The sequence below is a fragment of the Helianthus annuus genome, chromosome 16 (genome assembly GCF_002127325.2).
Source record: "Helianthus annuus cultivar XRQ/B chromosome 16, HanXRQr2.0-SUNRISE, whole genome shotgun sequence".
NCBI classification, from domain to species: domain Eukaryota; kingdom Viridiplantae; phylum Streptophyta; class Magnoliopsida; order Asterales; family Asteraceae; genus Helianthus; species Helianthus annuus.
Genome location: NC_035448.2, coordinates 101446119 through 101518207, shown reverse-complemented (window position 1 = coordinate 101518207; position 72089 = coordinate 101446119). Strand labels below are relative to the sequence as shown.

General features: G+C 39.7%; 2 protein-coding genes, 1 long non-coding RNA gene and 1 pseudogene across 3 annotated transcripts; 2 read left to right on the top strand and 2 right to left on the bottom strand.

Moving 5' to 3' along the window:
* Positions 1–17589: 17589 nt before the first annotated feature.
* On the top strand, positions 17590–20857 carry LOC110876386 (protein FAR1-RELATED SEQUENCE 5-like). Its single transcript, XM_022124559.2, has 7 exons — positions 17590–17705; positions 17830–17964; positions 18050–18148; positions 18261–19050; positions 19165–19423; positions 19535–20107; positions 20201–20857. The coding sequence occupies exons 1-7, from the start codon at positions 17600–17602 to the stop codon at positions 20855–20857; spliced, it is 2619 nt and encodes an 872-aa protein (XP_021980251.1). The 5' UTR covers positions 17590–17599.
* Positions 20858–22685: 1828 nt separating this feature from the next.
* On the bottom strand, positions 22686–28087 carry LOC118488227. The gene is made up of 17 exons (XM_035985466.1): positions 27647–28087; positions 27509–27559; positions 26995–27265; positions 26757–26900; positions 26436–26648; positions 26132–26302; positions 25775–26038; positions 25457–25684; positions 25196–25366; positions 24960–25130; positions 24767–24871; positions 24630–24683; positions 24163–24544; positions 24001–24057; positions 23721–23901; positions 23369–23647; positions 22686–23247 (listed from the first exon to the last, which is right to left on the bottom strand). Exons 1-17 carry the CDS (start codon positions 28085–28087, stop codon positions 22936–22938), a joined length of 3495 nt encoding a protein of 1164 aa, XP_035841359.1. The 3' UTR covers positions 22686–22935.
* A 16478-nt stretch (positions 28088–44565) lies between these two features.
* LOC110917507 lies at positions 44566–45587 on the top strand (annotated as a pseudogene).
* A 564-nt stretch (positions 45588–46151) lies between these two features.
* LOC110915858 lies at positions 46152–48407 on the bottom strand. Its single transcript, XR_002579311.2, has 5 exons — positions 48145–48407; positions 47994–48043; positions 47423–47493; positions 46936–47315; positions 46152–46513 (listed from the first exon to the last, which is right to left on the bottom strand). It is a non-coding gene; the product is annotated as an uncharacterized LOC110915858 (long non-coding RNA).
* Positions 48408–72089: the final 23682 nt, after the last annotated feature.

The window sequence follows — 72089 nt, the reverse complement described above, 5'->3', positions numbered from 1 at the left end:
AAGGAGCTTCTCAAATTCAAACGACACAAAGCAATTATCGGCTCCAGTATCAAACAAACACGATGCATAAATACCATTCACAAGGAACGTACCATTGACCACGTTGTTGTCAGCCTGGGCTTGGCGCACATTGATGTTGAACGTTCTGGCGCGTGCGGCTTGTTGCTGCTGCTGTGGCTGTTGCTGCTGATGAGGCTGCTAGTGCTAGGGCTCTTGTTTCACAACACTGTTCGGGCACATGTTCGCAAAGTGGTTGGGATCACCACATGCGAAGCAGACCCTAGCGTTGATCGTGGGTGCCTGAGTCGCTTGATGGCCTTGCGGGGCTGGGAGCAGAGTTTGATGAGCAGTGGCAGGAGCTGCGATGTTGCGGGGACCAGTACGACAGTTGACAGTGAAGTGGTCGTACATGTTGCAGTGGGCGCAGAAACGACAGGCGAGACCCACCGGGTGACGATAAGAACATGTTGGGCAAGCCGGGTGGGGGCCTGTGTATGCATGCTTTGCAGGTGGTGCATAAGTAACTAGTGCTGGACGGTGGTGGGACTGCTGCTGAGCCGGTACGGCTTGTAGGGGAGCAGCAGTGGTTACGGCAGCACAGTTCTTGTTGCTGGAGCTGCTGTTGTTCTTCTTCTTTCTGCGGTGTGAGGACTTTGACGGTTGAGCGGTGGCGGTTTCGGAGGCTGGTGTGGCGGTGACTTGGTGCAGGCTCTTTGAAGCTTTATCCCAAAAACCAGCTTTTACCCGCTTGTCGTTGATCTCGGCGGCAAGCAGATAAGTTTCTTCGATCGTTGTTGTCTTTGCGGCATGAACAAAATCAGCAACACAGTCGGGTAGAGCTCAGATGTACTTCTTGATTGCCATGTCAGACGTCTTCACTTGATCGGGGCAGATGATGCTGAGCTGCTTAAAGCGAGCAGTCAGGGCAGCGTTGTCTCCATCCTTCTGCTTAATATTCCAGAACCCGTCCTCCAACTTTTGGCGTTCATGGGGAGGGCAGAATTCATCTATCATGATAGCCTTCAACTCCTCCCAGGTCAGCTCATAAGCTGCATCATTCCCGCATTTGTTTCTCTCGGCTGTCCACCAGTCTAGTGCGCGGGACTGGAAGACACCGGTAGCGTTTAGGGTACGGAGATTTTCAGGACAACCGCTCTGGCGCAGAGTGACTTTGATGGAATCGAACCATTGAAACATAGCCGTTGGGCCATCTTCTCCAGTAAATTCCTTTGGACCGCAAGCCTTGAACTGCTTGAAGCTGAAAGAAGTTTGGGTAGCAACTTTAGGAGCTTCGGTTCTAGACTCCTCAGACGATTTGCTAACATTCTCATAAATTTTACTCACGATCTGGGGCACAACCTTGGCCACTTGCTTAGCGAGGATGGCAGCAAGGCGTTTGTCCCTCTGTTCTTGGCGAGTGAGTCGTGGGTGACGAGGTCCAGATGATGGTCCAGTTGACATTGTCTGCAACAGACATCGTCATAGGTCTCAGACACGTCATAATCGCATCTCACCTCACACGTCTACTACTAAAGCTCGGGAACACAGTGAAACACGTATCACATAATCACGTAAGCACATAATCACAGAGGCACATAAGCACATAAACACATAAGCACGTAGGGAACAGAAGCACAGAAACACATACGCATGTAATCACAGAGGCAGTCAGAATACAGAAACCTATCATTCAAAATTCACAAGCGTTCGAATATAGTGATCGTGTTTAGCATAGCGATGAGTATAGTATAAGCGTATAACATAGCATAAGGTCGTCCATAATTTAACGATTCGTCAGCGTTTTGAGGTAGAAGTGCAGTGTGAGTCGTGCATGTCGGTCGAAGTGAAAGCAAAAATCGAACAAGTCTCCAAAAAGTTAAACACATAAGCAGGTAAATACACATATGAACACATAAAATCGATGAATCATCAAAGTCAGCAGTTGTGGGCTCAGAATCGAAACACATAAAATCGAGAAATAGATTGTCTGTGGCTATTAGTCATTGACTATCCAAAGTGGTTCGACTATTCTCAAGGACTTGTCGTACACATTTTGACTTTCAGGATCGTGCTTCTGCCTTGATTCTTGGGCGTTCGGCATGCATCCCTTTAGTCATTCAGGGACTTCAGGTCGTTGGAGTCCGTCGAGACTTTGGTGAGAGTTTTGGAAAACCAAATAAAAGTCGGAACAAGTCGTCAAGGTTAGGGTTTCACCCCTGGCTTAACAACTCCTTTCCTATTTTAATAAAATAGAGACGGAAGTTCGCGCTAAAGTATGGATTTCACTCCTGGTTCAACGCGAATTCTCGTGTTTTATAGATGAATACAGATCAAACCAGCAATTTAATCGAGAGTTCACGGCTTTCACACCTATTCTCGACTTAATCGCTTATTCACAATAGGAAGTTTCGAGTGCAGTGATAGTGTAGCGTAGGCGACGATAGCGAAGAATAGCAATAGGCTGATGCATATTCCCTACTGGTCATGCACGAGTCTGTCTATTGGGTCCTAACTATAGACTAGGTCTCTAGGACATCGACCCGGACTAGGTCGAGTCTTGCCTAATTCCCTATAGTTATGGCTCTGATACCAATCTGTCACACCCCAACGGATGGCGGAAACATCGGGGCGTGGCACTGAGCGAAACAGATTGTCTAGAAGTTTCCATAATAATTATATTTACCAAATATTTTAAGTAACACATCCTATACCATGTCATATAAGATAATATAATTATTACAGTACAAATCTAGGCAAATTGTTCTGTTCTGACAACTCAGGTTTCATTAGTACAGACAACTATTTGTTGGTCTCTAAGACTCTTTCCTAGCCTTGATTTCCAATCAAATAGACACCTTAAGCACCTGTCACATACGTTAAAATAAAAGTCAATACACATAGTGTAAAGGCGAGCATACAAGTTTGATAATAGCATATAGAGTTCGAAATAGTTTACGCATAACCAGCACGTACACTGAGTAAAACGAAGCATGTTAGTTATCGACATGAACCTATCGATACCAACGACTGCGGGTTGACTGCCCAAGGCAGTTCGTAATACATGATCACCACTGTAATCCATGCAAATAATTGTCCTTAACAACCCCCGAGTGAACGGGTGCTGAGTCCAAACTATAGTACTATCGTTGCTAAGGCAGGTAGACAACATTCCATGTGTAAACATAACAAACAAGCATTCATTAAGCCACATATAACATGTGGTAACGGTTAGCACAACCCCCGAGTGAACGGGTGCTGAGTCCAAACTAAAGTACTATCGTTGCTAAGGCAGGTAGACAACATTCCATGTGTAAACATAACAAACAAGCATTCATTAAGTCACGTATAACATGTGGTAACGATTAGCGTTAAAAGTATTACGTAGTGTGTTCGATGTGATTTCGTATAAGTAACGTATGTAACACCCAAAAGTGCGTAAAGCAAAAAGGGATCGAGTATACTCACAGCGATTGATGGATTGAAGGGAGCGCTTGAGAGTATGGTTAGCCTGATTAGAATGATACGATAAGGGATGCGTAAAACGAAAACAAGTGTTGGTGGGTCGAACAGCTAGTCGATCGGATGGTAGTCCGATCGGACAGCTGATCGTGCGTGTGACAGTCCGTTCGGACGGTGGTCCAATCGGATGGCCGTTCGAGTGGATTGTTTCTTTCTTTAGGAAGGATGTGTTTATGTAAGTTGGTTTGACTTTTGAAGTTTTTGTTGTAGCATTACAAAACATTGAAGTATCTCTACCTTTCAGGTCAGTCGATCGGACGGTCGTTCGATCGGCCGGCAACCCGATTGGTTGGGCACTTCAGTGAGAACAAGTTCGCAGCAGGGTGTCACTCGATCGGACAACCGTTCGATCGGGTGGCATTCCTCGTGCATTGAACATGCTGAAAATTGTTTAAGTGTTGAAGTCTAATGGTCACACGTTCGAGCGGTTAACCCTATCGGATGGTAGTTCGATCGGACAACAACTCGTTCAACGATCAGACTTCAAATGTTGGTGAATAGTCTAAGTGTGGGACCCAAGGTGCAAGCCGTTCGGTTTGGCAAGTCGATCGGATTGGCTGTTCGGTCGGACAGCAGTCCGGTCGGACGGCGCTCCGTCCTGGTTGACCTGTTCGTCTTACCCTTGGTGTTTGATTGTTTGTCGTTTTTATCGAGGTGTTGTGACAACGTCCAAAACAACAGTGACCTCGTCACTACTTGGTACTCCTGATCGGACAGGAACCACCCAAATCCGGTCAGTTTACCTTTCGTGACGGTGTTCCATGTTTTACCCGAAATTGGCGAACCTCGTGGATAGAATCCAGATCTTGGGCCGCACAACCACGAGATTGAGTAGTAGGTTGGCACAAGCTCCGTTTCTATCAGTTTTGAAGGCATTGAGTGTAAAAGAGTTGAAAGAAAGTTGGAAAACCATCTTTTAATCCTTTTCTTTGTAAATATGTTTAGATCTATGAAAGATCTTTGTTTGTTTGTGTGGAAATCGGTTAGATCCAAGTTGCTCTTGGTGGATTGAGGCCAAAACATGAAGTTCTTCAAGAACACATGATGACGTCATCCTAGAACACCTTGAATCTTGGTGATTTCACGGTTAAAAGTTAATATTTAAAAGATAGAAAGGTGTAGGAGTGCGTGTAGATTAAGGAAGTACAAGATTTAGGACGAGATCTTACCGGAATCGAGAGAAATATGAAGAAAAGTGAGGAGAATGCGCTGAACGGACGTCACTTGCCAAAAGTAGAAAGAATGAAAGTGACATGGGGTATTTATAGGATTACCCAAAGAGGAAAGGGCTGGTCGATCGGCCAGGCAGCTCGATCGGACAGCCTGTCCGATCGGACGGAAGTCCTAGCGGACGGCTGGTCGATCGGCTGGTTGCCTGATCGATCGGTCGCCTGATTCAAGAGTTAGGTGCGACGAGTTTTGCTGTTTCGATTTCGATTGCGAGCGTTTCGATGCGATAGAGTTTCCTAGTCAAATTACTTTTAATCCCATCTACTCATATCTCGCACTATCTTTTCTCCACCAATTATCATACTATATATTCGTTTAGTGTTTGCGATTCGATTACGATTGAGTTCGATTGGGTTTCGATTGATTACCACACAGAACATAATAAACATGCACAAGTAACACATAAGGCACACACACACACGTATAACAATCACTAAAATGCGAAATTCGAGTTTGCGAGTGCGATGTTGATTAGATTAGTTCGATTAACGCTTAGTTGGCTTTATCGCATTGTTACTTCCTATTGTTCACAGTCGTAAGGCGATTCATAGCGATAAGTATACATCGATTACTGCGATCCTTAACTAATACTCCACATAATACAACTAAAGCGAAAAATAAAACATACTATTCTACAAGTCAAAGAAGTCAAAACAGGAATTGAGCAAGGAGAGACAAATCGCAATTAGCAATCTTTTCTTCCTTTGACTTCAATCTTGACTTTGACTTTGACTTCCGAAACACGGGGTGTTACAGCCTCCCCTAGTTGAGGGAATTTCGTCCCGAAATTAGGCTGAAGCCGTAACAAACAACTGCGGGTACTTTGCCCTCATGTCGCTTTCGATTTCCCAAGTGAACTCCGCGCCTCGTTTGCCTTCCCATCGGACTTTCACAATAGGAATGAGCGAGCGTCTGAGTTGCTTAGTTTGGCGATCCATGATTTCGACAGGCTTCTCCACGAAGTGTAGTGTTTCGTTTATTTGGAGATCGTCAAGAGGTACAATTAAATCATGCTCAGCCAGGCACTTTCGGAGGTTTGACACATGGAAAGTCGGGTGGACATTACTAAGTTCCTCCGGTAGTTCGAGTCTGTAGGCGACTTTTCCGATCCTTTCCAGAATCCTAAAAAGTCCCATATATCGAGGCGCTAGTTTCCCTTTCTTGCCGAATCGGACCACACCCTTCCAAGGTGATACCTTTAGGAGTACGTAGTCGCCAACGTCAAATTCAAGGGGCTTGCGTCGTCTATCGGTTACTGCGATCCTTAACTAATACTCCACATAATACAACTAAAGCGAAAAATAAAACATACTATTCTACAAGTCAAAGAAGTCAAAACAGGAATTTAGCAAGGAGAGACAGATCGCAATTAGCAATCTTTTCTTCCTTTGACTTCAATCTTGACTTTGACTTCCGAAACACGGGGTGTTACATATAGTCTAGGTACCAATAGACCCGCTCTATGCGAACCCAGTAGGGGTTTGTACGAGCCCACTTTTGATACTCTCGCTCGAACTCACGAAAACTACATCTTTGTGCGAACACCGCATACTACAGCTTGGCACGAAGAAAGCCTTTCCTAAGGCTGAAAACGCACTATTGCCTTTCCTAAGGCTGACACAATACACACGTTTTCGAAAACGCTCGCATAACACCTTTGAGTGATTGGGTCGAGATTAGGTGTGAAAACCAAGAACTCTCGATAAGATCACTCACTCTACGTGTAATTTTTACTCTCAGCACGAGAAACTTCGTTGAGTTAGGAGTGACATCCATATCTCGACGAAATTCTCCCTCTCTACCTCGTGGATTTGCCACACTTTCTGGAACAAAGTTGTTAAGTTAGGGGGTGAAACCCGCATCTTAATGACTAGTTCCACTCCTTACTTGGATTTTACAAAACTCTCACCAAAGTCTCGATGGATTCCAATGACTTGATTCACGTAGTAACCGGAAGGATGCGTGCTGATCGCCATATTTTGGCGAGAGCACCGTCGATTAGGCCAAAGCCTGTACTCGAGGTTGTTGTGAATAGTTGAATCACTTTGGGTAGTCGATGTCTAACACCCAAGACATTCTGCTTCGATTCTGAGCCCGCAGCCGCGGATTTTACGAATTATCGATTTTATGTGTTTATATGGTTTAAATGTTTCGATTTTTGGAGATTTTATTCACTTTTCGCTCCACGATTTACTAAACGCGCACGACTCGCCAACTCTTGGAATCTCAAATGCTAACTAATCGTGAACAAACTAAGAACTCTTGTACGCTATATTCGCAACTCTCGAACTCGCCATTCCTCGCACCTAAGGTTCGCGAAGTACGCCCTTGAAGGATAGGTGAATACGTGAAAAATATGTAGGTGAATATGTGCAAAATATAGGTGAATACGTGCAAAATATGTGCTTACGTGAATTATGTGCTCCTACTTGCTTACGTGCCTATGTGGTTTATGTGCCTATGTGTTATGTGCCTACGTGTTCCCGAGCTTTACCTAATAATAATAAGTATGTTGGTTAAACGCTAAACTTTTCAAAACTAAGCCCGATATAATCGAATCTCGTCTAAATCCTATGACGATGTCTGCTGTAGACAATGTCGTCATTTGGATCGCATACGCAACGCGCTGCTCGACATAACCATGCTAACAAGCGCATAGCTTCACTGGAAGCCAAGGAAATGGCTAAAGTCATACCTCAAATCGTCAGTGAGATCAACGAGGTCAGCAGCAAATTGTCTATTGAATCTAAGAGAGACTCTCCAAAAGCTCCTTTCAGCTTTAAGAAATTCAAGGCCTGCGGTCCTGCTAACTTCACTGGTGAAGACGGACCCAGTGCTATGTTCCAGTGGTTCGACTCTATCGAAGTCACCTTCAGGCAAAGCGGATGTCCAGAGAATCTGCGAACTGTTAATGCTACTAGAGTTTTTCAGTCCAGGGCTCTGGACTGGTGGACTGCTGAGCGCAACAGGCGCGGTAATGATTCAACTTATGGTCTTTCTTGGGAGGAACTCAGGGAGCTCATTATGAAGGAGTTCTGTCTTCCTCATGAAGTGCAAAAGTTGGAGAATGAATTCTGGTATATCAAACAAGATGGAGGTGACAACGCTGGTCTCACCGCTCGCTTCAAGAAGCTCAGTATCATCTGTCCTAGCCAGGTGGCAACACCTGATATGACGATCAAGAAGTAACTCCCGCTACCAAAACTGCAGCTGACTTTGTTCAGGCAGCTAAATCGGCTACCATTGAGGAAACTTACCAACTCACAACTGAGATCAACAATAAGCGAGTCTTAGCTGGGTATTTCAAGACCTCAACCAAGAGCCTCAATCAAGTCACCGTAACTCCCGCTACCGAAATTGCAGCATCACAAGTTTCAAAGTCTTCACGTCAGAATCGCAAGCATAAGGGTAACAACTAGAACTATGCTACTACTGCCGCTCCTCTCAACACTGTCCCCATACAACCCAGCAACCAGAACCGTCAAGTTGCTTCACCTATTACCAACGCACCGCCTGCTAAGCGTGCGTATACCGGTGTTCACCCTCTGTGCCCTACTTGCACCTACCATCACCCTGCAAGGGCGAATTGTCACTTCTGTGCCAACTACAACGTTTATAAGCATTTTACTGCTCATTGCCGTTCAGGCCCACGCCAATAAGCTCAAGCTCTTCCAGCACCACCAGCTCCACTCCCCGCTCCTCAGGTCAACCAAGCAGCTCCTGCACCCGCTATTCACGCACGAGCTTGCTACTCTTGTGGTGACCCAAATCACTTTGCTAACGTCTGCCCGAATCGAGTTGTGAAATAAGAACCGCAACCACAACAACCGCAGCAGCAACAACAACAACAACAACAACATCAGCAACCACAACAAGCAGCCTGCGGAAGAACTTTCAACATCAACGTCCGCCAGGCTCAGACTAACAACAATGTTGTCAAAGATACATTTCTCGTTAACGGTGTTTATTCTTCGTGTTTGTTTGATAGTGGAGCTGATAACTGTTTTGTGTTGTTTGAATTCAAAAAGCTCCTAAACCGTAAACGCGCTAATCTCCCAGCGACGTTCGACGTAGAAATTGCCACCGGAATAACAGTCACCGTTAGTTCCGTTCTTCATGATTGCACTCTTGAACTCAACAATCATGTTTTCCCGATTGATCTTATTCCAATGGAACTTGGTAGTTTCGATATCATAGTAGGCATGGATTTTCTTCGTGAAAATTGTGCTGAGGTTGTTTACATCGAAAAGATGATTCGTTTCTCTCTTTCAAACGGTGATAAACTCTGTGTCCATGGCGAAGTATCCTCGAAAGAACTAAAACTTATGTTGTGCATTCAAGCAAGCAACTATCTCCGAAAGGAATACATGGCTTTCTTAGCACACATCATAGTAGCGAGATGGAAAATAAGCCGATGGAAAAGGTACTTGTGGTTCGTGATTTTCCTAATGTCTTTCCTGACGATTTACCCGGTCTACCCCGACTCGTGATGTTGATTTTCGTATCGACCTCATTCCTGGAGCCAACCCTGTTGCTAAAGCCCCTTATCGCCTCGCACCGTCTGAAATGCGTGAACTTTCTATTCAACTCGAGGAACTACTTGATAAAGGCTTCATACGCCCTAGCACATCTCCATGGGGCGCACCTGTCCTTTTCGTGAAAAAGAAGGATAGATCGTTCCGAATGTGCATCGACTATAGGGAACTTAACAAGCTTACTATCAAGAATCGCTACCCTCTACCCCAAATCAATGATTTGTTTGATCAACTACAAGGCGCTACGTGTTTCTCTAAAATCGATCTACGCCCTGGTTATCATCAACTGCGAATTCAGGAACAAGATATCCCTAAAACCGCTTTTCGTACTTGCTATGGCCATTATGAATTCATTGTTATGCCTTTTGGTCTTACCAACGCACCCGTGGTCTTCACGGATTTGATGAATTGTGTATGTAAACCCTTTCTTGATCGCTTCTTTATTGTGTTTATCGATGATATCCTTATCTACTCGAAGTCGAAAGCCGAACATGCGCAACATCTTCGTTTGGTTCTCGAGCTTCTCCAAGGGAATCGCCTCTACACCAAGTTCTCCAAGTGTGAATTTTGGCTCGAGGAGGTTCAATTCCTCGGTCACATCGTCAATAGTCAAGGTATTCACGTCGATCCCGTAAAGATTGAAGCAGTTAAGAGTTGGATTACACCGAAAACCCCGTCGGAAGTTCGCTCTTTTCTTGGATTGGCGGGTTATTACCGTCGATTTATCGCTGATTTCTCTAAAATCGCCATTCCTCTCACATCCCTAACGCATAAAGACAAGACTTTTGTTTGGGGAACCGAACAAGAGGATGCCTTTCAAACTCTGAAGCGTATGCTTTGCAACGCTCCCGTACTCGCGCTACCCGATGGAAACGATGACTTTGTTGTTTATTGCGATGCCTCTAACCTAGGTCTTGGTTGTGTCCTCACGCAACAAGACAAGGTTATCGCGTACGCGTCTCGTCAACTCGAAGTCTACGAGAAGAACTACACAACCAATGATCTCAAACTCGGTGCAGTTGTTTTTGCGTTAAAGATTTGGCGACACTACCTTTATGGTACTAAGTATACGGTCTTCACCGACCATAAGAGCCTACCACACATCTTGAACCAGAAAGAACTAAGCATGCGCCAACGCAGATGGGTTGAACTTCTCAACGACTACGATTGTGAGATACGCTACCACCCAGGCAAAGCAAATGTTGTTGCCGATGCTATTAGCCGACAAAGCTATTTACATAGTGTTCGTAATGCTCAAGTGCAACATGACCTCAAAGTCCTCATTCGCGATGCTCATCACGCCTGTTTTCTCGAGAGCACCTTGAAGGAAGAAAGAATACTTAGAACCGAAAACCAAATAGTGAATAAACCTAATGATATTTTTCACTACCTCGATCGCATTTGGATTTCTTGTCGCAATAATCTCCGAGAGATTTTGCTGACTGAAGCCCACAAGTCTCGATATTCCATTCCTCCCGGTGCCGACAAAATGTACCAGGACCTTCGTACCAGGTATGGTGGCCAGGAATGAAGAAGGATATCGCTCTCTATGTTTTGAAATGCCTGACTTGTTCAAAAGTCAAGGCTGAATATCAACGGCCCTCTGGCTTACTCGTGCAACCCGAGATCCCGATGTGGAAATGGGAGAGTATAGCTATGGACTTCATTACGAAACTCCCTCGCATGCCATCAGGCCACGATAGCATTTGGGTTATTGTTGATCATCTTACGAAATCCGCTCTCTTTTTACTGATACGAGAAGACTATAAGGTTGAACGATTAGCACAAATCTATACCGATGAAGTCATTTGTCGACATGCGACACCTCGTGACATCATCTCTGACCGCGATGGTCGATTCACCTCGCGCCTTTGGGAGAATTTTCAGTCCGCTCTCGGTACGACTCTTAATCTCAGTACCGCTTTCCATCCCAAGACCGACGGTCAGACTGAACGCACGATTAGCACCCTTGAAGACATGCTTCGTTCGTGCGTTATAGATTTTGGTGGTAATTGGGATTTGCATTTACCATTAGTCGAATTCTCGTACAACAATAGTTATCACGATAGTATTCAGATGACACCCTTTGAGGCATTATATGGAAGAAAATGTCGACCGCCTATTGTATGGCACGAGATCGGAGACGCTCAGATCACCGGTCCTGAGATGTTACAAGAAATGACTGACAAAATCCTCCAGATACGAGACAATCTCTTGAAACCTCGGATTCGTCAAACGAGTTATGCCTATAAACGCCGCAAGCCCCTTGAGTTTGAAGTTGGTGATCACGTACTCCTAAAGGTTTCACCTTGGAAGGGGGTGATCCGATTCGGCAAGAAAGGAAAGCTAGCGCCATGATACGTGGGACCCTTTAAGATTCTGGAAAGAATTGGCAAAGTGCCCTATCGACTCAAATTACCGGAGGAACTCAGCAACGTACATCCGACTTTCCACGTCTCGAACCTCAAGAAGTGCTTAGCTGAAGAAAACCTTCATGTGCCTCTTGAAGATTTGCAAGTGAACGAAACTCTACACTTTGTGGAAAAGCCAGTAGAAATCATGGACTGAGAGACCAAGAAACTCCGACATTCTCGCATTCCTATAGTGAAGGTTCGCTGGGAAGGCAAACGCAGCGCCGAGTTCACTTGGGAACTTGAAAGTGATATGAAAGCTAAATACCCACAACTCTTCGTTACGCCTGTGCCTTAATTTCAGGACGAAATTCCTTAAAGAAGGGGAGGCTGTAACTACCCGACTTTTCGAGTCATTACTTGTCGTTATCTTTTCTCGTAAACGCTTGTACTCCTGAGATTTCGATTACCGCAAAGGGTTTAAACTATATTTTACAACGCATTTTAAACGCTTATGACAACGCTTATTCAAAACGCAGTTAACACATTTTAACACTATTATTCAACGCTTAAACGCATTTTATCGCATATTACATCGCTTGATTAGACTAAATGCTATCACAACGCAAACTCAACGTGAACGCAACACAAACTCGAAACGCGGATTTACTTTTATGCTTTTTAGTTGTTATGTATGTTATTTGTGTGATTACTTGTTTGATGTTATGTGTTTATCTCAACGCAACGCTTACACGCTCAACGCTTACTAGAAACTCAATTAAACGCAATGCAATGCTTAACACACGAAACAAAAGCCAGAAAACTAACAAAACGCAACTCGGCTAATCGAATGAGCAACCGATCAAATGGACTTTCGTCCGGATGACCATCCGTTTGGATGGCCATCCGACCGAGTGGCCATTCGACCGGCAAGCCATCCGATACCTAGCATCTTGCACCGACTTAACTCTCTCTCACCCTATAAATAGTACCCGTACACCTTCCTTTCACTGATTTGACACCTCCATCTGACCACACACACTTAAGTCACTCTCAGTCACTTTTACTCGCGATTCAAGGCTATTTCGTAAGTATTTCTCCTCAAATTTTGTACAATCATAATCACTAATCACTTCTACATCATCTTCTTCATCAAAATCACACACAAACACTCACTTTTTCTCTAAAATCACTGATTTAGACCTCTTGAAGGTGGTTTCCACCGTTTTGCTCCGGCAAACAGTTAAGGAACACCATTTGATCGAGAATGGTTCTAGATCTGAAATATTTCACACATTTTAACACGAATCTCAACAAGATCTCAACACTTTTCAACTGTTTTCAACTTTTCTTCAACTTTTCTTCACTTTTCTACTCAAAACCGATGGAATCTAGACTCATTCAGACTCTCTACTCATTTTCTAGTTGAGAGCCGGCTTGAAAACGGATTTCCACTGGAGAGATGACTGATTAACGGGTTAAACATGAAATTCCATCAAGAACAGTGAGTCTAATCGAATGGTCTGAGACTACTCGGTCGAATGAGTTGGACTTGGTGTGTTTTCCGTTGTTTGACACGCCATCACGTTGTCTCCGTTAAACCTCAAACTTTTTAACTTAGAAAATTTCACAAGTTTTCAAATAACAGATCTCCCACTCGAAAGGCCATCCGATCGGATGACCATCGGATCAGATGACCATCCAATCGAATGACCATTCGACCCGGTGACCTGTCCCTTTATAATTCCCAATACTTAAACACTTTTAACAAAACTTCAAACTTTAACAATTTTCCAAACACCACTCACTCATTCGAATGGCCATCTGTTCGAATGGTCATCCGCTCGGATGACCATCCGTCCGGATGACCATCCGCTCGAATGAAGGGTCATCCGTTCGGATCACCATCCGAACACCCTACCATTCGACACTATGTTTACATGTTGTTCAACACTTATGCTACTGTTCTATGCTCAGGCTAACTCCAACGCGCTCCCTTCAATCCAATCAAGTCTGTGTTTACTAGCTAAACACGAACTGTGAGTATACTCGAACCCAATTTCATTTAACGCACTTTGGGTGTTAGATGCATTCTCTATCAAAACACAACAACACACAACGAAAACACTTCGTGAACGCTAACCGCTCCCACATGTTATACGTGACCTATGAATGCTGGTTACTATGCTTATACATTATTACACTATACCGCCTCTAGCAACGATAGTACTATAGTTTGGACTCAGCACTTGTCGTGGACAGGGGTTGCTAGGGATCACATCTCTTTACTTCACGTGTTTGCTGAACATGTGTCGCGCATACTCTACAATACAGTCTTGTGGTTAAGTTGTTTCATTGTTAGATAGTTACATGCTTCGCCTATTACGTGATACATGCTAGTTATGCGTAAACGCTTTCACTACTATATGTTATTCAAACTTTTGTACTCACCTTTACATTTTGTATATTGACTTTATTTTAACGTATGTGACAGGTTGATGTATGCTATGCTGGAAATCAAGATAGGCAGTCTAGAAACTCCACAAATAGAAATCTAGGTTGTCGAACTTGTTTTGCTTTCGAGACACGCTATCTGTAATAATTGTTGTGGAATGTTTGTTTATTGATACGGGATAATTAACCTTTTAAATATTGCCATTTAATAGTTGTTATGGATTCTCTTGAGCAATCTGGTTCGCTTAGTGCCGCGCCCCGATGTTTCCGCGATTGGTTTTTTTGGAAAACTCCCAGAGCACAAGGTACAAGTGGTTATGCACAAATAACTTGCTTATTTATATATGAAGTAATAACAATAACAAAAACAATAAGAACAAGAGTAATCATATTTAAAATTAAAAGTAATAAATAAACAAATATCATATGTGGTTACTTTCTAATCTTAGTAGTAAACTGACAAAATGGTCCATGAAGTTTGGTCACTTTTGTCACTTTAGTTCAAAACTCAAACCTTTTGAATTTGGGTCCACGTGGTTTGAATTTTGTTGCCATTTTCATCCGAAAAGCAAAATCTGTTCAGTTTTTTTAGTTAACATCCAGCCTTTTTTGTCCTTTTCCTCCCTTTTAATGAAGGATAAAATGGTCAGTTTTTTTAATTTGTTATAATAAAACGTTAAAAGACCATTTTGTCCTTCATTAAAAGGGATGAAAAAGATAGAAAAGCTGGATGTTAACTGAAAAACCTAATCATATTTTGATTTTGGATGAGATTAGCAACAAAATTGAAACCACGGGGACCCAGATTCAAAAGGTTTGAGTTTTGGACTAAAGTGGCAAAAGTGACCAAACCTCAGGGACCATTTTGGAAATTTACTCTTTCTTTAGTGGTTACAAAACTAATTGTTTTGAGTCAAGCCCAGTTTTTCGATGACATTCTGGTGTAGTGGCAACCTCATGAGCTTTTAGTATGGAGATCATGAGTTCGAGTCTCTTCTAGAGTAAAACTGTTGTAGGTTGAGCTGGTGGTTTTAACACAATGGGCCTTCCGTTGTTGAGTTTCCTCTGCAATAGTAGCGGGCTAGATCACTAGCGTCATCAATGTTTGCAGGTGTTGGTGGCCTTTTACCATTGGGTTTACCCAGGTGATTGAACTTTTGTTGGTCGTCTGAAAAAACAGAATCAGGCCCAACTCTCAAGAGTTGAAAAAGTAAAAATACAGTGAACAGGAACACGAGTGAAGAGACTGAGTGGGAGTTGCTCTACCATATTCAGCCGGCCTTACCTTTTGGAACAAAAAAAAAAGAAATAAAAAATGGAATTATTGTAGATGTCGATCGGGTAAGCGTAAAGTGCAATTTGCGTTCATGTGGTTTTGTGGCGGGAGCAACCTGAAACCCTTAAATTTTTTTTCACCCTCTGTACTTGTGTTATCAAAATCTAACAATATACGTCCTTTCGTCTATTGAACGTTAGATTTAATTTAAAAAGGTTGTGAAAAGACGAAACTACCCTTTTATTTTTGCAATATGCGTCTTTATGCTTTCAATATTATTCCAACCGTTTAACAAACCCAAAATTATCTCTCCAAAAATCCATACCCACCTTGACAAACCCATTTCCTCTAAACTTATAATAACGGTTAACCATTCCCAACATGAATCGACTACTTTATAAAATCAAAGCAATTGAGCAATTTTGACTCATTTGAACCATACAACCATGAATTCGAATCCATATTTACATGCATGAAACCAAACAATTTAAACCATACTTTGCTACAACCATGAATTCCAACACATACATACATGCAAGAAACCAAACCGTTTGAACCATACTCTTACATGCATACTAACCACGACTTCATAACCATACTTGGCTACGCGTTTGAACCAAATAAACCATGCATGAAACCAAACCATTTCAACCAAACAAACCAAACCATTTTGACCCATTTGAACCAAGCAAACCAAACCAACAAACAAACATACCACACTCGGCTACCCATTTGAACTAAACAAACCATGCAAATTTAAACAAACCATTTTGACCCATTTGAACCAAACAAACATAATCATAATCATAATCGGCTACACTCATTCAAACTATCGTATACCAACAAACAAACATAACCATATATAACCTCAAACAAACTCAAATAAACCAAACTGTTTACAAAATAACCTAGATAATTAGGCAAAAGTAGTGGGATCAAATGCTAATTTTGCAAAAGTATACAAAAGCATCTACGCATAATTACATAATTAGGCATCAACACCACTGGATCCTATATTCCCTTCCTCATTGAAAGCGGAATTCGAAGTTCAAGAACCTCAAACCACCTTCAAGTGGAATACGAGGTAAGTTTCGGTACCATTGACCCTAATGCCGGCTACAAATGTTCATGTAAACTTGTATCATGTTCCAGTTTCAATTCTGAAGTAAACTACACTAACCAAAATGAAGTAAAATTGAAGTGAACTCAAACTAAATAAACGCTTGTTCTTGTGTTTACCTTTGACCGTCGGTGTATCCATCACCATTTCAACTGTAAACACCATGATCAGAGGTGGACCAGAGGTTGGTAGGTGAAAGTGTTAGGTGGATCGGAGTGGGTGTCGGGTAGATCAAAATGGATCGGAGTGTGGTGTCAGGTGGTTAATGATCGGTGATTGGTGGGGGTGTTCGATGGATCGGAGTGGTGTCAGGTGTCAATCACTGTGGTGAGTTGTTCTAGCGGTGGTTGGTGGTGGGTGGAAGAATGGAATGGTGCGGTGTTCTAGTGATGTGGTGCGGTGTTCCGGTGGGAGAGTGGTGGTGTTCTAGAGGGAGAGTGATGGTGGTGGAAAAGTGATGTGAGGTGGAGTGGCCGGTGCATGGTGGTGGTGGGTGGAAGAGTGGAGTTGAAGTATAAGTAAACCTAAGGGACTCATTGTGTTACATACATAATATATTAGGGGGTTTAGGTTTAGAAGGGGTGAAAACACCAAAATTCCCCTATCGTTAAGTATAATATGCCAATGGTGTTAAGAGGGAGGGACATATACAGTTAGATTTTGATAACACAAGTGCACATGGTGCAAAAAAGGTTTGGGGATTCATGTTGCTCCTATCACCATCAAACCACATAGACGCAAATTGCACTTTACTCTTATATATATATATATATATATATATATATATATATATATATATATAGGATAATGCTTGGTGAAAAACCCCACTTTCTTAAGAAACTTAGCAAACTGTATTTGTGGCTATTATGTTGCCACGTTGGATCTGATTACATGAGATTAACTTTTAAATGAAGGTTATATTAGTAATTTTCTTTACCCCCCTTAGAATTATGAGATGACATCTTCATTAATTGCCCATCAGTTCGTACTCTCACAATCCCCCATATTTATTTTTAATATTTCCCTTTTGCCTTTTATATCTTCTACATCTCTCATAATAGAATCTTCAATCTTCATACTTACATCACAGTAGCAAGCATCTCCATTAATATCAATGGAGACAAATCCACCAAACTCTGAATTAATGTCGCCGGTCCGTAGTTTCCCAAACATGTTCTTTTGCAGTGACTTCCAAAACGATGAAGAATTTAATGCTTCAGGTTTGTCCATATATAGTTTACTAACTGTTCTAGAAGATCTGTTATTCCTTTTTGTTTTTTACAACTTTTTAATCTAATATTCCATCCTATTATGCATGCCCATGTTCACGTGTTGCATTCGAAGCATCTGCATATACTTATATGCATGTTGATTGTTCCCGGTCGCCGGAAGACCCTGTTAGATCCCCTGATGTTTTGGTATCCAACAATTTTATGAAAAACGCGGTTATTGATGACCAGGATATGGATATTGATGAAGGTTTGTTTTATCTTACACTTTTCTTGTTTTATTTCTTCACTAGACATGTCATCTTTCAAACTTTTTCTATAATGTTCACATGTAGCATCCCAAGATTCCCAGATGGAAGCCATGACTGTAGCTGTTTCTGGATCATCTCATGGTCCTTCTATGTTTGAGGAATCACCACGCGGCCAGTTAGACGGTTGTACAATGGACAATGGGATCCCAATTTATTTTCATATCACACATTTTATAACCTGTAGTGTCATGCCATTTTATTGCAGATTCATAACTTTTTCCGTTTTATGGTACAGGTCCTTCGAACCCATACTTTGTTTTTGATACCCCTCAGGGAACCCGTTACTGGATTCCTAATGTTGCTGATAAGTTCATACCGGTGTGTGGCAAAACATATCCAACCTTTCAGGATGTTCTTTCCATGTATGAACTCTATGCGCTCGAAGCAGGGTTTTCTGTAAAAAAAGGTCAAACTAAAGTCTGGAATGGAATTCCCACACACAAGTATCTCCGATGCTCAAAATATGGGAAACCCCAACCAAAGCGGACTTTCGACACCCTAGATGAATCTTCTGTTAAGCACCGGAGGACCACCTTCTCATGGTGTGACTGTAAGGCAAGCATACTAGTATCGATATCGAACGATTCATACACAGCCCTAACTTTCAATGATATTCATAATCATGAACTTGTTGAGAGTTACAACCGTGATCTTAGTAAGATATCACGGAAACTGTCATTCTCCACGAAACAATTCATTCATAACATGAGTCTAAACCGCATTGGACCAATGAGGTCTTATAGATGCCTTGTAGCTTTAAAAGGAGGGCATCACAATGTCAATGGGACACCGGTCGATTTTAAAAACTTTAGCCACCAGCTGCGAATTTTTATTGGTGAACGCGACACACAAGTTTTCCTAGAACGCTTGCGTGAGCGTTATGACAACCTACCCAACTTCTTTTTTGATTACACCGTATCAAACGGAAAGTTGTCCTCTGTATTCTGGGCTGATGAGATTTCAAAGCTTAACTACAAAGCTTTTGGCGATGTCCTAGCGTTTGATGCAACTTACAGCACAAACAGGTTAGCCCCCCTCCACTCTAACATATGTTATGCCTGATCCCCAAGTATCCAATTTTAGGTTGACCAAAAAAGTTGTTCATATTGTTAACATCAAATCAATTTTTTTGTTCATAGGTACAAGATGGTTTTTGTGCCATTCACGGGTGTGGATCATCATTTCCAATGTGTTACATTTGGAGCTGGTTTGATATCAACTGAGTCAATTGAATCTTACGTGTGGTTGCTTAAGGCTTTCTTGAAGGCACACGGTACTCAACCAACTCTCGTGCTGAGTGATCAAGACCCATCCATGCTACAAGCTGTTCCTATGGTCTTTACAGAATCACGTCACCGTCTATGCATGTGGCATATAATGAAAAAACTACCATCCAAGGTATACATAAGTTTGTTAACCTTTAACATGTGTTATCCAACATAACACCCTTTTACATGTCTTCTCAAATTGATTTAATCTAACTCGTGTTATAACTATTAAAATTTTCAGATCTCAGCCGACGTGCTCGATAACACTGATCTTCGGTCCTGCATTCATCGGTTGGTTTGGAATGTTTATATCAAACCTGAAACGTTTGAGTCCCGCTGGAATGACCTCCTACAAACATTTGGGCTTCAAGAGCACAGCTGGTTAAACGACATGTACAACATGAGACATCTCTGGGTTCCAGCCTACTTTAGAGAACTGCCCATGTGTTGCTTGATGAAGACCACCTCCCGATGCGAAAGCTCTAATGCGGCCTTCAAGGTTAACTCAACAAGCGCAAACACGCTTGTACAATTTATGATGTGCTTTGAAAATAGGGTAGACAGCCAACGATATCGTCAACGTGTTTCGGAGTTCAAAACCTCTTCTACCATGTTCTCTGGCAATACTGAGTTAGCGATAGAGCAACACGCGTTCGCCATTTACACAAACGCTGTTTTCGCCCAAGTGCAAAAAGAAATAATTAAAGGTAAGTTTTTATGCTACATCACAAACCAAAGCGAGACGAGCGATTCCAGTCTTCTGATAGACGTCACTCATTTGGATAAAAGGAACAACATCACAAATGTCTATCAGGTAACACATGTTAGGCACTTACATTATTCCATGTACTCTAACATATTTTTGCATCTAAATGTGTTTTCCTTTGTTTGTCTCTGTTCAAATCAGGTTACGTACAACAATGTCGATCAATCGGCCAATTGCTCATGCAGGAATTTCACACGTATCGGGTATCTGTGTCGCCATGTCTTTTGTGTCTATCGCTTGAAAAATGTTGAAAGGATTCCACCACAATACATAAACGACAGGTGGCGCCGAGATGCCCTCCCCAAACATGTTTTTTCAATTTCCAGTCGATACGGAGTCAACCCACACGCACCGTCCATTATGCGGAATGAAATCCTCGACCTCGTTACTGAATGCGTAGATGTTGCTAGAACCGATGAGGACGCGTTGGCAAAACTGGTTGACCAACTCAGGGATTTCAAGATCAATGTTCTTTCCAGGCAACCGTTGGCAACAACTGAAAATGAATCAAATGAGGCTCAAATGGAAGAAATAGTTGGGCAACCAATCAACATTCCAGTCGAAGTTGCTAATCCAGAAGTTGCACGCAATAAAGGATGTGGTACTCATACTCGCATTTCTGGGCCCGGTGAGAAGGCCAAAGCAAAACCACCAAAACGTCCAAAGCAGCTTCGCTTATGCAAGCGTTGTGGTCTGTATGTCGACGACCACAACTCACGCAACTGCCTTAAGGTGGCTGCAATGAAAGCAGCAAAGGCAGCTGCTGAACAACTAAGGCAGACTGCCACTGGCGACTGATCATCTGATTAAAATCATTTTATGTAGTACTATGTAATGGGAGACTCTTCATTTTGGCCTTCTTACGCACATGTAACAGTCTTTTGTCATCATCCTGCTATTATCTGTTACGTGTGTAAGAAGGTATAACTTTTTGAGTCCCAATAATCATATTTAGGATTGTAAGAAACTATATGGCCTTCGGCCACTTTTGTCGTATTAGGCCCGAAGGTCATTCGTGGACCGCTGTGGTATATTAAGCGGAAGCAGCTTATCTTAACATTTAACTGCATTTTGATATCTGTTTTTCTGTGTTTCATTTGCTCTCTTTAACTTCAAATGATCAAAACAATCTTTTGTTAACTATACAGCTGTAGTAAAAAAAAAAACAGATTGGATAAAAAAAAAACTAAACAGAAACAGATGCATAACACATGTTACTTACCCACAATGATTTGATCTTTTTATCTCAAAAGGATCAAAACAATCTTTTGTTAACCACACATATGGAATAAATAAACAGATTGGGTCTGTGAACTTCAAAGCATCAAAGCAATCCTTGCTAAACACTCAATCTGGAACAGATACACTTGCTTAACACATGTTAGCTTACATTTTGAAAGTTGTAAAAAACTTGCTTAACACATGTTACTTTCAAAACACTATTTGGTTAACATGTGTTAGTTTACCTAATGGTTTGGATCTTCAACATGGAAAGATTCAAAACACTATGTGTTAACCACATAACAAACAACATATATACTAAACCACGTCAGGTTATAGAAGTAGACTTCAAGCAACTTAAACAAACATTCTACCACTAGGTTACATAAAAAGAAATAAAAACATAATAAAACACCAACAAGACGACATTTGTATGTCGTTTTGTTTCAACATAACGTCATCAGGTTAACACATTTTCAAACACTTTCACCATACCAACTACCCATGGGTATCCTCCACTAGTAACAAGCTTTTAATCATGGTGTGGGGAATTCCTCATCATGAAAGTACACTGGAGACGGGCTGCGCTCACCCTCCCATGGGTCATGGTAACACCAGGACTGGATTGTTTCCGGTGAGTATGGACACAACGGGCAGCCACACATTTCATGGTCTGGATCCGTCAGCAACCTAACCAACTCATCTGGTAGCCCCTTCATCTTTTCATCATCTGGAACAATGTGCTGCCTTCGGCCTGGTTGATCTCGCGACACACCAGATACATCAGTGACGTTTTTCGTTCCGCTTTCTGAAGCATCCTCACTTGAAGTTACTCCAGTTTTCCAGTCCTCTCCATTTTTGTGAGACCCTTTTCTTTCGTTAACCTCCATGCACCGGCCCTCACATGCTTCTTTCCCTTTTTGTTTGACCTTCTCCATGCTTGGTTGGCTAGCCGTATCCTTACCATCACACGGGTCCATCTCATTAACGCTCTTTTGGGACATCTTACAAAATATGGATAACTGAATTGGTGTAGTAGGATTGTGAAGTATTACAGAATATTAGGTGGGTTCTTCCCTCCAATACTTATAGAGGAGTTCCCTGTCTACATTTCATATAGTCTTCTTGACTTGACCTTTTTTGATGTGACCAAAAGCTGATAAAAAAGCAAATATTCATTTTTTCCCAATAAAGTTGCTTTTATAGACCCCAACCCTCATGCTTTGTACTATTCTGCCAACAACTCTCTAGTGTTCCCCATATTTGTACTACCTATTTAGAAAGCCTGTTCCCCTTGGAAAGAGCGTTTTTTTGTTTTTCTTTAGTGTTACAAAACAATTTCACAATTTCTAATATAACATTATAAACTATGTCAATAAACTTGGTTAATACTATTATACGCCATTTAACAACACATCAATATTTTCTAGAGTTTATAATTACCGACTAACTAAACATCATATTTAATATATATAGTTCATCCACAAAAAGACATCCTGACGATGCCATACCCAACAAAACACCTACCCCCGCATTACGTTTGAAGCAAAATCCCCAAATCCATCAAAGTTCATTACATGTTTCCAAAAAACATATCCGGCGAAATTAAGGCATAATTGTTCTACAATAACATGTGTTAGCCACCATAACACATGTTACTCTATTCGGCATTCTTCCTTGATTTTTGGCAGCAGCACATTCACCTCCGAACATAATATGTGCGCCGCATACCTCTTTCTCAACTTTCTCACCTCCGCCATCTTCCTCGCCCCACTCGTGCTGAACCCACAGTTAAAACTTTGGTTTTTCCCCATATAGCACTCCATGTGCCGCATCAAGAAGATCCCACAATCAGTTGTGTTTGCGGTTGTTGCCCAAGGAACCGGCATACGCTGGATGTTGCAGTACTCTATGTCATCGGCTCGTGGATTCCCAACCTCCCGCAGATATTGCACAAACATATCTTTCTGCATACGCATACACAAGACATAGTTAGTAATCCTAAAAAAAAAAAAAAAAAAAAAACCTAACAGTCTTGCCAGTGTTATCACACTTATTTTTAAATCAATTTTCAGTTTTGTTACTTACAATCTTATACGCTGTGTCCTTGTGTAGGTAGTAGACGCTGTCTTCTATCAACTGACCTTGACGGGCTTTGTCATTATCAATGACATAAATCCCGGGGTCGCGTAACTCAAACACTACCAAGTAAAAGTGTTTGTGCTCCAATATAGGGAAGAAAACAATGTCTTCATTTCGGAAATCAGGAACGCAATCAACTCTGTTGACCGCACCCTTTATCCCAAGCCGAAACTTGTGCATCCGCGCCTCTACCCCGCCTTCGTCAGTTGTCAGCATCCATGGAAACTTCAAGCATAACAGAGAAATTAATAAGGTCACCAATAGGACAAACTGTAATTTATATATACATGGCACTTACCACAACTTTAGTCCCAAAAAATTGTCTACTGTAAGCCCCCCGTGATTTTCTTTTCTCCTGGAAGTTCAGCACCTCCGCCCAACAGTCAATAATGCCATCCGAGACCTCATTGCCAACATTTAAACTCTTGAACATAGACCGAGATGCTTGTACGTGGGTAGGGCTTCTGAACAGCAACTCCCTGAAGTCAGGTGTACAAACCACAAAAATAAATTTGAACATGTTAACATATGTAATTTATTGTTTTTCTAATAATTCATACGGTTACGCCCTTACTTACACAGACATATGTATCGGACTATCTACATCAGCCACTGACGAAGAACCCTGTTCCCTCCTGCGTTTAAATAAAAAAATAAACCAATTATCCAGTGTGTGAATCGTTGTTTATCGTTTACAATATTCCTATAAAACAAAAAACAACTTTTGCAATTCTACTTACATGTTTGCCTCCATTGCCCGCTTCCTACGACAAAATCCACTTAAAAGGTGCATTGGGCTTTCATCGGCGTGTATGTAGTCCCACAGATTTGTCTCCTTCTTTGTAATTGGTTGGCCCATGTCAACAGTCCTTATATAGTAAGGTGATCTGTTTGGCTCCGCTACCACCTTCTCTCGGAAGGGGAGTTTCCTTTTTTGTGCCCCCAACTCAGCCAACATGCGCACACGGTTAGCAAGCGGAATATTGTCCTCCACCTCATACATATCACTACCACAAGATCCCAGCCCAGTTTGACCCTTGTGGATTGCAATGGCCGGGTCATAGGAGCTAACTGGGTCTACCATTATAACCATGCTCAAGTCTGCGGTAGCCTCCACATCGCCTAACACATAAAAAATAAATATATGATGTAACGCGTAAACAACTACAACACATTCGATGCGATAAATGATGGTGTTTTAGCTCACCAACAGGTTTGGTTTCTGTCCGGGGGATGTCCTCCATCTTCCCACTTGTGCAACCTGCACGTTTAATGCAAATAAGTATATTACACATGACTCATACTAACCCATCCATACTAATTTCGCTTAATGCTATATCTTACCAATTTCGTGTGACACGTCCACTTGAGCCCCAATTTGTGTCATCCCAAGGCTCCAATTCGGGCCATCTAAATTTCGTTCATCAAAACCGGGCTCAGGCCCATTGTCTGTATGAACACCTAACATGTGTTAACTCAGTAAATGATAGACAGGGGAAACCATTTTTAACACATGTTGGAGCATGAAAGCCCTTACCGTCATTCTCTGCAAAAGGGACCTCTTCAGCCGCTTTCCCTTTTGCATCGACATCATGTGCCATCTCACTCCCGTCGCCCGAAACTATTGAATCAACCACCGCGCTAGTGCACCCTTGCATGTTTATAATAGTCGCACGCATCCCATCATGCTCCGTCTTACCTTCTGCACCTGCATAACACAATGCTGTTACAAAGCATGCACAACTTACTACCAGGAAAACATTAAATACTTACTGTTTAAAACACGGTCAGTCTCATCAACAGCCCCATTGTCTTCGCCATCCGGCACACCGTGTTTGTCCTTATCATCAACAGCCCCGTCCGCAGCTGAAAAAACCATGCCACCACTCTCTTCCTTTCTTCCATCTGACGGTGCGTTCTTAACTTCAATCTCGTTTTTAGGATCTGCAATTGCATAAACATTTTTCGAGATATCACATAGCTAAGCCTTGCTAAACAAAAAAAAAAAAAAAAATTAAGGTTTCCGAAGGTTACCTTCCTTCCCACTCTGTTCATCATGTTTACTATCCTTGTCCTCCATCTCGACCATTTTGTCCATTCTTTGATCACAAACAAACCTTGCTTCGTAAATCTCATCCTTTTTGACGTCATCCGCTTTAAGATTAGTGTTCTGTTCATCATTGGGCTTCGCAGCCACTTTATTGTCTGTTTCCACTCTACGCTCAGCACGTGTAACAAACTGCGAGTCCGGACCCCGGTAATCTGTGCACACAAGATGACATACGTTAAAGAAAACAAAGTAACAAAGAAACTTTTAGAATCAGTCATTATTAGGGGGTTTACGAGAACTACCATGTGCCCCGTGCACTTCTCCTGCTTTAATACGCATTATTGCACGCATTAAACCCAGCGGTTTATGCACTTCTTCGGCATCATTTTCATACACCCCTCCTGCGCCTTTATTTTTTTCGTCCCCACCAACACTACATTCCTCGCGACTTGAATTACCAGCATCATTAACACTCTTATCACCTTCCCCGACTTCAGTTGTATTTATCCCAAGTTCACTAACCCTCAGTTCTATCTCTTCCAACTGTTTCTTCGTCTTGATTAACCCTATAACATAACATCAACATTACATGCGTTTAAGTAACGTAACCATATTAGCCGGTAATACAGGTTAACTCACTAACACATGTTATACATTACCTGACTCGTCACCACCATCCGTTTCTCCACGGAGAATCTTTGTTTTCGACTTCTGGCAACTCGGGGTCACAAAGCTGGCTTTTGTTTCCGAAGCACCCTTCAACAGATTCAGACGGGGAGACCTCCTTACCCGCGGCGACATAACTGTTTCCAGCTCTCCGGTACACTCTGCTGCAACCACAAGGGCAGGTTATACTATATGATAGTTAACTCCTTTGACGTGTGTTAAGGAATGTCATATCATTCCATAACATACAGTTAAGTAAAGGTATTCTTAAAAAGGGTATAACATGTAACAAACTACCTCTTTCTTTGTCACTTTCCGTGCCTTGTCCACCAATCTGCATACTTCTCTTTCTCCTTTTTGGCGTGACAAACATTTCTTCTGTTTCCCTTACATGTTTTAAGTTCTCAAGTCGTGCTGATCTCCGCACCTCAACCGACTTTCCACCATCTACAATCTGTTCATCAGGGTCTTCAACACCATCATTTGCGAATGATTGCATTTGAACATCAGCTGCACATTCAAAATAAAAAATAAATAAATAAATATTGTCAATAATTACAGGTTGAAGAACCGGCCAAATGTGTTTCCGTGTTCATTTCATATACATCGTTAGCCCACCTTCTTGGTCATCGAAGTCTATCACTGAAGATCCTACTGCTTTCAGCCTACTTTTACTTATTTTTTTGTTTTGGCGGACAAGCGACTTCCTGTACAAGCTCATTATTGGTGACCCATCCGAAAGATCATCATCGATGCCATCCCCTACGAAAACGTTCCCACAATTATTAATGGATTTCAAAATAATTTAACTAAATAACACAGACAATAACAGGGCCCGACAATAACATTTACTAACCAGCGTTCTCTCCTTCATTGATGTGATTCTTTTCATCATTTCTCAAATCGTCCAAGACCGAATTGATCTTGTGTGACGCTAAATCTACCGCATCATCGTTATCCTCCCTTTCACTATCTTTCTTCTCAAACAAACTATCAAACGTTGACTTCAACTCTTGTACTTCTTCGTCTTCAGGGCTTTCCACCAACAGCGAATCTAACATACCCTCTATTTTGACTTTGTTCTTCTTTGTCACGTATATTAACTGTCGTAATATCGTCAACCTCTCCTGTTGAATATAGTTTTTAACATTAATTTTTTTTTTGGACAATTTGAAACATATACCAATTTCAAAAAAACACATGTTATAGCATCTATCTTTACCTCTTTAGTTGCCCATTGTTCGACGTTATAGTTTCTGGGACGTGTTAATCCTTTAAACCGTCCTGTTCCAAAACCACCCGCAAGGATTTCAAGCCTTTCTCTCTCTCTCTCTCAATCTTTTCAAGTTCCAAAAGGCTAAAGGACAGACCGCACTGTCAACCTCCATACCCGTGCACTCAACGCTATCAACGTACAACAACTACAAGAAACAACGATACGTTCAACAAGGGAATAAATCAACTATTATAACACATGTTAATTAGCTAAGTTACTTAAAGTTGCTTACCATCAGAATCGCTAGAGGACCAACAAAGAAACTCTGTGGGTCCTGCCGATTCCATGTATCCTTGCAAGTTCTTAGCTTTTCCACAACAAGGTCACACCAGTCTATTGTTGCAAAATCCATCTCTTCATCCAGATACTCCAATATTTCTTCCCGTAAACAACTTTGTTTATGACAATCCACCAGCACTGCCACAAAACACATTAAGAAATCCATCCTGAAATCAAAACTGTCTTCGCCATCGGAATCATCAATCATTTTCACCATCTTTGTCGGCGGCACCATTGGCCCCGGGTATCTCGCCCTCCATTCCGTGATGGCCTCGCTGAGAATCGGCAGCTTACCAATAGAACTAAACTTTTGCCCACCAGTCGGAATCCCTAACAACTTGTTGATCACTTTCCTGTTCACCTTGATATCACCGGCAGGCGTACATATGGTCATTTTATCGGGATTGAAATTGTCCACAACAAAATAACCTAACTTCGTCGGCAAACCATCAACGCTGAAAGTTAGCATCCGTCCAAAGCCCATTTCCCTGACTGCATCACGCTGTTGTTCTGTCAATGCCCGTACACACTTATAAAACTGCAACGGTGCAGATCTTGTCCTTATTCCTGGAAATTCATCCTTTTTTGCGCGCTTGCGGGCTTTCTGAACCTTTTCCGGTTTCTTACGTTCTACCTTAGCTTTCCCTGCTCTACCTTTCTCTTTTTCATCAGAACCCTTGTTCTTTTTGGTCTTCAACATGTTTCCGCTCTTCGATGAACCCGTCACGTCTGACCAACATTTTTATAGGAAACAACAACATTACAAACAATTCCTTAAGGGCTTAAAAATAAACTAACTGTTAGTCCGTTTTCAGGGTCAAGCACAACTAACACATGTTAACAGAAGCCAACTGTGTAACTTACCACGTTTTCTTTTATGTCCACTCCTTGAAATATCCCTGACATTGCTTGTCTTCCCTACAGTTTTCAAACATGTTAATGAGATTTGTGTGGATATGCAACTAGCCTCTATTGCAGCAAAAAAGGAACTTACCCATCTGCATTTTGTTATCCCCCCGTCTGCTTACACCACAACCTTTCATTTAGCACCGAAACATTCGTAAGTTAGACGATTATCTTCAACAATACTTTATACAAATTATAAAAAATATTACTACTTAATCGTTACCTTTTCCGTGTCTCTTCCCATTGCTTGTTGACAGAACATCGGCTTCATCGTATACTGTAAGGCATCAGACACAATTTAGTTACGCCCAATTTCAGGCCCAACACACTATCAACATACAGATCACCTTTGAACTATGTATAGTGTTTAGTAACATAAAAATTCTAACCTAGCTCCCGTTGCGTTGGACCAAAGTCAGCTCGTTGTTTGGAAGGACCGGGCTTGGGTTCCTCCGATAAAATCACCACGCTAGGGCTACCAGAACTTTTTCGCCCTAAATTGTGTTTCGAAGTCCTACATATTTAAACATAAAACAAACTAAGGTTGCCTCTTTCCAATAATCGGTTGAAGCAAAACCTAGTTGGACATGACGGATAACAACAAACTAACCTGTTGTTTGAAGTCTGAATCTTCCGTAAACGTTTCAGCTTCAAAGACGATGACAATATTATGAACGAGTTCCTCATCGGATTCTATGCTAGGGTTTGTGGGTAGTAGCTTTTCAATGCCGTCGTATCGATTGTAAAGAAGATGAACAGGAATGGAGAAAGGATTAAAGACGACAGAGAATCATGAACAGGAAGAGAGTTTTTTTGAGTAAAATGGAAAAGAAGAGAGTTTTTTTGAATTTGGGTGAACTTCTTTGATTAGACTGCTACTGCATGGCAGTCATTGCTGTCTTCCCAATGTTTTTTGATACCCAAAATGCCCTTCGATGGTACAAGTTGGCAGTGTTTTTATTTTCTTTTTATTTTTATTAACACAATATAATCATGTCCCTTGATCATCTTAGATGTAACCTAATCAATGGTTCAGATGGGGTTTCCATAGTTTTCTCAAAAAGAAGGGGTTTACTATATAACCAAGCCCTATATATATATATATATATATATATATATATATATATATATATATATATATATATATATATATATATATTATTTTATTTTTTTTTTGAATGGCAAATTTGTATCACTGACAGACCATTAAAGTATTATCGTGCAACCAGCAGAACTACCGGATCATATCCGTGTATAGTATATTTTAATGAATAAAATATGAATTACATTTATGTCACATTTGATTTACAAGTTTTTGAAAATCCATTGTAAATAAAAATAAATTTAGTCGTCGAAACCGAGCCTTACAAATTTAAACATCCGGTCACAACGCATTGGTTTCACTCACTAAATACATGGTTGGCTGGCTGCGTTTAATTTTTTTCTTGACATTCCGTTATAAATTTTGTTGGAAACGGAGTTGAATTGGAAATAACAGTATGATAACGAATCGAATTGGTACTGGCCAGATAACATCAGTATCGGTATTTGTTTTTATGGTATTCAATCGATATAAAACACAACTTCATTTATTGGGTCACATCATATACCTATTGTGTAATAATGCCATTGTAAATAAACATTTTTTAGCCATCAAAATCGTGCCTTACAACTTGTAACATCCCGCAAGCAATGCGTGGATTTCATTCACTAGTTCCTTCAAAGTACGAATTCAACAATACTTCCACATTGTGGAAGAATTTGATCAGACGAATTGATATCTCTCGCTCCTTCACAATCTCCCATCATGAACAACCCTCCATCGTTTCATTGTTGTCATCCTCATTGTCGCTACACAAGCACCGCCAAAATCATCAATTTCTAGGGTATTTGGCCTAGCTTTTTTAACAAAGCTTATAGCTTTTTTAGCTTTTTTTACAAAATAAGCTTAATTTGGTGTTTGGTTTAGCTTTTTAAGCTTATGCTTATTAGCTTATATAAGCTAATTTTAAGAAGCTTACTTGAAGATGGTTTTTTAGCTTATTTTGAAAAAGCTTCTTTGTGTAAGGGTAAATGATATAAAAAAAGCTATAAGCTAATGCAAACACTTAAACAAGGCTTATCAAATGATAGAAAATAAGCTATAATAAGCATAAGCGAAAAAATAAAAGCTAGGCAAACACCCCCTTCGTTGTCATCATCCCTACCACCGCCATTAAAATCCAGTAAAAATTTCATCCAATAATAATCAAGTTTTCTTAGCTTTACAAAAGGCACTCAGGTTTTTATTATTATTATTATTTTGTTGGTATAAAAGAAAAAAGTAACTTTCATTTATGCTCCGATATATGAAACTGTTTTTTGTTTTTTTTTTTTTTTGTTTTTGTTTTTGGTTTTTTTTTTTTTTTTTTTTTTTTTTTTTTTTTTTTGGGTTAACAATGTTAACAAACGCTAACCTGTAAGCTATTCTTAACTAAAAAGGATAGACTGTTCATTTATCATATGAAATTTATCAATTAAAAACCGTAAATATATTGTTACTGATGGATATCCGTGGTAAATAAAATTTTTGAACCGGGTTCATATATGTATATATATTATTTGTTACACAGATTAGTTAAAACATTTTGGACAAATATGTATTTATAAATATATATATATATAGAGGAAGGTTCAAATGAAAACCACTAGTTATTGTGAAAACTCGAAAACTAATTAAAAAAACCAAAAAAACATACCAATTCTTTTTTTTTCATACCAATTTTCGTCATTTTTTATATATAAAAAAATTTAAAAAAAAAATTTGTAGTGCACATGTGTAATACTACACATGTGTACTACAATTTTTTTTTTTTTGAAAAAAAAGTTTTTTTCATATAAAAAACCTGTGATTTTTATAAAAAATTTGAAAAAATATTTTTTTGGGTGTGTTTTTAGGCTTTTTTTAGTTAGTTTTCGAGTTTTCACAATAAAAGTGGTTTTCATTTGAACCATCCCCTATATATATGTTAGTTAAAATTAGACTTTTAACTAGTGAAAACATATATATATATATATATATATAGGGGAAGGTTCAAATGAAAACCACTAGTTATTGTGAAAACTAGAAAACTAACTAAAACCCACTAAAAAGGAGGGGGGAAGACTTTTAATGAAGGAGGGGTAAAATTGAAACAAAAAATATATAACTTTTCAAACATTTCCCATTTCTCCATACGTTATCATTTTAAAACAAAAATGGCACCATAAAATCACAAATTTTCTTATCTTTCATTCAAGTATATTCGAGTATATTTTTTATGACATAAAAAAAAAGATTTATGGTGTCGTCTTGTTTTCAATACTATTATTATAGTAGTGCACATGTGCAATATAAGATGTACTACAATGTGCATTACATGCTTAAAATTAGTTTTTTGAGTCTAGTTTAGCTTTTAGGGTTAGTTATTTTGGAGGTTTAGGATTAGGATTAGGTTTTTGGGTGTGGGGGGAGGGGGGTTTAGGTTTTTGGGGGGTGGGGGTGGGGGGGTGGTTAGGCTTTTGGTGGGAGGGTGAATTTAGGTTTTTTTTTTTTTTTTGGGGGGGGGGGGGGGGGGTTTAGGTTTTCGGGGGGTGTCGGTGGGGGGTGGGTTAAGTGGTTTAGGCTTTCCGTATTAGTGCACATGTGCAGTACAACCAATTTTTTTTTTTTTTTTTGAAATTTTTTTCCATATATAAAAACTAGCGATTTTTCTAAAAAAAATTGTAAAAAAAAAAATTTTTTGTATGTTTTTTTGGTTTTTTTAGGCTTTTTTAGTTAGTTTTCGAGTTTTCACAATAAAAGTGGTTTTCATTTGAACCATCCCCTATATATATATACTAGCCATTTACCCGCGCGATGCAGCGGGAGTGGCAATTTACAATAGGATATTCGTTTAACGTTAGTTTATCAGTCGTCTCGTGATATATTGTATAGTACTTAAGTTAGTTTTCTTATTCGTGATATGTTGGCACTCATTTTTCTAGTAGGTAACCCACGCGATGTGGCGGTGGCGATAATTTACAACGCCATAGTCATTTGTGTTATTTTATTAATCCTTTTGTGATACATCGTATAGCATGTCTAGTATCTGTGTGCGTTATCTATGCTATAGCCTTACAAATCTCAATTTAAGCATGCCACACACCAAAACTAAAACAAATCATAATTTCGATAAATTTGTTCTGACTTAACCAAACCATTAGTCAGGGTGGTTCTTTTTTTTTTTTTTTGTTATATATTAGGATTGATTGATTTGATGTTCATATTTTGACATATATTGTAGTTTGATATCAAATAAAACCATATGTTATTACAACTAGGTTTATCCCCGCCCGCGCATTGCGGGGGGAATACCGTAGAAGCCAGCATAGCCACCACCAACAGGCACACTAACACCTAGAAAACATAAATAAATGGGTAAGTCGTGGCAACTTGTATACGACCTGAACACGTTTAGCTCAGGCCAAAACCCATTTATCCCAGGGTAATGCAAATTGGTTTCTTTTCGCTCTTTCCTATCCTTAGGTAAATATTTCGAAGATAGATCAGTTGTTTGATTAGGCAAATCCAGCGAAGAAACGAAAAATTGGTAACTCAAAATTGACGTTAAGATGTATGTCGATTGTGCGATAAATCCCATCGTCTGTTGATCTTGGTAAAGCTGACACCATATCCCCAAGATCAGCAAACTTTAACAATGACGCTAACAATTTTAGATGAGCATTATTAGACAACGTAGCTAACAATTTCAAATGAGCATGATTACATATACATAGCACACGCCAAAATCAACCCCAGTTCTATAAATCAATCAAACTAATAGATAATGTACCATATGTTCGGGTGGAGTAACTGTCTTTCCACCAGCACACAGGAACCTGGATTGCATAATTTCCAGCAGCAACAATAGATGTTGTTATCATCTCTGGCACTATTTTACAGAAATCCGATCTCATAATCTTCATTAGTTTCTCTCTTAATGAAGCATCTACAAAAACAAAGCGGTAGCAAGTATCAAGCGATTTACAACAACAGAATAAATTATAGTTGAAATTCGATGGCCTTAATTTGAAAAAAAGTTTGAAATCAAATAATGTGACATTGCGTCATTAAAATCAGATGTCAGTTGCAATAAGATGGTGAAAACAGTGTCAGCCTAATAACCCTGACCGATTCTGCATGTTTAAAAAGAACATACCCGTTTGACTCGTTTAATAAAGCTGAACCATTTTGCTTGTTTAATAGAAAAAATCCCCGTTTGATCCGCGCTTAGTAAAAGACATTTGTTTAGAGACACTTGATCAAGTTGGTTTCATATTAACCTACAGGTCAATACTTCTAGTGGAATTATCTCGCGCTACGCGGCGGGAATTCTAATGGTATCAGTTCGGATCATTAGGTTACGGACATTTATACATCAAAAGGCATCGACACGTGTTTTACGTCAATCGAAACTCCATAATTTAAGTGGTATAAACTATGAAGATTTTCTGATCTCATAGACCAGGTAACAAAGTTGTTTAAAAATATAAATGTAGGATCGTATTCTGACCCGAACGAGTCGTTCAGAGGCTTTCTCCTTGGTTTCAGGTGCGGAATTACAAGAAACTAAGGTAGAAACAGCAGGCAAATCACTTTAACTACTTGTTTTACTAATATCAGACGTTTACAGCTCAAATCTCGCACCGGCAAAGCTTCGGCATGATTTCTACACAATGTTCCAACTGTTCTTACTGTTTAGATCGCTCATCAGGCTATATATAGAGATTGGGAACCGCTTATTGGACAGGCCCAATAAGCGGTCCATACATGTCATAAGAGCGGTCCAACATGTGTCCGTTCGAGCGGCTCATACACTTGAGTGTCCAAATGAGCGATCCAACTATCTAGAACCTATACAATTACACAATTTCTCGTATTTCGTTCATTTTACAATCAATCCTATTCTAAGACTCTAAGACTCGAACGAAGATGTAGTCGACAGACAACTGCACCAACAGACTCCCCCTTGAATGTTGACGGAATCTTCAGTGAGAGTCTTCAACAAGACATTCTCGGATATAGTTCGGTCTTTTTCAAGAATTCTGCCTGGATCTAACTTTCTTTGGCTATAACCTTCATCAGACTCCCCCTAACACCCTGCTAGGATAGTCGTCTGGGATTTTGTTACCACCATCGAAATTATCTCCTGGCTTTCTCTGTTCAGCTTATCATCTGCACCATCTGCATACATCTCAAACATTCCATCACAAACCAGAATAATTGTGATTCAACTTAATGAATCAACTTAATCATGTGATACTGTTTTCAATTAACCACTGATTCACAAATTTGAAACATTCCAATTTCTGATTCAAATAAAAAAAAATTAATGAATCATTTTAAACATTTCAAATGTCTTAACCAACCTGTATGTTCATCAAGTTTAGCCTTTGAGATTTTGAAAATCAGCTCTTCACCATCAGTTGTCGAAAATATTTTTGGATTTTTGAAAATATGAAACATAAATGCAAAGATAGAAATTTAAATGCAAAACAAACATATTTTTGTGAGTTTGTGCAAGAGGATCATATCAGTTTTTGAGACATAACACAAGCACCGTTAAGCTTTTAATCGTTTTAAGTTCTAAACGATTCACGTAGATTGACGATATAATTGTCCTCTTAAATTTTCATACAATTTTCAATCTATTCAGGATACTATTTAGGTATTTTATGAACTTAGTTCAATTCATGTGTCCCACCTCTTGAATATACTCCCGTATCCAGAATCCCAATATTCAGTCTTACAGGTATGAACACTTCAATGATGTCTGTACATAAATTAGGGGAAAGATGCGAGAACTGAGGGATCTCAGGTCAGAACTTCCGTTCAGCAGAGAGTATCAGCTTCGACTTAGCAGTGTGTCCCCTTTAGAGGATCTTTTCAGCTACAACAGATGATTATCAATTTTATTGTCTAATCAACTGAGGGCTTTATGCTATATTTCAAGCATTTTGTGGAAAGTATTAGCCAAGGACTAGGTCAGAACTACCGTTCAGCAGAAGTCCCGGAATAATACCCCAGACATCATAGAGTATAAACACCTAGTATATCAGAATACGAGACCTTTCAAACGAGATTTCAGGGGTTACCTATATATCCAAGTAGTGTTCCCCACGAATTTCATAAGTTTGAAATTTTAGGTTTATATCCCAAATAAATCTACTAAATGTACAAAAACCTATCGTCACATCATCAGTGAGACCGTTTATCACATTTGACATTACATTTCTTTAGCGTGATGTGATAGTCCACTGATTTACAATCATTTCCTCTTTTTCACAACAAAACTCATTTTTAAATTTTTAATGTTTTTGACATTTTCAAATTTTCTATTTTTTTAAAAATTTTTCTCCCCCTAAAATCAAAATATGTTTCAATTTTGATTTTCTGGGAAAATTTGAAACAAACTGTACAAACTTGACAACCTGATGAGAATCACTTCAATTCTCCATCCACTTGGCGTAAACAATCAGAACTCCCCCTCACAACAAACTATTTTCCCATTATGATTTCAAAACACTTAAGTTTGTTTTAATCAAAATGGCTTTTCCGGAAAACTTAGTTTGTTTACCAAACAGTTTAGGTACGGGGTTACTTCATCATCTTGTTTTCTACACAAAAGTAGGAAAATCCAAGTACAAGTTAATGTCCTTGATTTACCATATGCAGTCCAGAATCCTCTGTACCACTTGTAAAACATTCACAAACACAACCAAACCTCTTTACCATTTGCATGATTGACGTTACCGAATAAAATTCAAGAAAGATGCCGATTCATGATCCACGATACCATCTTGGGATCTCCGGCAATTCCTGCAAAATCTTCAAACACAGATTTAAAAAGATGCCGATTCATGCTCCACTCTTACAAACCTGGGAGCTCCGGCAAGTCAGGTTTTTCTATTTGAAAAGTTTCACCCAAGCCTGACCAGCCTTGGGTGATTTTGAATTCTTATTCAACAATGGTGGAAAATTTTTCTCATCTATTGTTAAACTAGAATTCTCGACCTTTACCTCAACACATGGCTCCTCTGGTTTTACCATTCCAGAATCATTGCCTGAATGTGGCTTGTCTGACTTTAATGAGTCAGATTCATCGCCGACATGTGGCTCCTTTGTTTCCGAAGAAACAGATTCATCGCCAGGAAGTGAAAACTTCACTTTCTTCTTTTTCTTATCCTCTTTAGTCCTCAGATTTGCATCTGACGAATTCGGTTTTTCTTGACTTTGCATCCGAGGGAGTTGATTCATCAGAACTTATATTCTTTCCAACGGATGAACCCGAGGACAAAATCTTTTCAAGATACTCTCTTGCCTTCTTTCTCTTTTTCCTCAGTCTGTCTTTCTGCCCCTGTGAAAGTTTAACTTTCTTTTCCTGAATTGACTGTTCTGGAACTTTAGGTTTCAGAACCTTCTGCTCCTGGGGCTTGACTTTGACTGGAATCTTTGCCGATTTCTGAGAATTAGCCCTCAATCTGTCATTCGATCTTCTTGGGCAATCTCTGGCAATGTGACCTTTGATATTGCAATTATAGCACCTCCTGGTCTCATAACTCCAGTATTGGCAGTTAACAGCAATATGTCCGTGATATCCGCAGCTGTAACACATTCTGTTATCGTACCTATCACCATTTTCACACCAAATGCTCAGATCATAGCATTGTCTGGCTTGGTGATATTCCTTCCTCAAGTTTGCTGGTTTTGACGCTTTAGCACTGTAGTTCCTCCTGCACAGAATAATTTTTGAATTTTCATTTTCTACTTTTTGTAATTTTTTCCTTTGATTGGATGATCGTACTGATGAGTTTTTTCTTTCATTTTTAAATTTTTGTTTCTGTTCTACAATCTTCTTCACAGGTTTTTGCTTAGAGCATTCACCTTTTTCAGTTGATTGCAGAACAGTTTTCTGAAATTTTTCTTTCAACTTTAAAAACAATTTTTGTTTTTCTTTTTTAACATTTTCATCATCAGACTCTGTCTCAGAATCATCTGCTGAATAAAATTTCTCATTTTCCTCATCAGTTTTCTCATCACAATCTCCGACTTTGACTTTGTCAAAGTTTGTAGCCTTTTCACTTATCGGAATTGAATTGATTGGTTTTGGACAGGGAAAATTCAAACTGTCAGATTTAGTCACAAAACCTATCAATTTCTTCTCAAGTTCATCAATTTTGTTCCTCGAATTCTCAGCTTCACTTTCAAGCTGAGATATTCTCCCAAAATGAGACTTGATTGTTTTCTCATTATCATTCTTCAAATTTTCAAGAACAGATTTTTCATTCATCAAAACTTTTATCTGTTCCTGAAATTTTGATTCATTCGCTTTCAGATTCTTGTTTTCAAGCTTAATCCAGAAATCTAAATCTTCTGAAGATTTCTGTTTGTTTTCAAGCTCTTTTACCAACTCTTTGATTTTCTTTTGAGCGCTTTCACCTTCTTTTTCAAGTTCGACAATCTTCTGAAGATGGGAATTTATCATCTTTTGTTTTTCAATGTTGTTTTTACTAAACACATTTCTCCCATCTTCAAGAATTTTCACTTGCCCCTCAAATTCTTGATTTTTCAATGTCAAACTGTTAAAATCAACCAACAGTTTGTCATTTTCAGCTTTCAACTTCTCACAATTTTCTTTCAAAATAAGAATCTGATTTTCAACAACGTGCTTCTCGTCTTTCAACTTTTTGACTTCAGATGCCAAACTTGCCATGTCTTTCACGAGTTTGTCATTGTCAGTCTTAAAGTTGTCACACTTAGAGCACACTGTTTCATTCTTCACCGATTCTTCAGCTTTTGGACTTTCTTCTTCCTTTGCTGTGAATGTACCTGCACAGAACATTTTAACGAAATCAAGAGGATTTCCATTATTATCAATATAACAACCTCTCTTAAAATCGTATTTCATCACATGTTTTGCCCTGATACATTTAGTAACCCTTTTGTGCATCTCTTCAATCACATCTGAACTTAGATCTAGCACATTATACTCCAAAACCTTGATCAAATCTTTCTTTTTCTTTCTAACTTCAAGTTCATGAGCTTTAAGTTTGCTGATGAATTGATTTAGAGGTAGTTTTGAAAAATTTGAGTTCTCCCTTAAATTCTTCAAACATTCACCCCATTCAATCGGTAATGCATCTGCAAATTTATCCAATTTTTCAACATTTGACGGATATATCTCATGATCTTTCAGATAATTCAGTAAAACACTATATCGGTCTTTAAGATCATCCAACGTTTCGTCTTTCAGACACACGAAATATTTAAACCTTTTTGCCCATCCATCTTTGCTCACTTTTCTATAACCCTCATCTAGAAATCCGTGATGCCAATCATTAAATCTTTCGAAATAATAGTTCTCCTGTTCATCAAACACCATTGCCATTTTTCGCAAAAACAAACCCGACACGTGTTTACCTTCAAATGGTGGCACCTCCAGTCCACTACACTAATCAACAATTGGGCCGTTTAGGTGAGTTTGGGCGGTTCTCAAAATGTGATTGGTTAATGGGGGTGGTGGGTTAAAAATTTGGGCGGTGGCCAATGGATTAATGGGGCGGCGACTTGAATCCAATCAACAATTACTATCAATGTTCAATCAACAACTACACGTAAGTGTGCTTCACATGGGCGGTGGAAGTGGGCTTTAAAGATTGGGTAAGTGGGGCGGTGGGCTTCAAATAAAAAACAACTGACAACCACTGAGCTTCACATGGGACGATTCAGCTATACTGACTTAAAAGCGGTTCACGTTGTTCAATATAGGTAATTATGAGCGACCCAACATGTGTCATAAAAGCGGTTCAATACTTGACGTATGAGCGGTTCACACGTAATACTATAAGGTTCATATGAGCGGTTCACTGTGTTGAATAAGCGGTTCAGAAGTATTTTTTGGAGCGGTTCACACGCATTGATTACGAGCGATCCAAGAAACTTCCAAATGAGCGATCCAACCACAATATTACGAGCGATCCAGACCTGAAATGTGACGCGAATTCGGACAGAAAATCTGCAATTTCTCCAAAACGGCTTAGTGTTTCAACGTGAAACTTGGTAGGGTTTCAATTCAACGTATTTCGCACATAATGTCAAAAATTCAGACGAAACGGACCGTGAAATCACGTTCAATTTGTCGAATTTTCGTATAAACCGTAAGAAAGGAGTAGAAAGTGATGAAATTGATGAAATTCGGATCTGATTTGGCTCTGAATCGGCTGAAATCTGTACGAGAACGACGTGTTTGATCAAGCAATCGAGCTCCTAGCTCTGATACCACTTGTAGGATCGTTTCTGACCCGAACGAGTCGTTCAGAGGCTTTCTCCTTGGTTTCAGGTGCGGAATTACAAGAAACTAAGGTAGAAACAGCAGGCAAATCACTTTAACTACTTGTTTTACTAATATCAGACGTTTACAGCTCAAATCTCGCACCGGCAAAGCTTCGGCACGATTTCTACACAATGTTCCAACTGTTCTTACTGTTTAGATCGCTCATCAGGCTATATATAGAGATTGGGAACCGCTTATTGGACAGGCCCAATAAGCGGTCCATACATGTCATAAGAGCGGTCCAACATGTGTCCGTTCGAGCGGCTCATACACTTGAGTGTCCAAATGAGCGATCCAACTATCTAGAACCTATACAATTACACAATTTCTCGTATTTCGTTCATTTTACAATCAATCCTATTCTAAGACTCTAAGACTCGAACGAAGATGTAGTCGACAGACAACTGCACCAACAATAAATTTAACATGCTAAAGATTAAAGAACAATAACTTAACGACCTGATCCACAGGCAAGCGTACCATGACTGGCCTATAGTAATTTAGAATTCAAATTCACGTTCAATTAAGGCTCTAGTAGACGATTAACTGATGTGAAATCAATTAAAAAATCCTACCGAGGAGAACTAAAATCCCATCAGAATCTGCAGCAACACAAACAAAAAACATGTTATAATAAATGTAAACTACCTGATGGTTTGTTTTGCTATACAAAATTACTTTGTAGATTCTAAACTCAATAACCATTATGTTGACTAAGTATTAAATAAAGCAATTAAACATTAAAATGGCACCTTCAGTAAGCAATCTCAAACATAAAATGAAATCTTCATTAGCTAGTTATGAATCTTTAGTTATAAATCCAAATTACCGGATGGTTTGTTTTAATATACAAAAATTGCAGATGGATGATTGTGATCTCAAGTTCCAGGCCATTGTGTTCATCGGTGAGAGACATTCGTGGTTTGATCAACTTTGCATACACTTCCCACGTGAACATACACGGTTCATACCCAGAACCGGGAACTCACCAAATCAGGGAACTAAGAAGCTTACACTAAATCCTTAAACGGGTTGGTCATATCTCTAGGTGGTTAGGTTCGATGGTCCGACCGGGTTGAGACCTTGAACTGCTCTCCCTAGCCTAAAGAAAATAAGTGTTTTAACAGACCAGGGCCGTCTCCGAAAATCCCAAAAAAAATTTTGGCCCTGTTCGAGATAAAAAAATTGGGCCCTATTCGCAAATCTTATATAACATAAACTTATATTGTTATGAAATAGATAAAACAAATTAACAAAAATTTTGACAAAGGTTTGGGCCTATAATCAGTTAAGGAATTGGGTTTGTTACCAAACTTTGGGGCCTGTAAAATAATTGGGCTATATATATAAAGAAAACATAAAAATTTTGGGCCCTTTAATTATTTGGGCCCTGTTCTCAAGCTCACTCTGAACTTGCTCATAACCGGCCCTGTAACAGACAAATTACCTGGTGAACCGATTGTGACTTCTCGATTTATGGTTGATGCCTTAACTATTTAGCCTCTTCAACATGAACTCCAGATCGCCTCTTTTGATTCCAAAAAAAAAAAAAAAAAACAGAACGGTTGTAGATAAGATTAAAGAGAGAATAAGGCATTGATGGGGAAAAAAACAATTAAGGATTTTGAACAGTAATTTACCTTTGATTGGAAATGAGATTAAAGAAGGATTTATAAAAAGCATATTTAATTGACTTAGAGGCTGTTTGGCAACATCTGAACCAATAAGTGCTGAATGAATAAGAGGTCTGAATGGGTAAGAGGGTCTGAACCAGTAAGTGCTGAACCAGTAAAGTGCTGTTTGGTTGCACCTCTGAATGACCGTGTAAAATGACATTTTTACCCCTCTCAACAAAACTAAATACCAACTGTGGCAACACCAAAAATTCATCAACACAACTCTCAATACAGATTACAAAAGCATAAAATCAACAATCAACAACCTAAATAAAGAATAATAAACCCCGATTTGGAGAAAGAAAACCACATCAAAAGAAATTACAAGCTTCAATTCACTCAAACCGATGCCATTCACCTCGTACAACAACCGGTGGCTGTGGAGGTTCGATTGAGGAGGAGGGCGGCGGCTGTGGAAGGTCCAGAGTGGAGGAGGGCAGCGGCGGTGGAGCTTCGATTGAGGGGGAGGGCGGCTGCTGTGGAGGTCGGGAGTAGAGGAGGGCGGCGGCTATCGAGGTGTGGAGTGGAGGAGGCCGGCGACTATGGAGGTGTGGAGTGGAGGAGCGCCGCCTGGTGTGAAGATGGAGGATGCGGCTGTGGTGTGCAGATGGAGGGGGAGAAGAGATATGCGTGTGTTGTTAGGGCATAAGGGTCATAAGTTTCATTCAGTTTCATTCAGAGCTCACAATATGCTGAACCATTCAGAGAACCATAGTTTCATTCAGAGGTTGTAAAATGATGAACCAAACACTCCATGTCTGACCGATTCAGACATAAAGCCTCTGAATGGATCCATTAAGTGGCAACCAAACAGGCCCTTAATAACACCTGATTCCTTCAACATGATGACCATTTCTTGTACCATCACCCTCCCTGTTCAACACCATCCTCGAGTTAACCCTAAAAGGAGAACTTCATCAGCCGGAAATCAAAGCTAAGATCAGATGGATTCCGTAAACCCTAGTCCAGTACCTTCACCGTTGAACCAGGAAAGGGCTTTCTGATCCCCCGTTAAGAAATCAATAAAAGTTGAAGAGATAACACCAAATTTACCAATCGATTAATAAAAACAAATCTAAGGCTCAGAGTGAAGCTGGCTGCAAGGTGGGTTGCAGGTCTATACCTACCATCCACCACCCTTGCCGCGCCATCTTTGTGAATGATCTATATGAATGATACTTATCACAGCCTAACAACAGTCAGCTTAAACACAACCAGCCACACAAAAATTCCACCAGCAGAAACCTTATAAGAGAACGAAGGGTTTCGATGTTAGGGTTTCAGATTTGCAAGCGGCGGCGATACCGGCGGCGGTGATGGCGGTGGCGGTAGTGGAAGTGACCGACAGTGGTGATAGCTAACCACACAAATGAAACACTACATAACCACCATCATTGCCATCAGCGAGGTGTGTAACCGGGGTGAGGAGGACGGTCGTAGGCCATGGCCGGCGACTCCTCGTCTGCCAATAGTACCGCCAACGCCGCCTGATTGAGATTGAGCAAATATGAAAACGTAAAAGGACGATGGGGTTGGGTGTTTTCAGCGGTGTGTTGAAGACCGGCAGATTTCGGTCATGTGAAACCTGGAAACTTGAACTGTTCTTAAGGGGTTTCATCAATTGTTATATTGATAATTACTTTTTTTATTTATCTAAATTCAATTGAATTTGGATTTAGTTTAAATCATCATCATCATCATCATACTCGGTAAATCCCACCAATAGCAAAGCTAAGGTAGGGTCTGAGGAGGGTAAGATGTAGACAGCCTTACCTCTACCCCGTAGGAATAGAGAGGCTGCTTCCAGTGAGACCCCCGGCTCGATGGTAGTTTTGTATCAAACCTTGGACATAAGGCACATAACACTCGGCAATTAAGACAACGGCCAATTAGTGCATGTACTCCCTTGTCTTTCGGCTATCAACGCCACCACATGATGCATGATTAACCATCCTCTCTTTTAACATTATTTTCACGAAATTAGTAAAATAACGTTAAAATTAGTGCACTTTCACTTTTGCCCCCCGAGCGCCCACATATATATACATTATATGCGCATACCGCAAGCGAGGCGTCGGATTTAGTTTAAATAAGTTTGGGAATTAACATATAGTTTGAAAAGATTGTGAATTAACATATTTCGTATGTCATAAAAGCCTTTTGTTACTTGCTACATCTTTGACTTTTTTCCAAAAATCTGGAAATATACTATTGCAACACATCCAAACACTCTTAAATTAAATTACAAAACGACTTATCCTCAAAAATAAAATACATAGTAGCTCCTGGTAGATCAATGACAAAAGCATGTTCTTAAATTTCTAACTTGTATTAGGTTTCAGATTATCTACAGGTAGTGATTGCCTTTTGTGACCGGCCTTGGCTGTTAAGTTTCCAAACGAACTTTCTTTTTCATTTTTCTAGCAATTTCAAGTAGAAATCCAACATGAACAACTAAAAACACTATTTTAAAACACAAATAATCACATATAATTCAAGAGTAATAAATAAATTTAGTTGTTTTTGGATAATAACAAGACATAAACTTTACCTAGGATTCTAAAATCATTCAAATTCATGTCAAATCACTCAATTATGTGTAATAAAGATTCACAGCTTTCACGGACATGCCTTCTAAATAAATAGGAAAGAGCCTAATTAGGGTGATTAATCCTGCCTTAAATCAACAACTATTTTTCACCATTACTAACCACAAGCTTATAGTGGTGGGAGCTGATGCTTCCTATGTAAAACCATTGACCACCAGAGTCCTCATGCTTGGAACAGGTCAGACCACCGATTTTCTCATGAAAGCTAACTAACCAACACTACATTGCTGCACGGGCTTACGCCATTGCACAAAGGTGTAGTGTTCGACAACACCATCAACACCGCCAATTTGTAGTACAAATATGCAACTTCAAGGCCAATTATGCCGCCTCTCCCGACATATAACGACACTGCCATTTTGCAAAAGGATTTTGAAACCTTCAATATTTAAAAAAATCTGCCTACAACCCCATCATCGCCCCCTTATTTTAGCAAAGGCCATAGCCGGGGTCTCCGTTACCAACCGAATTGAGCACGCAAAGCCCAGTAAAAGCGCAAAACGGAAAGAAAAACGGGCCCAACAAGAAGCAGCCCGAGAGCAAAGAATACAAGAAGAACAAAGCGGTATTGTAAGCGATCGAATGGTTGAGAATGAACGATTAGAGAAAAAACTTGAACCCCTTGGTTTGGTGATTAACGAAATCAAACCAGACGGGCATTGTCTTTACATAGCTGTTGAAGACCAGTTAAAAGTCAAAGGTTTGACTTTCTACACATTTCAAGAACTTAGAAAATTGGTGGCGGATTATATGCGGCAAAACTCGTCCGATTTTCTTCCGTTTTTTTCTATCGGAAGTTACGGATGGAGATTGTGATGACCCTGTTGTGGAAAAGAGGTTTGAGAGTTACTGTAATAAAGTCGAGTCAACGGCTGCTTGGGGTGGTCAACTTGAACTCGGTGCGTTGACTCATTGCTTGAAGAAACATATCATGATATTTTCGGGATCTTTTCCTGATGTGGAGATGGGAAAAGAGTACAAATCTGGTGAGTCTTTGGGTTCGAGTATTATATTGTCGTATCATAAGCACGCGTTTGGGCTCGGTGAGCATTATAATTCTGTTGTCCCCGTTTGAAAAACGGTTGAAATGGGTCGGATAACATATCATACTTTAAGTTGATAATTTTTTTTCTTTCCCATAATTTTTTGTTTTGTAATGGCAATAGAAGTCATGCTTAATCTCTTGTATTAGAGTTTGTAGTAGAGTATTGCTGTGAAATGTTTTTGAAGTTGAACTTGTATCACTCAAATAACATAATTGCTGTCTTAAATCTTGGATGCCATGTGAAGTATGGTGCTTGATCTGAGTTTATGATATATTTGTTTCTGACATTTTTAAAGATTTGACTGGTTACTTGTGGGCATCAGAAAGCCTGCCTGTAACCGAGTCGAGTCAAGTTCGTTAAGACTCGCTGTACTTAAGAGAGCTCGAGCTTGACTTGCTTCACGCTTTATGTTCATTAGTAAATTTAGAGAATACACTGTTTATTCTATATAATTTTTTAATATTTTTTGGAAGTAATTGTGAGAGAAAATACAATGATAAAAGTATAAAAAAAATATTATTTAATTAAAAAAAAAAGGAAAGTAAAGATTTTTAGTATAATCATAAAGAGATGAAGGTCAATTGTGAATGTTGTTATCAGTCTAAACCATGAAAACAACTTGCATAATAAAAATTCTTACTTTAATTGGCAAAAACAGACTTCTGTTTTTGTTCTTACATTTAGTGGACTGCTTCTTTATTCCAATTGTGTTTCAAAGAGAACAAACACAACTTTGACCTAAGAAAGTCAAAATCTTGCTAAAGATGTTCCCGTTTATTCAGCCAAATAGATCAAACACATTTTTGATCCAGCACATACATGATTATATTCATCATTCATAGTTTCATACTGTCTTGTCATAAATTGTAAAAAATAAATAAAAATCAGTAATCCCACAAACCTTTATTTACACAAACTTGTTTAAAACCATAAACTTACTATAAAAAACATATCAACATAACCATAACCGATTACCAACTCAACATCAAAGTCGTTATCTTGAAGTATATAATTATGGCTAATTAACCTTTGGATCATACGCGCAAAGCCACAGGATCTTGCCATGAGATCTTCCTCTTCCCTGATCGATTCGTTGAACCATCGCCAACGTTCCTACAAACCGATAACATTAAATCATTCTGTTGTTCTTTTCTTTGATCGTCAAAGCTCTCTTGCACTTCTTCTTCCATCTGAAAAAAACGATATTATACCGTTAGAAAACTTTAAAAACTGTTTCATAAAGAGTTCCATGTAGGGCTGCAAACGAACCGAACCGTTAGGGAAATACATGTGTTCATGAACTGTATATGTAATGTTCATGAACACATATGGAAACAAATGAACACAAACAAGCGTTCATGAACGAAATCTTGAAGTATTTAAATACAATATAAAACTAAAAACATTAATGAACTATCGAACACAAACAAACATAAACGAACACGTTACTGAATGTTCACAAATATAAATGAAAGACCGAGGCCTCTGGTCATGTTCATTCATTTAACTTCACAAACGAACTTCCCGCTGAACGGTTCACGAACTGTTCGCTAAACGTTCGGTTCGTTTGCAGCCCTAGTTCCATTGTTCACTAAAGTTTAGCAAAACTTACTGATATCTGGTTCAAGTCGAATATAGGAGCACGTGCTTGAACCAACGGTTTCTCACCACTAACACCGTTTTCTTTCTGAACAAATTCGGTCACTGGAAATGAATTGTTCCCTATAACCCTTTGGTTTAGATCAACACCATACAAATTTACATTTCTTCCCAAGTTATTAATAATGTTTTTCTTCTTTGTATACATTTTCCCCCCTCTGGATTACGTTTGGAGTCGGGGGCAAATTCGTCAAAGTCGTAGCCTTCTTCGGGTTATTAACCTTCTCCTTCTTGCTTTTCCTGTATTGGGTTGTTTCTATATTCGGTAAAATCACTTCTTGTGAAGTTGATGTTCTCGTTTTCAATAAAAATTTGCGTCGACGCCTCAAGAACCTGGAAAAACAAAGAACAAGAACCGTAATCTTGATGAACATTTAAATTTCTCGAATTCGGAATAACGTTTGAATATGTTGTATTTAATTATCAAGATGATAATATACCTAACTTCAGCTTCTAAAGTTTGTTTCTTTTGCTTCATTGCCTCCAATTGATTTCTTGCAGCCTCTGTTTTCTGTAAATTTAGAATAATATTGAACAATAAATATGATGGTAACTTCAAGATTTTGGTACTAAAAGGGACAAAACCAGTGATTGTACAAGATCATAAAAGATTTTACATAAATACCCTTTTGAAATTGAGAGATCAAACAAGATTTTTTACAAAGAAAATTCTGCAAATTATTAGTAAACAATTTTTTTTCCATCTTTCAATCCCAGTTCAGATCATAACCCTAACCCTAAAATACACCTAGATATTCATGTCAAAAGACTCAAAACATAGATCAAAGGTCAATATTTAATTATTGAGAAAAAGCATGAATCTTTTTTATAAATCTTGAACAAAAAACAATAGATCTATTCTGATGCATACCCATATACATGATAGCATAAAGATCATCAAGAAATATCTAAGAAATCACTACATATGATCAAAACAACAAAACCCAAAAGGAAATCAAATAAAACATAACCCAAGATCAAATCTTTAAGCATAAAATGAAAAAAAGATACCTGCTGCAACTCAAGAAAACCTTCAAAAAGGCGATTCAAATTTCACTGACCTAAAACCAAAAATCAACACAAAAAATATTATTAAATAATAAAAAATACAAATGAATCAAACGATTTAGAGAAATATACAAGGTAAAGATGACTCGATTACCTGGTTGTCCGCATACGGATGAAGAAACCGGCTTCATGTTATTCGTCTAACAAAGGTTTTGTATCGGAAATCCTTCAAGATCTGAACGATTTTGTATTTAGGGTTTCTCATGCCGTCATCTCTCCTTCTCCATCGCATCTCTCTCTATTTCTCGTTCTCTCTCTGTCTCCCTCTCCTCTCTTTCCACTTGGGAATTCAAATTTTGAAAATGCAGAGAGAGGAATTTGGTGCAGATCTAGATCTGGCGAGTAGGACAGAGGAATATGGTGTAGAGAAGAACACTACAGCTTTCAAAAGTAGATGTGCGGATCATGATCCGTGTGAAGTTGATGGACGGTAGGATCATGATCCATGTGAAGTAATGGACGGTGGATCATGATATCTGTGTTTTTGTTTGAGTTAGTAAGGGTATATGTGGAAAGTGAGGTTATAAATGTGTTTGTTGTGCTTAAAAGACTTGTACATTATGCATTAAGGGTGTTTTAAGGAAATTTTTATGGACTTTAAGAAGTCCTTCCTATATGCTTTATAAAGTAGTATAGATAGATAGGGGAGGGTTATCTTGAGAACGCTAAATATTGCGAGAACCGTGAGAAAGAATGAAAAAACCAATCAAAACCGAATTTTTTTAATACAAACCTCATTATAATTAAAATACAACATCAAAAAAGAATTTACAATATCATTTAATTCATTTCTCTTCTCAAAATCACTCTTACTAGATTTTTTACGCATGTGTAAATATAACAAATTTACACATGTGTAAATTTTCTTTATTTACAAATTCATGTAAATTTAAACGTTTAAATTTAATTTCTAACATTATATTCGAACAATAATGATAAGTGTAAAAAGAAATTTTGAATTTGAATTGTTTTTGACCAAGTTCTCGTGGTTTTTTCATTCGTTCTCATGGTTTTCGCGATATTTAGCATTCTCATTTAAACCCTATCGGAACGGAAGCACAAGTAACAAATGATTAATATGAACACTTTTATACCAAGGAATACCCGCAATGGAACAAGGTCACCTACATGCAAATACGAAATATAAACACAACCATAGGGGGTTTTGTGACAGTTCTTCCTTTTCGACCATCATACAAATACGAAACCAATGAAATCTTGTGTTTCATTCTCAGGATTTGTACAATTACATATGACAAGTACATATATCAAATTTTGTATTCCGAACTCTCGAGAAGCTTTTCTCGAAGTTTTACGTAAACTATTATGCAAACGTAATCAGTTTAATGAAACGTACACCCCAGAATAGTGACATAAGCTTAACATACTTAAATAACCTTTACATAACTCAGAAATAAGTTTTGAAGGGTTTGGTCTGACAAAAACAAGTTTATTCGATCACATGGACTACTTGCGACAAACTGCAAAAGTCTGCCAATTCGTATAACAACGTACACTCCGAAACAAGATCACAAGCTAAACATACCCTAAATACCCTTAACATAGCTTAGAAATAAGTTTTGAGGGGTTTGGTATGCGAAAATACGCTTATTTGATCATAGGGACTAAAAGCGTCAAAACTGTGAAAGTTTGCATATACGTGCACATCTTGCTTTCTGACCATATCCAGACATCCAAAAATTTTTTTAATCACTAGAATATTGTATTTTAGTGATAGGGATGAAAAAAATACCATTCGTCGCTTAATTTGGATCGTTTTCGCGTCCGTTCGAGTTTCGTCGTAATTAACAAAAAAAACGCGATCGTACGACCAAACGAACCGACATCCATGATATTTCCAAGCAAATTTCAAGTCCCCTATGCTTTAACATCCTTGTAGAGCCTTGAAAATGGGTTAATGGGGGTTATACGCATCGAAAAACAAGTTCGGAGCTGTAGGGGCTTGTTCTGCCAATTCTGAAACTTCTGCCTGACACCCTCACGGGGCGCGACAGCCTGAGGCTGTTGCCGTCGCGCGATGCGATCACTTCATCTGGACAGAAACCTTGTTTTTGAAAACCAGCTTGCTGCACATTGAGTTTTCTTCATAGTTTTTCAATATTGTGGGCTTTTTGAGTGAAGTTCAAGGCTTTTAATCTGAACCAAACACTTGTAATGATCCTACACATGCTTGGGCAACGCACAAGACACTTGGCATGATCTTGTGGCTTAAATTCAAGTATAAATACACCCTCAAATCTGCCCATTTCCTTGCTCATCCCATTTTCTCAATCTCAAACTCTAAGTAGAGGCTACCACTTGTTTGGAGGCCTCTTACCTGAGTTCTTCTAGTCATTTTTCCAGCCTTAGAGCACTTGTAAGTGTTCTTTCATGGCTTGTTCATTCATTTTAGCAATTACAAGCTGAAAGTCAAACAGTTTGATTACCGTTTAACTTTTGGTTTTGACCATGAATTGGTCAAGTCAAAGTTCAATCGAACTTTTCAACGTGAGCATAATCACGATGGTTATAATCCCTTGCGATTATACCTATTGATTACTACGTTGACTAGTCAAAGTGACGAGTCAAAGTTTCGGTCAAAATGCACGACTATGTGCATTTTGCAATGAAACTATTTTCGGGAATCAAAACACTTTGTTTTGATATCAAATCAGTTTTCTAACTTAGTTAAACATGTTTTAACATGTTTAACTCGTCACTTTTAGTTTAGTGCTTATTTAGGGTCGTAAGTCAAGCGGTCTCGACAACCGCTTAGACTTTCGAACCCGAGCCGTTTGGTCGATCATTAGAATCCGACCAAACATATTTTGTGACCATAGTTGTATAGGGAATGCCCTTTTTGAGCATAATTTCATTTTAAGCATATGTAACCAAAATTTTGACACCTAAACTGATTTTGCAACATAATTAAACATGTTAGGGCATATAATACTTATCATAGGGCTAGTTAGACCATCCGAACGCGCTTTTGCACAAACGACACGTTAAAGTATTGTAAACTACCTTAACGAGTCGTAACGGGTCATAAGCACTTAGGATAGGTATCAAATCAGAATGTAGGCTTGTTAAACCATATCATATAAGTTCCAACACTCATTTGGTTTACAAGATCTCATTCTATGCTATCTCCCGATTTAGGCCTAGATTATTAACATAGTGATTCCATACTAGGTACCACTTGATTCCTTGACTTCCCGAGCTTTGTTAGTTCACTAGATCAAGGATACTTGCAATCTCAAGTGAGTACATAGCTCCCCTCTTTTATGCTTTCAATTGTTTTGGGGTGACTCATATGTGCTAAATGCTTTTTAAGTTTTCATAAACAAATGCTATGGTTTATATAAAACATGATGATTTCAATAATGTGAACGAACTTGTTGGGGCGTTAGTCGAAAGATAGACGAATGACATTCATTAACTATGATCAAGCCGACCAGTAGTATGTTAAGGTACCATAGGATCTGACAAATCCCGTTATCGGACTATCCCTTTGGTGGGTAATGTGGGTAACGACAGAAACTGTTTTCTGATTAACAGATCATGTGTTGGTTTGTTAGTCTTATTAAAGAGGTCTTTTAGGGCCTATTAAAGATACCCCATGGGTGGTATAGTCGAGTTAGAACACATGTTTGAATGTATTCATTAAAGAACGACCAAAAATTGTATTTCACAATTAAAACACGAATGATTGAACGATGGTTTATAACACGGACGATTTGAACGATTGAACGATTTGAATGACTGAAACGATTTTAACGATTTTGGACGAATGTTTTCAAACGATGTCACACAACGAGGTTTACTTAAAGATATAAACCATACAATGTTTACTTTCAAAGTCGATTTACTAGGTTTTACAAAGATAAATGTTTTTAGTCAAGATTCATGGCTACAATGATTTTGGTTTTACTTATATCAACTTGTAAAGTTGATAAAACATATTGCAATCTCAAACACTTTTTGATTTCAAGGTACATACTCGACAACTCTCGTAGTTGGACGAGGTATTCCAATATGGATTCAAAGCCATGAATTTGACATACAAAACCTATGTACTCGCCGACATTTTTATGCTGACTCTTTTCACATATGTTTCAGGTTCTATTATGTGGCGATTGTTGATTTCTTGCTACATATAGGATGGACGCGGGCTTTAGTGACTTAAAATTTGAAAGAAAATTGTTGTATTTATTTGGTTTATATGAAAACAATGAGTCAATTAATGAGATAAAACAAAACTTCAATTACCGTGTGTTGTGAAACAATGATTCTGTTACGACACTCCCCGACGTTTCCGCCGCGGTTTGTTGTATTACGCGGTCGGGGTGTGACAGTTTTAGGTATTTCTTCGGTTAGTAATAACCGCGTGAGACACCGAGATGCAACGAGGTGAGCTAGAATGGCAGGAACAAGCTGAAAACACAGCTCTTTTTCAGCCGGTTAGCGGCGATGGCGGCCGAACATGTAACATTCCCAAAATTTTAAATTTAAAATAAAGTTATTACACGGATAGATCATGGGTAAGTTGAATGTTAGAAATATAAAGTACCTAGACGGGCATAGGAACCGTTTAATAATTTAATTATAAAAATACATTATATTTGAACCTACTCCGTTTTTAATGAAACTTGGTTCAAAATGTAGATAAGATTATTTTCGTTCTAATGACATATTCATTGTTTTATAAAACATAATATTTTAGAAGTTATAAGCGCCAAATAAGTGAAGCAGCTGAATTAATTATAATATATAAATAATAAAATAATAATAAGCTTCACATTTGAAATTAAAAGGTGCACGTGTGCATGTGTGTGTACAAAAATCAAAAGAAACATTTAAAACAAATGGGTGTACGTGTATGTTTGATTTTATTAGGATGGGGTACGTGGATCTTTCCTTAGCTTCTAAGATTGAAAACTTTTATACAAGTATAAATAAGATCAGTTGCACACAATCAAAATTTGTTCAGTCCTTTTTCTTTCTTCCTCTCGCTACTATGTCGCCCCTTTTCTCTCAAATATATATTTATAAATTTTAGTTTTATTTTCACCCCATAATAATAATAATAATAATAATAATAATAATAATAATAATAATAATAATAATAAATCCCTGCTCCGTTTTAAGTATTGTAACCCCTGACCACTGAGTCAATGCCCTGTCTGATTGACTTAGGACCCACCAACGCATGTCGTGGCTCTGCCCGACTAAGTACGTTGGGGTTCTGTCTCGTGACGTAGGGATAAATTTGAACAAGGTTACTATACTTAATACGAGTACATTATTTATTTTATTAAATAGTCCAGGAGCTATACCCAAGATATAACAACCCTCCTTACAATATTTTAGACACCCCTAAATGTCCCAAACTACCCCCGTATATGAATAACGGACCCGAATAACCTTTATATTAATAAATAACAAATAAAACAAATAAAATAGTGCCGTCGCGGCCCGCGACCTCCGAAGGAGATTCCTTCGCGGGGCGCGACGGAGTATAACTTGCCAGGCACACAAGCAAGCCACGTGTCAGGACACGTGTCGAACCACCTGGTGACTCACCAACCCTAAGCCGCCTTAAGACTCCCTCGTGGGCCGTGACGTGCTAGGCCTGTGGGCGTCGCGGGACGCGACGAGGTCCAGAAATTCCTATAAATTAGACGTTCAGCTGCCATTCTTCCTCGTTCATTTTCTTTCTTTCCTCTCAAACTTCTATAGGCTAATGCTATAGCCTAATACCCCCTAAATAGCGAAGCTCTACCTCGTCGTAAGTATCATAACCCCCGGTTACGTATTAGATACGTTGCCCGATTGATCTAGTGCTCTGTAATGGCTGTCGAGGCTCTGCCCGACGTAGTCGTTGGAGTTTCTGTCTCGGGGGAGGGTATAACTAAAGTAAATTTGGGTTATTATACTAACGCGTGTGCATTGTTTATTTAACTAACTTATAACCAGGAGGTCACAAGAAAATACCTAAAATAGCAATGTGAGTAATCTCCTTTTTGCAAACTGTTTTTACAAAACCTCAAATGTTTTACATTCTATTAAACAGTGATTGAGTATTTGCATTCTACAATTATCGTCGGTATGTTGGGGTTTTGTATACAAAATTTGTTACTACACTATGAATAGTAACATGACCACCAGTCATTGATTGACAGTACCGTGGGTGGTAATTAAGGTAGATGCAAACAAATGTAATTGCGCGACCGCCCTCAATGCTGAAAAATGTTTTAAACACGTGTTTCAGGTAACTTAGTGTGAAGCCAATAAAGGCCAACTGGAGATCACTGAAGGCTTAGAAAAGTTGCCATAAAAGTTACCAAATTAAAAAGGAGAATTGCTTTCAATAATTAGGGTCATCCCTAAAAAACATGTTTACAATGGAAACTTGGTTTTTCCCATGTATTTATTATTGTTAAAAATATGGTGTTTTACTCTGATAAAATATTTCCTAACTATGGTCCTGATGAAAATTTCCGCTGCCAAATTAATAAATACCGATACCATCTGACTGGTTCGCGGCTCCCGCTCCCGGGGTGGGGTCGGGGGCCGTGACAGAACAGCTGCGATGGCGGAGGCGGCTAGCGGTGACGGAACAACGACGCCAGGAGGGAGGCTGGCAGCTGTAGTGAAGTGTGGCAGCTGGGGTTTTGTTTTTGGACAAGCCTCTTATGTCTTAACCCATGCTTATGCTTATATTGCCAAGGATTAGGTTAAAACTAAAACCATATGGGCCACAAGCCCACATCCTTTCCTCTTGTCTTTCTTTCAGCCTGTTAACAAAAGTCTATAATGTAAAACACAATATGATTAGGTTTATTATAATATTTATTTGATAACTTCATAAAATAAAATATTATGAATCGTTCCGTCAAAATATGTATTTTAATCTAATTAAATGAGTTACCTCGTTGTCCTTGGTGTAACTCTTACGAGTCAAGACCCAATCGGTAGCATTGACTTGTCTAACCGGACATGAACTTCCAACAGCTCTCACTTGGACGGTTTCCGATAAGATCCCAACGCAGATAGCCAGCAGTGCTCTAGCTATACATGGCTGCCCCCAGCAGGTCATGACACTTCAAAGTCACCAACCAAGGTATCTTCCTTTAGAAACAGTTCGTTGCTTGAAGATAGTAGACTTAGCTAATCGAAGCCCAATAACATCCATGTGACGGTCATGTTTCTCTTGATTCATTGGCTTAGTAAACGGGTCAGCTAAGTTTTGATATGTGTCAATTTTGCTTATAATAATGTTTCCATGTTCCACAATTTCTCATATGTAGTGAAACTTTCTCAAAATGTTCTTGGCTTTGTGATGTGATCGAGGCTCCTTGGCTTGAGCAATAGCACCTATGTTATCACAAAATATCTGGATGGGTTTCATGATGCTTGGAATCATATCGATATCGGCTATGAACTTCTTCATCCAAGCAGCTTCTTTTGCGGCATCCGATGTGGCAATGTACTTAGATTCCGTGGTGAAATCATCCATAACACTCTGCTTGGAGCTTTTCCATGAGACAACTCCTCCGTTGAGAGTGAACACAAAACCTGTTTGTGTGTGAGAGGTACCTCGGCCAATCTGAAAACTAGCATCATTATAACATTTTACAATGAGCTCCTCATTCATTCCCCCAAATATCAAGAACATATCTTTTGTCCTTCTCAAGTACTTAAGAATGTTCTTAACTACAGTCCAGTGAGCAGTCACAGGGATCTGCTGGTAGCGGTTGGTCATGCTTAAAGCATACGAGACGTCTGGTCGAGTACATACCATAGCATACAAGATCCTTAGAAGGAGCTTGCGATTTGTTCAAAACGGTACCTTTAGTCATTGGAACACCTCCTTTCTTGGAGTTTTCCATCTTAAAGCGTCTTATCACTTGGTCTATGTATGTACTTTGACTTAGACCAAGAAGTCGCTTAGATCTATCCCAATAGATCTTGATTCCCAGAATGTAAGCAGCTTCTCCAAGATCCTTCCATGCAAAACAAAATCCCAACCATCGTTTAATTTCATTAAGCATAAGGATGTTGTTTCCAACAATCAATATGTCATCCACATACAAGATGAGAAATGATATAGCACTCCTACTAACCTTTCTGTAAACACAAGGCTCATCTTCATTTTTGACAATGCTAAATTCTTTGACTTTCTAGTCAAAGCAAAGATTCCAGCTTCGAGACACTTGCTTGAGTCCATAAATGGACTTGTTCAGCTTACATACCCTACTAGGATACTCTGGATCAATAAAAGTTAGGTAGAACCGTATAAACATCTTCAGAAAGATGCCCATTAAGAAAAGCGGTTTTAACGTCCATTTGCCGAATATTGTAATTGATGTGCATAAAATACAACATATAAATTGTATCAAATACGACGTAAAATCAACCCTTTTTCGATACTAATGTTGGAAAAAGCATGTTTCTTTGTTCCTTTTTAATTTACAGGGTTAAAAGAGCTTAAATGTGTAAAAGGAGCAAAATAACAGCAAAAACCAACATAAATCCAAAGAAGGAGGATTGACGCAACTCGCCAAGCCCCAATCCACATACAAACAACAAAATAGCAAGATTAGAAGACCTAACACGGGGCCGTGTCCACCAAACACGGGCTGTGTCTAAGACTGGAATCTGTGCAGAAGAAAAGACAATAGTAAAGGACAAAACAGACAGCCAACATAGGGCCGTGCTAAGCCAACATGGGGCATGGTCAATTCAAAGATTTGGAGAATCTACGATAGTACAACAAGTACATTGGCCACAGGCCGTGCCATTGACACACGAGGCCGTGTTAGTACAAGACCTGACGCTGCAGTTGATGAGGAAGAGAGAGATAGAGAGATGGCCACGGAGTCGTGCCAGGAGGGCACGAGCCATGGTGAACGTCCTGTTTTCAGCTAGAAATAGATGTGCTTGGTTTCATTCCAAACCATCCCTTGGCAAACCACTTCTCTCTTACTTGCCACCACTCCACCACTACTACACCACCATCATCCATCTGCCATCATTTAGAGTGTGTGTAGTAGTAGTCTTGGGATCCAAGATCGATCGTAAGAGTCTTTGTCAAACAAAGGCCATGCTTGGCTAAACTCTTACATCACTTGGTGAAGACAAATCTTTTATGTATTACTTTTTGATTTCCAATCTTTGGCAACTTTTTAATTGGGTATGTATTAATGACTTTAATAACTAGTTTTTTATATTGCAGACAAATTTATCTAATCATTCTTCATATATTGCTGATTCACATATTCGTGTCTTTACAGTCTATATACAGCGCACGTTAATTTCCTGGAAGGGGGTTAGAAGGGTGGTTGGGTAAATTTTTTGTCTCGTTCTGTGTATAGATCCTGCGAGAACCTGGTTCAAGCTTAGTATTACTTGACGAGTGGACGGGCATTACCCCACACGGTAGAAGTAGGAACCACTTGAATCCCTTATCTATAAACTACTATTAAAACTTTAAACCAATCCTGCGTGGACTGTATCCCTATTGACTCAGACCAAAGGGTTGAGGGTGATCGCTGCCTGGAAGGGGGTCCACCACTTTACGCATTAATAACTTACTTAATTATCTTTCAATAATCCAACCTTGCGGGAAGGGGACCTACTACTATAACTTAAAGATAATCTCTTAAAATGCCCAAAGTGCGGAAATTATTAAAAGGATACATAAAAGAGGAGTTGGAACCAAGTGATTCCTTCTTGTCTATTTATTTTTCCTTACATTTTATTTTTGCTTTATCCTTTTAGCTTTTAAAAAACCCTTTTATCAAAGTTTGGTTCAATTAGACGTTGACGATAAGCTGGTATTAAAAGCTCTTGTGTCCTTGGACGACCTCGGTATCTTGCCATCACTATACTATGTCCGGGATGGGTGCACTTACCTAGCGTGTGTGTAGAGTGATAGTACAATATCGTGATTTATAAATTTAAAACTTGAATCGGCGAGTAAACAGAGCTAAAATATTTTAAAATATATATACACCCGCACGCACGTCATGTTTTTGGCGCCGTTGCCGGGGACACAAGGATTTTAAGAAAGCTTAAAATTGACGGCCTAATCATTTTTTTTATCTTTTCTTTTTAGGTTTTCTTCTTTTTCTTTAAATTTTTCACTTTCTGCAGAATTGACACAGGGTTGTGTTACCCTAACACAGGGTCGTGCCAACTCTCCAGTATCATTAAATCTATTTTCTACCAGATACAGACTGTAGCACGGGCCGTGTTACGCTAACACGGGGCCGTGCCAAACTAACAGTTTGTAGGAAAATAGTAACCGACTGATCCCGACGATTAAAAACTCTCTGAAAAACATGGATTCCTATGATTATTTTTACCCCCGCCACTATTACGGTGCTTGGTGCGATTATTGTGGGGAGGAGCATGAAGAATCGAAATGTGGCGTTCTAAACTTCACTCCCCACTATTTAGCCCCATCGTTTTCCTGTAACAAGCACCTTAAGATGGGCGGGGGTTAAAATGATAATGAAGTCCATCCACCTGATCTCCATCAACCCTCTTACCTAGAAGACTTAGAAGACACAAGTCAAATAGAAAAGAGGATTCTAAAAATCAAAGAATTAGAATCCTTGACAAAGGCACGATATTCATCAAGGGTCCCAACCGAATGGGAATGGATGGAAGAAAAATCAGGTATAAACAACACCGAGGTCAACCAACCTACCATAGACGCTTGCGAAGATGAAGGCGATAGTCGTCCTTGTTTCGATTTCACGATGACGGTCCCCTTTACAGTGTATGAATTTCACACTGATGGTTTGGATAGGAGTGAGTTGACTCATACCTTCTTTAACAGGAGCCTGGATAAGGTAAATAAGGGATGGTTCCATTTTCCCATTTTTAAAATAGGCTACTATCTTTCTGACAACCTGTTGCATTTTCGTAACTCTCGCCGGAGCCTAAGGTATATCCGGCAATACGGTGTTGTTCCAACCAGTAAGGAACCACCCGATATCAGAAAATTCCTTAAAAACCAAGACAAACTTCATAAAATTCCCTGAACACGGGGCGGTGTTCCTCAAACACGGGGTCGTGCCCAATCTTCAGTCTCAACATGGGGTATGTTGAACTAACACGGGGTCATGCCCCTCACATTTATCTAGCACGGGGCCGTGTCAGTGATGATGTAGCCCGTGTTTCACTTACGGACAACATTCTCTGACACATGCAGGCAACATGAGGCCGTGCAAGCGTGCTGTCACTGTCTATAAAGTTATCCTTTGAGGAAAATGTTTGGAACCATTCCAAAAGGGCAAGATCCTCCAGATTTCTCACACATACCCCAAAAGGTATGTTCTTGAAAAGGTCTCATTTGACTTTCTTGTCCTTACTTCTTTTGGTTCTTTCCCCTTCTTCCTTCCACCATGAACTCCATTAAAGCTTCAAGCTTCAAGCTTAAAAAAGCTTCAATAGGAGGTTCAAAAGCTTGATTCTTAGATCAAAGTTTTGCAAATCTACTATAGTAAAACATTATTTGAAGTTATTTACGTTTAGAAAATTAAAAATCAGACAAATTTAACTTAAAATAAAATTTCTTGAGCTAATCATCAAGAACAGATGGAGCAGCACGGGGTCGTGCCACACTGGCACAGGCCATGCTAAATAGTCTGATCTCCCATAACTTGTTAACGGTTGGTCATTTTTCCTAGAATGTCGAGCCAGCAAAGCGAGACTTCTTCAACAAGCTCCAGGAATCACCGAAGAGGGAGGAGACTCTCTCTCGAGGCTACTCTTATGAGATACATGATCGCTTTGAGAGAGTCTCTCGATGAAATGACCTTGGTGGAAGGAGTTCTCATCGACCAGGTGAACTTCCTCTCAATGGGTCTAGAGGATTGCTTCAGGGAGATCAACCTTTTGCACCAAAGGTTGAACATCTTGGCCAGGCCTCCGATGGAACCGATCTGGTCGCAAGATGATTGGAACCTCGCAAATGAGGTCATTCACCCCACCGTGTGGGAATATGAGATCCCGGAACCTCCCCCTCTCAACGTTGCCTTTGAGGTTCCGGTGAATCCCACTCCCCCTCAAGTGGAGATCGAAGAGGAGCCCTACATCTTCCTTCCAAGGGAGATCGAATAGATGCTCAATGACCTCTAATTGAGTACTCCCAAAAAAGTTCATGTCCTCCAACATCTAGCCTTCTTAGATCTAGGAAAGTAGTTTTAGGGTCTTTAAATAATGATCTCGGGGAGGCATTCCTCAAGAGTCTATCTATCTATATTAGGTTAATTTAGGATTGTAATTTTTTTCCTTGTATTTGTCTTTTATTTCTATGAAATGGAAGTATTGTGATGATGGTTTTAATAAATGTGTTAAAGAAATTGGAAATGCTAGAAAAGGTGGCGAAAAATGGAACCCATGCACGTGAAACAGGGTCTCCGGACTCAAAAACTGCAAAACAGTGTCTGTAGCATGAGGTCGTGCTCACGCAGCACGCCCCCGTGCCCAACTTGCTGATGTCCAAAATATTCTGTCTAGAAGGTGGCTCGGGTCATGCTCAGCCAGCACGCCCCGTGGCCACCCCAGTGTAAGTCTTCTGATTTAATTTGTTACTGGAACTTTGGACACGGGGCCGTGTCCCTATAGCACCCCCGTGCTGCAAGTGCAAGTAACCAAAAATTTTGCTATTTTCACACTTTTCACACATTTAACCAAAATAAATCCATTTGGGAGACATTGAGGGCAATGTGTAATTTAAGTGTAGGGGATGATAAAAACTTGAGTCGTTTGTCCTAAAACAAGCCTTACACAAAACTCTCCTTAGAACTGCTAATCACTCCAAACTTTTTCAAATTTTTTTCTTTTACTTATCTTAGTTTAGTTGGGTAAAATAAGTTCTAAAAATTATGTTTTTTTACTAATTTACACCTGATAGCGTCGTGATAAAAAGAACCAATTAAGAAAATTACGAAAACGGGCATAACAAATCTTTGTAAAATTTGATTATATATACTTTTTTACACTACAACCCTTTTCCCACAAAAAGTGAGTTTTGAGCCTTTACCGAGCACATAAATACATATCTATACTAATTGCTCAATTTCCGTTTCTTGTGTGAATAGCCCGTTTGGTTCTCATGAATCTAGAACTTGACAAATCGATACGTTCCAGGTCCTTACCGACAAAAATCCAAGTAAGTAAATGATGGAGGCATTAGGATCAACCCAATTTTCATTACAAAACCTTTATTTTTATTTGCGTTACCGAAAACACCACTAGATAAACCCTATGAACCCTAAAACCTTTTTCATTTCCAAACCCACAAAAACAAACCTTTTCATTTTTCATCTTTTATTTTTGTAAACATATCAGTTATGAAATTACGATTATTGTCACACCCCCAAAATACCACATGCGGAATCCCCCGCGAAGCGTGTGACGTACCAGGATCTAGCCACGAATCACATTGAACTCATAACACGATTTCAAATAAAAGCTTTCATTCATTAAAATAAAGTGTTACAAAACATTATTTATAACTTGTTGTGTTCAGCGGAAGCATAATACAAAGTTTAATCCAAAACCCAAGTGCATGTAACCATCTAGGCTTGTTTCAAGTTCCCATGTGTCTCGACCCATGACCACTCCAGCATCCCAGACAGCAAGTTCCACATCCACACATACAGTCTTGTAAGAATCGCTAGGCGCTAGTCGGGCGGTGGGGTACCGACTAGCGATTAATCGGGATTAATAGGGATTAATCGGAATTAATCGGATCAAGATTTTTATACGTAATTTTTAATTATATATACGCACACACATTTTTATATGTAGTTTTCTAAAGTAGGCACGTTTTAAACCCTCATTAACCCATTTTTTAAGTATCTGGAAGGAATTTATAAGGTTTGGTGGAAATGGCCGACGTCTCGCAAAAATTTGGCCAGAATAGGACCGTCATTGACCGCCTTGCAATTAATCAGCCATTAATCGGTGAACGTCCGATTAGTGATTAATCGGTGACTAATCGGAGACTACTCGGGATTTTTTCAACCATGCACACATACCTATAACCTGCGAGCATGCACACAAGTGTATCAGACAACGCTGGTGAGTTCATGGTTTTATGAAAATGTTTGGTTACCAAGTGTTTAATCCATTTGAATAACAATTCCAAAAGTAATGTTGATAATAACTAGATACCGTACAAGATGGCTCCAGATTACTTTGCCCTTTCCCCAATGCCCCTATCAAAGCATTGGGCATGACAGGGTTATTAGTTCACACCCGTCCTCTCAGGTATGGGGTGAGGGTGCCAAACCTAGATAGCGCTATCAACTAATACTGTGTTACCTCTCAGGTAACAAACAAGATGGGACTTGATGGTGATAGGAGTGAGTGTATTATCCAACATTCCAGTTTTTTTTACCCAAAGGAGTTATTCCTCTCAGGAATATCAACTGATTTACCCAAAGACCTATTCCTCTCAGGAATACCCATTTGACTGTCCCACCCACCGGGACACATGCTCAAGAGGAGTGAACTCATTGCTCGGTATGTTACATTACCCACTCCAAGTTGTTCAACCATACCCTACCGTGGTTACCAAGAATAGTCAGTATTACCGTTCACGTGTATCACGTATCTATTGTACAGGTTACACACATAGCAAACAGGTAGGACGCATGTCCTTACACAAGTAGTAACCATTAATCATGCAACCTATTGATCCATAACGTTTGCCGTAAAGTCGCATAACAAGTGTATGGGTTTCGCATGCAAATCAATCACTTAACAGTACATGTATTTTCACAAATTGCATATGATGCTAAGATCACAGTTTATCACATATCAGACATTCAGTTCTCAAACAAGTCCACATCCCATGTGTAGGTCACATAACACATAATATGTAGGTTTTCTACTTACACAGTTCAAACCAGGTTTCTCATTTTTATTAACATGCAATGACAGTATTTTATAAACACCACTATCTATCATCATAAACATCATAACTATCCACTGTTCTTCCCGTTTGCCTTCTCGGCGAAGTATCCCAATGACAACGGCCTATTCTTCGTCGAGCATGCACTTAACAAAGAATTATAATGGTTCGCCATCACCAGTCGACGAAGAATCACATTCTTCGCCGAGATTGGATGTGACGAAGTATCCCGAGAGTTCGTCAAACAACAGTCGGCGAAGTATTAATCTTCGTCGCGGATGAGTACGGAGAAGATTCACGGAGGTTCGTCAAGAACCAGTCGACGAAGGATCAAGTTCGTCGACTTGGGTTCTTCGTCAGGGATCTTTAACTGTACCCTAACAGTTTCATCGATCATCACACTTATCAAAATCAACACAATCTACAAGCAGTTCCTAGATTAATGTGAACACCATTCATGGCCATACTACTCAGTGATTCACATCCTCATCATCTTGCAATTTAATTTATATAACTAATTCAATGAAACCTAACTCACTGTTTCCAATATCATGACATATACAATTTGCATTAATCAAAAATCATCAAGCAACACTAACCATAAATCATCATTCCAACTAGATGTAAAATTAGTCATATTCACAGAATTCTAGCAACCTGAGATCAATAACAAGACTCATGCTAACAAGCATCAATCGATAGACATAATCACAACCAAGTATAACCATGGATTCAACCCAAGCAATGTTAATGTACTAACCGTGTGATGGAAACGAAGATACTCGGGACGAGAGAGATCTTCGAAGAGAGGAAGCTGCCAAGATCAGGGGCTGCCGCCTACCAAGTGCGGTTGAAAGGAACTTAGGGTTTGCAAAAAGAGTTGTATGCATACATTCCTTCACGCACGTAAATAATGGGGAAGGGTTGGGCTCAGTTTGGGCTTGAGAAGACTTGGGCCGAGACCCCCTTTTGGCGACGAACTCTCTCTCAATATGGCGAAGATCATTCTTCGTCCAGGTGAGTGAAGACGAAGATCATTCTTCGTTGAAGAAGATTGGTGGCGGCAAAGGTTGTGTGACGAAGAACTCTAGTTCTTCACCAAGTGTGTTTCAAATTCATCAAGTGTTTCAAATCAGAAGTTTTATGAACATATTATGACAAAACATTAGATATCATGCAACACCAAACGTAACAATACTTAATCCACCAAATAAGCACTAGATGCAACGTAAAAGAATTGTGAGAACAGGATTTGTGAAACAAGTGACGCGTAAGGAAAGACCTTGAAATTTCGAGTTGTCACATCATCCCCAACTTGAAAGAAATTTCGTCCCGAAATTTGATAAGTAACACAAATCGGCAGAGTGTTAAATTAAGATGACTGTGGATTTTCCTCGGGTGCCACATCATCCCCAACTTGAAAGGTAATTTCGTCTCGAAATTCGCTAATGACAGCAAAAGTTGATTCAACTGTCTGAACAATCAAATCTTTGCGTTCCCACGTGAACTCCGGTCCATGGCTTGAGTTCCAACGAACTCTCGCGATAGGAATTCGACTATACCAATGAACTTTGACTTCCTGGTCCATGTTTTCGATAGATTCCTCGACAACTGCAGCTTGTCGTTAGCCATAGGTTCTAGCAAAGGTATCACAGGTGTTTCATCGGGCAAACACTGCCTTAGATTTGAGACGTAAATGACATCCTACACGTTACCCAATTTGTCGGGTAACTCGAGTTTGTAGGTTACTTTACCGATTCTTTCCAGAATCTGAATGGCCAAACGTAACATGAATTAAGCTTGCCACACTTCCCAAAGTGTACCACACCCTCCCAGGGTGAAACTTTCAACGTGACTCAATCGCCTGCAGCGAACTCCCAGTGTTTCCTAAGCTTATCAGTTTTCCCGGCGGTCACGCGTTGCCGCCAAACGATTTCTGGTCTGAGCAATCTTCCCAAAAGTTTCGAGTACAAGTCCTGGGCTTGTGATTAGGTTGTCACCTACCTTAGTCCAACAAGGAGATTTGCATTATCGTCCATGCAATGCCTCAAACAGAGCTGTCTGAATACTAGAATGGTAACTGCTGCAGTAGAACTCACCCAAAGGTAAGTGTCCTTTCAATTTTCACTAAAGCCAATCACACACATGCTCGCAGCATGTCTTCGAGTGTCAGGATGGTTCGTTTACTCAGACCGTTTGTCCTACGGTGATAAGAAATGCTCATGTCTAGACGTGAGCCAGGGGTGTTGTGTATTTCCTGTCATGAATCAGGCATAGATCAAAATCGGAGGTAACAGGAGTTGGCACCCCGTGCCTAGAGAACGCCCTTCACAGGTAAATACTCGTAGGATATGAAGATTTTGTCAGTTTTCCTTGTTTGCAAGAAAGTGTACCGGTTACATGAGACAATTAACGATCGCCCGGGTGATATTGTTTCCATCTCGGGTTTCAAGTAGGACAGTGACAAAATCCATGGTAGTTTGTTCCCATTTCCATATGGGTGTCTCCGGTTGCTGGCACAAAGCAGAAGGTTTCTGATATTCCACCTTGACTTTTGCACAAGTCAAACATCATTCACATACTCGGCTATGTGGGCCTTCATGCCCGGTCACCAATACAAGATTTTATAAATCCTAATATCTCCTATCAAAACCCAGACGACTAGAACATCGAGGCCGGTGTGCTTTGCTCAACATAAGTTCCCTACGGTTGCCGTATAGTGGAGTCTATATTCGTTCCATGAAGCAGCGAATATCGTCCAACTTGCCAAAAGTTGCTCCTCCATGCCCCGCATGGACCCAACTTGAAAATTCTCTTCCTTTAGTGCTTTGGTTTGAATAGGGCGAATCTGATCGGGTAGGCTAGAGTCGATGGTGAGCTGCATGCTCATACGTGTTTTGGTTCCATAGTCGTAATCGCTCACGAGTTCCATCTAGTGATGCCATCACATGTTTAGCTCTTTCGAAACAAGGGTACACGGGAGGCCCTTGTGATCGGTCTAAGTAGTGCATTTGGTACCGTCCAAGTAATTCATCCAACTTAAATCCAAAGACCACGGTTTTTACCGCAGGTTGTGACTCGTGTAATTCCCCTTAGTAAATCCACTACGTATGTCATCACCTTCTCGTGTTGCATCGGCGTGTAACTAGGACTCTGATTCGAACTATCATGGTATACCACTAGATCACCCGTACACTCGGGTAAAGACGATGATCAATGCATTGTAGAGTAGGATTTCAAAAGCTGAAAATATGTTCTCCTGTTCTATCTCCCATGAATTCACATCACCCTGCTGTGCTGAAGAGATTAAAGCTGTGTGATCTTCGAAAATCCCGTGATGAATCTGCGATAGTATCTAGCGAGACCAAGAAATTGTTGTATCCCCGAAGGACTCCTTGGTGCCGACTAATTCTAATAAAATGGATCTTAGCGATATTCACGTGTATCCCCGCTTCGTTGACTCTGTGACTAAGAAGGCGTACTTCTCGAATCCTGAAGTCACACTTAGGTAGGCTTTGAATGGAGTTGCTCCTCCCCCAGGAGTTCTGAGATGGAATACAAGTGTCGTTCATGGTGTTCCTTTCTCCTGGAAGTGATTCAAAACATCATAGATAAACACGGTTGATGAATCTGGCGAGATGAGGTTGACACGTACTACTCATGTGATCCCTAAGGCTGCTGGTGTGTTGGATAACTTGAACAAAATGAACAGAAAATCGTAGCGGCCGTACTGTATCTGTAACATCGTGTTAGGAATCACCCTCCCTGAGTCTTCCATCAAGTGATAGTCCGATTTTAAGTCTGTTTTCGAATAGAAGCTTGATCATTGCAGCGGGTCAAGCAAGTCGTTGATGCGAGATAGAGGGTGACGGTCTATGATTGCCACCTTGTGATAGTCTATACACATACGAAAGGACTCGTCCTTCATTCCCACAATAGAGCTCGGGCTCCTCAAGACGAGGAGCTAGGTCGATAAAACTCCCATCCAGTAGTTCCTGAGGTTGATTGGACAGTTCTTGCGACCCTCCAAGCGCAAAACGATAAGAGGTGCCAGAAATCAGGAAGGCTTCTGGTGTGATACACACCTGATATTCCTCCTGTCAATGTGGGGAAAAACCTGTAAGTTCCTCTGGCTGCACACCGGTAATCGATGATAGGGTAGCAGGGTAGATGAAACACTTCTGGGCTCCCACCGCCTAAGTGTTGCTGATAATCAGTGAATCTCCACCATGAAGAGGTATACATGCGATTTCCTCCTTACAGAAGATTTCTGCTTGAGGCTTGGATATCTGGTCCCCACTATCGACTACACCAACGTTTCTAACAGTAGTAGGGGGAAGGTCAATGTCGAACTCGTGACCCACAAGTTTAAGTTGCACCTTAGGTGAACATGTGAGACTTCAATTGGCTTGCCATCAGCCACTTCTACAACGTGACTGTCTTCAAAAGGTATCAGGGTTAAGCAGAACAAAGGCGAAGCGATTAGTTACCCAAAAACATACAAGCTACCATGTTGCTATTAAGCCTGGCATCGTCTATGCCGATCCTTAATGCCCTTCCACGAGCACCACTCCCAGTGTTGTTGTTACTGTTACGAGGATTCCCAATATTATCATCGATCCCTGGGTTGTTGACGTTTGGACTTAACAACAGCCAATCCTTGTTAAAGTCACCTCCATTTCCATACTAAAAGTCATGATTTGCGAGTACCTTGTTGTCGTCATGGTCATTGCCTCTAATGTTGTTGCTTTTAAGACAGATCCTTGCGATCTTTTTCCTTTAGGGTCCACCTCCCCGTTGTTCTTGCCACGTCCTAGGGTACTGCCCATGGCGCTAGCAATTACACATCTCGTAATCCAGTCGGTTTCTAGCTTTTTGGCCCCAATTGATTCGTAAGAGTTGGCTCCCAGACGTTGCTTACTAGGGTTAGGGGCTCGATTGAAGTCAACCTACTGATGTTCGTCGTCAAAGATCAGGGTCCTCCTCTCACTAGGGATGGTAATGCATCACGTTCATCTTCTTGTCCATATGTCTTGCGAGTTGATTGAATAGCGCACGGTAAATCGTTAGAGAATCACAGAGGTGTCCATACTTCTGAATTTGAGGCGTCAAAGTAAACGAGAAAAGTGTGAAAGTATAGACCAACATTTAACGTTTCGACAACTGTCTCAAAGACATTCGCATGCCACCTAACAGTTCCACACAGCTCACTAGATGTTCAGTTACGTGCTCAGGTATCACTCAATATCATTGAGACTCGTAAGGGTTCAGAGGGAAGTGATAGGACCATGTTCAAACAGGAGACAGTCATTGCTATGACCCCTATGGATCGTTGTGTTTCACATTTGGTTAAAATAATGGAATGGAACCCCTTTCACACTTGCTAGGCCTCATTGGGACTCACATGCACCCCACATTATTATTATGTGTGCACCCACAATAATAATATGATTTGCATGCTCGTCTCAGTTCCTCCTAACTCGTGTTAATTAGTTCCTTAGACTCGAGTAGCAAGACAAGGACATCACAAAACGCGGGTCATGAATGTCTAGAGAAACACCACACTATCAATCACTTAACACATGCAAGTAATTCATGAATTCATATTGTTGTGCTAAACGTGCAATCACATGCAATATCATATGTAAGTGTCCACTAGTTATGCAGTGCAATGAGTAAACGAGAGACGAACCTTGCAGTCTGGAGCTGAGTGTCATGGTCGTATTTACGTATTCAAAACTGTTCGGTTATAGTCTGGTTTTACAAAAACATTTTTAAAACCAAGTTCACTATAACCAGTGACTTTGATACCAAACTGTCACACCCCCAAAATACCACATGCGGAGTCCCCCGCGAGGCGTGTGACGTACCAGGATCTAGCCACTAATCATATTGAACTCATAACAAGATTTCAAATAAAAGCTTTCATTCATTAAAAGAAAGTGTTATAAAACATTATTTATAACTCGTTGTGTTCAGCGGAAGCATAATACAAAGTTTAATCCAAAACCCAAGTGCATGTAACCATCTAGGCTTGTTTCAAGTTCCCATGTGTCTCGACCTATGACCAATCCAGCATCCCAGACAGCAACTTCCACATCCACACATACCTATAACCTGCGAGCATGCACATAAGTGTATCAGAAAACGCTGGTGAGTTCACGGTTTTATGAAAATGTTTGGTTACCAAGTGTTTAATCCAGTTTAATAACAATTCCGAAAGTAATGTTGATAATAACTCGATACCGTACAAGATGGCTCCAGATTACTTTGCCCTTTCCCCAATGCCCCTATCAAAGCATTGGGCATGATTGGGTCATTAGTTCACACCCGTCCTCTCAGGTACGGGGTGAGGGTGCCAAACCTAGATAGCGCTATCAACTAATACCCCGTTACCTCTCAGGTAACAAACAAGATGGGACTTAATGGTGATAGAAGGGAGTGTATTATCCAACATTCCAGTTTTTTACCCAAAAGAATTATTCCTCTCAGGAATATCCACTGTTTTACCCAAAGACCTATTCCTCTCAGGAATACCCATTTGACTGTCCCACCTACCGGGAAGCATGCTCAAGAGGAGTGAACTCATCTTAGATTTGCTCGGTATGTTACATTAACCACTCCAAGTTGGTCAACCATACCCTACCATGGTTACCAAGAATAATCAGTATTACCGTTCACGTGTATCACGTATCTATCGTACAGGTTATACACATAGCAAATAGGTAGGACGCATGTCCTTACACAAGTAGTAACCATTAATCATGCAACCTATTGAACTATAACGTTTGCCGTAAAGTCGCTTAACAAGTGTATGGGTTTCGCATGCAAATCAATCACTTAACAGTACATGTATTTTCACAAATTGCATTTGCTGCTAAGATCACAGTATATCACATATCAGACATTCAGTTCTCAAACAAGTCCATATCCCATGTGTAGGTCACATAACACATAATAGGTAGGTTTTCTACTCACACAGTTCAAACCAGGTTTCTCATTCTTATTAACATGCAATAACAGTATTTTATAAACACCACTATCTATCATCATAAACATCATAACTATCCACTGTTCTTCCGGTTTGCATTCTCGGTGAAGTATCCCAATGACAACGGTCTATTCTTCATCGACCATGCACTTGATGAAGAATTATAATGGTTCGCCATCACCAGTCCACGATGAATCACATTCTTCGCCGAGATTGGATGTGACGAAGTATCCTGAGGGTTCGTCAAACAACAGTCGGCGAAGTATTAATCTTCATCGCGGATGAGTACGGCGAAGATTCATGGAGGTTCGTCAAGAACCAGTCGACGAAGGATCAAGTTCGTCGACTTGGGTTCTTCGTTTCATCGATCATCACACTTATCAAAATCAACACAATCTACAAGCAGTTCCTAGATTAATGTGAACACCATTCATGGCCATACTACTCAGTGATTCACATCCTCATCATCCTGCAATTTAATTTATATAACTAATTCAATGAAACCTAACTCACTGTTTCCAATATCATGACATATACAATTTGCATTAATCAAAAATCAACAAGCAACACTAACCATGAATCATCATTCCAACTAGATGTAAAATTAGTCATATTCACAGAATTCTAGCAACCTGAGATCAATAACAAGACTCGTGCTTACAAGCATCAATCGATAGACATAATCACAACCAAGTATAACCACGGATTCAACCCCAACAATGTTAAGGTACTAACCATGTGATGGAAACGAAGATACTCGGGACGAGAGAGAGAGAGAGCTTCGAAGAGAGGAACCTGCTTTAGGGTTTGCAAAAAGAGTTGTACGCATACATTCTTTCACACACGTAAATAATGGCGAAGGGTTGGGTTCGGTTTGTGCTTGACAAGACTTAGGCCGAGACCCCCTTTTGGCGACGAACTCTCTCTCAATATGGCGAAGATCATTCTTCGTCTAGGTGAGTGAAGACGAAGATCATTCTTCGTCTAGGTGAGTGAAGACGAAGATCATTCTTCGTCGAAGATGTTGGGATTGAACCCTATCAGAGGAACAGACAATGTAAAGCCAAAACTGGATCAGCTCAGTGGATTCAGAATAGGCAGATGCTGATATACATATCCCTCCCCTTGAAAGTGATTACAACAACTGATGACCTCCTATCTGCTGATCTTACTAACTGCTGACCAATAACTGCTGCTCAATTAAAGATCTGATGAAGACTCAAGTCCTGCTGATTCAATCTACTGCCTTGAGTCAAGCACTGCTGATCCGGATAAGTGCTGCTGGGTTCACAGCAGTAGAAGGTTGCAGCAGTAGTTCTAAAGTCTGTTTGTATTAGAATGTAATAGCAGTAGTTAACACAAGCAGTGTCTGTATACATCAGAGGTTAGAGTTTGTTAGGAGGTTAGATGTCACTTTCATGGTGACGTCAGCTAAAGATGCTCAGTAGTTTGCAAGTGCTTATAAATAGTATAGTACTTTGTACTGTTCTATTAGCTCTTCACATCATTCGTCTTCTTTGCACGAACAAACTACTGAGCTCGGGCTGAGGGGGAGTTTGCATTCATACATCATCATTGTAATTGTGTTTGAAATAAATTCAATCATTCGGTTCTTTGTGTAAAGATGTTTGATTAAAGTATTACTCTCATTTGATTGTATGCAAAGTTTGTAATCATTTTAATTCCGCTGCACAACTCATCCATTTTCATTTTAACTTCAAACAAAAATACAATCAAAAGGAAACTCAGATCCAACAATTGGTATCAGAGCTAGAACAGTCAAATTTGATTTAACAATCATTTTGACGTAAATAGTTCAGCTCAAAACAGTTGATACTGATCGTTTGTTCGTCGTTGAAAAATAGAGTAAGGATTAATCACCATTATAGTTGATTTCTCAGTACCTGTAAAACAACAAGAATGACGTCACAATCTCAGGACGATAAAAACAACATTGGCTCGCTCTTTAAACCACCTATGCTAAAAAGAAATGAGTACAACATCTGGCAGAGGAGGATGGGTCACATCCTCGCTCAACAAAGCACAGGTTGTTGGAAGTCTGTTATCTTTGGTCCTCATGTTCCTACAGTGCCAAGCGCTGAAGATGCAA

Excerpts from the sequence above, each read along its gene's own strand:
- LOC110876386 (XM_022124559.2), top strand. The coding sequence starts at position 17,600 with ATGGAGACAAATCCACCAAACTCTGAATTAATGTCGCCGGTCCGTAGT. Across the intron at positions 19,051-19,164 it reads GCAACTTACAGCACAAACAG|GTACAAGATGGTTTTTGTGC; the intron begins GTTAGCCCCCCT and ends TTTTGTTCATAG. Across the intron at positions 19,424-19,534 it reads TGAAAAAACTACCATCCAAG|ATCTCAGCCGACGTGCTCGA; the intron begins GTATACATAAGT and ends TAAAATTTTCAG.
- LOC118488227 (XM_035985466.1), bottom strand. The coding sequence starts at position 28,087 with ATGACCATATGTACGCCTGCCGGTGATATCAAGGTGAACAGGAAAGTG. Across the intron at positions 24,058-24,162 it reads CGGGCAATGGAGGCAAACAT|GAGGGAACAGGGTTCTTCGT; the intron begins GTAAGTAGAATT and ends ATTTAAACGCAG. Across the intron at positions 23,248-23,368 it reads AGGACACAGCGTATAAGATT|AAAGATATGTTTGTGCAATA; the intron begins GTAAGTAACAAA and ends ATGCGTATGCAG.